The 72089-nt window shown below is 34.2% G+C and overlaps 2 protein-coding genes and 1 pseudogene across 2 annotated transcripts; 2 read left to right on the top strand and 1 right to left on the bottom strand.

The window, feature by feature from the left end:
* Window positions 1-24092: 24092 nt before the first annotated feature.
* On the bottom strand, window positions 24093-25310 carry LOC131628600 (uncharacterized). Its single transcript, XM_058899438.1, has one exon. It carries the CDS (start codon window positions 25308-25310, stop codon window positions 24093-24095), a length of 1218 nt encoding a protein of 405 aa, XP_058755421.1.
* Window positions 25311-35750: 10440 nt separating this feature from the next.
* LOC131628571 (type IV inositol polyphosphate 5-phosphatase 7-like) lies at window positions 35751-41210 on the top strand. The gene is made up of 12 exons (XM_058899400.1): window positions 35751-36244; window positions 36366-36453; window positions 36586-36660; window positions 36767-36851; window positions 36938-37042; window positions 37242-37935; window positions 38072-38265; window positions 38528-38785; window positions 39060-39325; window positions 40142-40241; window positions 40335-40441; window positions 40565-41210. Exons 1-9 carry the CDS (start codon window positions 36215-36217, stop codon window positions 39280-39282), a joined length of 1752 nt encoding a protein of 583 aa, XP_058755383.1. The 5' UTR covers window positions 35751-36214; the 3' UTR covers window positions 39283-39325; window positions 40142-40241; window positions 40335-40441; window positions 40565-41210.
* Window positions 41211-41533: 323 nt separating this feature from the next.
* On the top strand, window positions 41534-41874 carry LOC131628599 (large ribosomal subunit protein eL33w-like; annotated as a pseudogene).
* Window positions 41875-72089: the final 30215 nt, after the last annotated feature.

The following is a 72089-nucleotide window of genomic DNA, read 5'->3' as shown; positions in this document are numbered from 1 at the left end:
CGGGCATTAGACATTTCGAGACTGCACAGAAATTAGTGCCAAAAATCGAAAGTTTGAAGAAACAACGGGCACTAATCGAGCTTCGTATGTCTTCGTGGGAGACTCAATACTTGAAGATCAAAACGGATCTCCCTGAAGATTTTAACTAGATGCTTTCAGTCCTGTTACTTGTTGCACCTTTGTTTTGTAATCGAAACTATTGTAGACTCATAATATTTGTATGCTTGACTCCCATTTATATCTATAATGTTTGCCAGCATTACTTTTAGCGAATCTAAACATTTCTGCCAAAATATATCTTTAGATTCTCTACAGCGCTTTTTATTTAATGCAACGTGTAGAATCCTGAACATCTTTCGCAGCATCCTTGCCTCTAGACTTGACGTTTCCCCTTCTCTAGCCATAATCATTATTAAACAGTGACGTCACTTTCTCCAAAACGTCGGTTTAAGACGTGCGTGCATCCGTTTCATGATTACTTTTCAACTTCCAAGGGCGGGAAACGGCGGAAGCCATAACTTCTTTCTTTGGAAAACCAACCGCAGTCCAATCACTCATTAAAAATTAAAAACCACCTTTCAGAATTCCCAGTCTATATAAAGGGTCAAATATTGTCTTCATTTCTTCATTCATGCGTTTTCTCTCCAAACCAAACACAGAAAAAGAAAACACACAACTTCTCTTTTAGAACAACTTTCTTGTCTTGCAATGGCTGAACCTCTCTTCTTTAACGACATCAAAGCCCTCATTAGAGGCGAGTTCAGACTCTCTGAGGATGAACTTACTCGCCATTTCATCAACATCGAAACCCTGTTTGTCAACCAAGAACTGGACTTCTATTTTGAAGAAGTCTTGGAGGGTGCTATTTACCCCAACATGGTGGCAGAATTCTGGATGAATGCGTCTTTACGCATAGATCCTGAAGGTAGGACCACCATTGATTCTGAAATTCGACATGCTCGTCTCAGCATTACTCCCACCACTATTGCCAACCTGATAAAATGCAATAACTCTGGTGAAACTTTTGATGACAACAGTTTTAGCATGACTACTCATCTCATGTTGAGAACTCTTATGGACAATGATCGCTTCAGTGCCAAAGTCATCAGGATCTGGCACCAGATGCTCGTGGGGAACTTCCAACCTCGGCGGATCGACGAAAACAACATCATGGTTGAAGACTTGGAGTTCATCCTATGTGGTCTTCGAGGGAGGAAAATTAACATTCCTTTAATGATCTTCAAAGGACTTGTTAAAGCTGTCTCTGCCGGTGTTGACCGTCGAGGGAGTGTGACTTGTCTTCCCTACGGGAGACTCCTTAGTTACATTTTTCTTAGGAAAGGCGTAGTGAGAAGGATGCGTGATTCTGGAGCCAGGGATATGTTCGAGGCTGAACCTTCTCCTGTGTTGTCTTTGGACAATTTAGACCAAAGGATTAACTAGCAAGTTTTTACCTTAGGTTTAATCTTTTTATATATATATGCCTTCCTTTCTTTTTGTAACCTCAGATCCTATTCTTTGGATCTTTTTGTAATGAATGTACTTCTATGCTTGAAATGAAAAGAATATTTTGGTGTCTTCTTTGATTTTTCTTTCCATAATTCTTTCTGATTGTGAAGCCATTTTGATCAATGTGAAGTATATTTTTTGACACATGCCTGACCATTTTGGCTTTTCGTAGTACCCTGAGTATCTACGTCTTTGCAATCCTTACTTCGTACATACTTGGTTTATATCTCTTCAAATATTTCCTGTTTACTCTCAAGATCCTATGATCTTCTGCTAATTCTTCAATTTCGTAAGCATTGTTCGAGAATACTTTCAAGATTCGAAAGGGTCCTTCCCAATGTGGGGACCATTTACCAAGTGCCTGATTCTTTCGATCTATAGGTAAAATAACTTTCCAGACTAAATCATTATTAACAAAAGTTTTACCTTTCACCTTTTTATTATAAGCTCTGGACACTCTTTCCTTTTGCCTTTTTATCATTTCCAGTGCTCGAAGTCTGTCTTCGTCCAAATCTACTAACTCATTCATCATTAACTCCCAGTATACGTTGGGAGGAATGTCTGCTTGTCTTTGTATTCTTACTGATTGCAAACATATCTCAATTGGGAGTACTGCATCATGTCCAAACGTCAACTGGAAAGGAGTTGTATTTGTGGCTTCTTTTGGAGATGTTCGACAAGCCCAGAGCGCTTGATCTAAAGTCTTATGCCAATTCTTAGGTTTCTTTCCCACATGTTTCTTAATAAGGCCAATTATTATTTTGTTTGCTGCTTCAACCTGTCCATTTGCTTGGGCGTAATAAGGTGTAGAAGTAAATAACTTGAAACCTATTTCTCTGGCAAAATCTTGCATTTTTCGTCCAGTAAAGACTGATCCCTGATCAGTTGTTATACTTTCTGGGATTCCAAACCTATATATAATGTGTTTCTGAATAAACTCAATCACAGCCTCTTGATCCACATTTACCAGTGGTATTGCTTCGACCCATTTTGTGAAATAGTCTATTCCTACCAAAATGTACCTTTGACCCTTAGATGACTTGGGGTGAATTTCTCCAATCAAATCTAATGCCCATCCCCTGAAAGGCCATGGTTTTACTATCGTACTTAATTCGTTCGCTGGAGCGTGTTGGATACCTGCATGTTCTTGGCACTCTTGGCACCCTTTCGCAAACTCTATGCAATCCTTTAACATCGAAGGCCAATACATCCCATAACGAAACAAGAGCCATTTCATTTTGTGCCCTGCTTGATGTGCACCACATGCCCCACTATGTACGTTCGACAGAGCTAAATATGCTTCTGCTTCACCCAAGCATTTCAGCAATACCCCTTCAGGAGTTTTCTTGAATAATTCATTTCCCATCAAAAAATATGACAATGCTCTATACTTGATTCTCCTATCTGTATCCGTCGAAGGGTCTTTTAGGTAGCTAATAATTGGACTCCTCCAATCTGTGTCTGCCAATGAGTCTATATTTAGTACTTCGAATTGTTCTTTGTTGGCATAACCCAATCGTGAGTTCTCTAGATCACTTGGCGAAAGTTTAGTAAACATTGCTCTTCCTCTTACTTCAATCAATTCTTCCAACTTTTCTTTTGATACTTTATATCCTGAAGCTAATTGTGCCAAGTCGTTCGCTTCCTGATTATTCACCCTTGATACGTGTTTTAATTCCACATATTCGAATTTCTTGAGTAACCTATTTGCGATGACAAAATACATGATCAAATTCTCTTTGATACACTTGTACTCCTTTGTCAATTGTTTGATGACCAATTCGGAGTCTCCTTTAATTTCGACTCTGGTTGCCCCCAATTCTAACAAAGCCTCAAGTCCAGCAAATAATGCTTCGTATTCAGCTTCATTGTTGGAGCATAATGGACCTTCGATTTTAAACTTGAGCTTTGTTGGAATTCCATCAGGAGAAATTATCAATATTCCAACCCCAGTACCCTCTCTATGCGTTGAACCATCTGTAATACGGTGAACTGACTTTTTTATAATCGAAATGTCGCGGTAAGCAAGAGTCGCCACCGACTTTTATTTTATCCAAACTAAATCAGAAAGGCTAAAAGAAACAGAAAAAAAAACCTTTTAAAGAAATCTGAGTTCGGGGGGTAATTTATGCAAAGGGAAGGTGTAAGGCACCCTTTGCATCCATGGTTTTCCATGGGCTCTTAATTGCTTTGCTTGCTCGTTTGTTTAGAAAATGTAGATGAAAGAAAAAGTGGACTTTAGCTCGTAAATGAGCGTAGCCAGTTTTCGAAGAATTGTGAGAAAGAATATTAAAGATGAGCATTGCAAGGCAATTAGGGGCAATTACCTTAAACTCAGATGATAGGTCTCTTTTTAGCCTTTCAGAATGAAAGGGTCAATCCTTGCCATAAGAGGGCAGGGAGCCTTTCGTTTGGAGGTTGAAGGGTCGTCGAAGCATCCTTTGCCATAAGACTGTCCCATGCCATAGAAGGGCAGGTAGTCTAAGGCAAGGATCAGAATAAGCCATTTTTCGTTAGGCAACCAGAAGATACCTCAGCCTTTTTCCGTAGGCAAATTCCGAGGGTCGAGGTCATATTGTGTATCGAAGGCAGCATCATTTAGGGTCGTATGACCTTTAACTATCGAGGCAGCATGGCTGAGGTATCCTCAAATTCGAGGGACATAGCTTATTCTGCAAAAACACAAAGGCAACAGGCAACAGGCAACAAGGCAACAGAGAGGTTACCCAAAAGCGTGCGTGTGTGCAACAATCACGTGATTATATTCAGATATTTATCTTATAATTAGTGATCTATGTTGATTCAAAGCTTGCACTCCCTAAGATTACTAACCACGCAGTAAAAATAATATAACAGTTTAAGTGCCTTCAAGGCCAATCAATACAACCAATAAACAGTTACATAATAATAGGGGAAGGGGACAATGAAACCAGCGGATCCCTTGATAGGGTTTGACATAAGTAATAATGAACAAAGAAAATATTTAGGGTTTTAGGATTACCGACATTCGTAGCTTTGGCGACTTGACGAACCTTTAGCTTTGAGTGATGAAGGTTGATGGGGCAGAGATCTGCCTTGAAGCACGAAACATTGACCCTGACCATCGGAGAATTGACAAAGAAAAAAGAAAGCAGTGGTGAGTGTATTGACTATTCAAGGCAAAAATAATACCAATAATATTTAAACAAAAGTAAATAATAAAAATAAAAGAAAAGAAAAGTTTTAGGAACTTAGCTTTTTTGATGGGCATGGTGCGCAGTCGGAAGAAATCATGTTGCTAGCCCTAAAAAAACATAGAAACAAGAAATATTGTTCAGTGTAGGAATGATCTTCGTAAACCCTGATTAGGGTACGAATTAACCAAGGTTAATAGAATAAATAACTTTAATCTGATTAATTATTGGTTTTCAACCTAATTAATAAATCGGCAAAAATAGTTTTTTCGATTAAATCTTAATCGTCTGAATTAATAGGTAATCTGATCACCTAATACAAATATTAATCTAATTAAATATTTAAACAATTAAATTAATTTAATCACATAAGATTTATTATTTATAATTAAATCAAATTAATCATTTAATTATAAAATAGATGTTAAAAATAAAATGATTGTAAAAAAAAAGAAATTACTATGAGTTTATATATAAGAAAGAGGAAAAAATAAAAGGAATTATTATTAAATTAAATAAACAAAATAAAAATGAGTAAATAAAGGTAATAAAACAAAAAGAAGAAAAGAAATCTTAGCTGGAAATCTAGTGTGTATGCAGCCTAGGAATGCATGGTGGACCAGTGTCTTGTTAGGCGTTGGATCGGAATTGAGATAGATCTGATGGCTGTTGCTTGAGGGCTCATCATGGTCACGCGCGAGAAGGGTGTACCGGATCAACTAGCAAACCATAATATGATTTTGGTTAAAAATAAGGGTTGGCCTCAGTGGGGTTCGAACCCTGGTTTTATCCCTCACCAATAGCGCCCTTTGCCAATTGCTCCATCTGTTCATGCTGTTAAGGAAATCAATCAATGGTTATAATATAAGTAAACAGCCAAATTCAAAAAAAAACCAGAATTGGCGCGCCTTGGCTTCATCTTCTTCGTGGATATTATGAAGAATAGGCAACGCTTTCGGCCACGGTTTTCACGCGTGGCCAGAGCTCTTCATCCCTAAATCCTGCAAATAAACGTGAATCGAAGCACACAAGTAATCCAATTCAATTCAAAAAAGCATCACGAGTCTAAAGAACCCGTTAATTGGATCTAAAATCGATTCTGACTCAGAACCCCTCTTTTGGAACACACGAACCCTAGCAATGGCAGATTCTTCAAACAGCAACCAAAATGCAATTAAAAGTGCAGAAAGCTCATAAACATCGATATAAATGCAAAGGTATAACCAAAATTGGTTTATGATTCGTGTATGAAGGTATTCAAAATAGAGAAAAGTTGGGCAAACCGTTAGCGTATGTGCCGCGATTCTTGATGTTCAGATTGACGATGGTGATTGCAATAGCTTCAGAGTATTCCCAGGAATCGATTAAGGTCTCTTATTTGCCTTAAATCGCATCATGGCCTTGCGTCCGAATTTGTTTTTCTCTTTAGTTTCTTCAACTTCGCCTCAGCTCTTGGTGGCGTCAATCCTTATGAAAATTCCCCCCCAGGCTTCAGCATTAGTGTGTATATATATAGAGCATCAGTTTTAGGTCAAGAATTAAAGTTCAAATCTCATGAAGATTTGATTTGGAACCAATCTTCAAACTTGCTATTCTTGACTTGGATTTTGATTGGAAAATAAACTCTACACGGTTTGCAGTCCTTTTGGACACCAAAAGTCACCTAAATTCAAGCCCATACGCTTTAAATAATTTATCTCATAATTTACTTAATTTATCTTTGAATAAATAAAAAAATAAATTAATAAATAAGAAGAAAAATTATTATGAAGCATGAATGAATTTAGAGGGCCCATATGAGGTCATATACATATTTGGACATTAACCAGGCCCAATAGCTCAAATTTTTAAGTTTGCTTAATTTGGTCCTTATGAATTTTCTCAAGATCAGTCAACTTGTGCCACTCGTAATTCGCCCGATTTTGTTGTATGGGAGTAGTGTGGGATATCATAGACCATATGAAATGATTTTTTCAGAGCAACAACACCCTAGTTTCTTGAGCCTTTGTTTAGGAGGGATGTCTTGGAGCTTTGCATCTTGATTTGAATTGAAATGGGAAAAATTGTATGGGCAAATTTTGGGGTATGACAGCTGCCCCTGTTCAATTATCTTAGACCTGAAGATGTAGAGTGGTTTGCGCGCCAGTCGGTATCTGAAGGTGGAAGATGATTGAATATAAGAATACCAAGAAATTTGCCCTATTTGAAGTAGGGACTTTTGTCGGAGATGGGCTTGTGGATGCCATCTGGTAGTTGAATTTTGAGAAGATGTTGTTTGCGCGTTGACCGTGTCATTACCGTTCGTGGTAGATGAATTAGATCCTTGGGAATTGATCGTGTCAGTATCGTTCGTGATACTTGAATTAGATCTTGGAAAGATGATCGTGTCTTCATCGTTCGTGATGATAAAATTAGATCTTGGAAAGATGATCGTGTCTTCATCGTTCGTGATGATAGAATTAGATCTGAGGAGATAATCGTGTCTTCATCGTTCGTGATGATAGAATTAGATTCTCTTGTCGTGTCAGCACCGTTCGTAGTGACTGAATTAGACTGGGAAGGTCAGTGATCGTGTCCACACCGTTCGTGATGATAGACTTAGACCTCTGAAATTTGATCGTGTCAGTACCGTTCGTAGTATCTGAATTAGATCTTCTGTCGTGTCAGTACCGTTCGTAGTAGCTGAATTAGACTTAGTTTGTCATTGATCGTGTCTACACCGTTCGTGATGATAGAATTAGATCTCTGAGTGTTGACCGTGTCAGTACCGTTCGTAGTAACTGAATTAGATCTTTGAAAATGACCGTGTCATTACCGTTCGTGGTAAATGAATTAGATCGAGCGTTGACCGTGTCAGTACTATTCGTAGTAGCTGAATTAGATCTTGGAAAGTTGGAGATTTCGTTCATTTGTCTGTGCTTGTATCCTGCAATAGGTATAGTTATGCAATGTCATGATGCATGTATTATGTAATGAGTCCCTCAGAATAAAAGAGAAACTTTGTATGTTATGGATGAATTCATTATGAGGTAATGTATGCAATGTATGAATATGTTTGTGATTTATGTTGTCTTGATTGAGAAAATAAATCTCTATGTCTTCGTGATTTTGATGTCTGATCTTATTTGAAGATGCTCAGCTGGGAATTTATGATTCTTGCTTGGGGATGATTAGTAACTAGATGGACCTTGATTGGGGATAAGAGTATTAGTAGCCCATGTTGGAGAAGAGCAAAGTGTTGGAGAACCAGCAGTGTTGAACATGTAAACTTTGTTGGGGAACCATATATTTGTCGAGAGCGTTTGAAGATATCTTCTTAATGATTACTCTGTGGGGATATGATCTCGTGAACCCGGGTCTGTGGGGAGACATGGGTGAAAGTTGCCCCCAGTATTATAGTAACTACCATTCCTGGATTTGATTAGGACACACCACTAAGTATTGATCAAGATGTCAAACTGGACTTGCCTAGATTTGCCCCTGCTAGTAGGGACTTTGGAAATATTCGCCTCGCGAGGACTTTATGAGATATGAATTATGGGCGACATGCCCCTAGCAATCACAGGTCCAGGACAATGTCCCATGTTGATTGGAAATAGATTAAGATTTACTTGGATGCATGCCCCTGATTGTTTTTTGGCATCTTTGAGAGATTCTCGGAATCTTGACTTGATTTCCCCAGATTGATCGGGAAATATTTTGAAACCCACTTGAGATGTATGCCTTTGACTGTATGGCATTTGAGAGATTCTTGGAATCTTGACTGGATTGCCCCAGATTGATTGAGCAAAACGTGTCATGCCCCTTGTATACGCAGGAGACATTGCTTCTAGAGTGATCTTGTCTGTCGGGATAACTGTTAGTCATTAGTTATAACCTGTGCAAGTTCTTTCTGATGCTAACATTTGAAATTATGTAGCAGAATATGTTTAATAATGAATTCATGAGATGCAGTGCATATGTCTGTCTTGAGTTTTTTGAAAAACATTACACAGGAGGTGTAAAAGTGCGATATTTGTAAAAACATGATATTTGTAACAGCGTGACGTTTGTAGAAAATGAAATATCAACTCAGCATTTTTGGTAAACCTTAAGGAGTCAGGATACCTTTTTGGCGGCAGTATGCTTTCGAACTAACCATGCTTCAGTTAGGACTTTCGAGGGTTGTAACGTGGCTTGGTTCACGGTTTAAGAAACAAAGGATAATGGCTCAAAATTTATTTATACCCATCCCCTTCTTCGTGATGTTCTTCAATCCTAAGCTCAGTTAATTCAACTTATGCATTCAGGTTCCAAGAGACTTTTGGATTTGCACCTTTGATAATGATGACGATTCACAAGCAAAAAGAACTTTTGAGGTGGCAGTCACTTCTTCCTTTTGGTGGTCACAACATTGTGTTGTTCAGGAATTTATTGACTTCTCTTTTTTGTCTTTTTGATATCCCTAACTTTTGCCTGAACTGTCTATTTTGGAGTTTACATTCAGCGGGATGCCTTGATTTTTGCCTAAGTTTTCTTTTTGATTTTTGACTTAGCAGGCTTTTCTTTGTATTTATGTTTTTTCATTTTTTTTCTTTTTGAAAGATATTGACTGCCTTGTTTGATGATTGATGAACCGTCATTGTCTTGACATTTCCAACACTTCTTTGATGTGTGCGGTTGAACGCTTGTGATTGAAACCTTTGTTGAAAGGTGTACTGAATGATTCTCTTAAAATAGAATGCACAGCCAAATTAACTGAGAACTACCCTGCCCCAGGTTAAAAATGCGGTTTTTTCGTACAAAAAGAAACTTCTACTCCTTAGGCTCAAAGGGGTTGACGAGGGATTATCATCCTTATATCTCCACTGTTTAGGAATTGAAACAATGCCTGTACATCGTCAGTATAGTCCGTTCAAAAGCATATTGTATGGGGTTGCGGTATCGTTTTCGTCATCCTCCCTCAAAAGGCTTACAGCTTAGCAGGAGTTGAATAAACACAAGACATATGCAAAGTATGTAATTTAAAATGAGTGATAACGACATAATGTATTCAGGACAAACATATGCAATGCACTGATGATAATTATTAAAACAGATAATTTCTATCATAAGTCGAATGTTTACATAAACAGGAAAGAACTTGCAAATGAAAGTAGATCTAATGATCCAAAAGTTTGTCCGTCGAGACGTCCATAAATCTTGTCATGACTAGGCATAGGAGCGGTGATCACCACAGGGGTGTCAGAAGGGTGGTGTTAGAATTCATTGGCTCGATTATCCTGAGCCTCTGGATCATATGAGTGAATTGACTGTTGTGACTCAGTTGTCGTGATTCAGTTGTCGTGACTTTGTTGTCGTGATTCCATCATCGTGACTCAGTTGTCGTGACTTTGTTGTCGTGATTCCATTATCATGACTCAGTTGTCGTGATTCCATTATCGTGACTCAGTTGTCGTGACTTTGTTGTCGTGACTCAGTTGTCGTGACTTTGTTGTCGTGATTCCATTATCGTGAATAAGTTGTCGTGATTCCATTATCGTGACTCAGTTGTCGTGATTCCATTATCGTGACTCAGTTGTCGTGACTTTGTTGTCGTGATTCCATTATCGTGACTCAGTTGTCGTGACTTTGTTGTCGTGACTCAGTTGTCGTGATTCCATTATCGTGGTCTTTTCTGATTTGAGTGTCATGATTAAATCTTTAATCGCACGCTTCAATGGTCTACCATCCTTTACATCATAACCAGGATTGTTCGAATAATAAGCGCATCTCGCATTGTAATTGTACCCCAAGAATAGGAGTGCCTTCAATTCTTCTTGCCCCTTGGGTGAGTTCAGAATCAAAGTCTGGGATCGGGTATTCCGAGCCTGAAGATTTTTTGAATAATTGCTCGAGATTTCAGTTGTGCTGAAATAAACAGCGAGAGAGAATGGGAAACTTATTGCGGAAACCTGTTATGCAATGTGATGAATGCAAATGTAATGTTTTCAAGGATCTCTACGGAATTTAGTTAGAAACATTAGAAATGATTTGGTAGCATCTTTGTTTGAAAAATTCTGATTCTTGGGTGTTCTTCTATGGGAATCAAGCTCACCATATCCAGTGGGTCATAGCCTCTGATTCGGGATACCTCTGAATTGGAAGGCACATGGCTAGAGGAAAATAAATCCTCTTGCCCCTTGATAGGTATGATGTCTCTGAACTAGAAGGCATACGGCCAGAGGAAAATAAATCCTCTTGCCCCTTGATAGGTGTAGAATCTCTGAATTGGAAGACATGTGGCCAGAGGAAAATAAATCCTCTTGCCCCCTGATGAAAAATTAGTCCTTGATAAGGGCATCTGAATTTGTGCGCCTTAAATTCCTAAGATCCTTGAAAGGGTTAGTTAACATGTGATGTTATGATGTCATGATGTCATGCGAATGTAATGCATTAAGCGAGACATAAGGTAATAAGGACGAAATGTCCTATTAGCCAATCCTGCCATGAAATAGAAGGGTTAGTAGCACACACAAGTAAGTCACACAAGTCACACAATTTTTGGCTTAAGGCTTGCATGGAGTCTGATCAGGTGTCCTTCCCAAGGGCATTTCTATGGATAAGGAAATTTCTGCAACAGGTTCTAAAAGTTATCCAGAATTGTCAGCCCTTCTAAAGCACCCTCGGACATGATACATTTGCATCATGCAATGATACTTTGAGAAAGGACCTATCTGAATTGTAGCATCGGGTAGCGACTAGTTCTTAACATTTGTCAAGAGTAGTCCCCCCACTACGTTCCTAAAGGCCAGGATGGGTTAAGGGTAACTAAAGGTCCTTGAGCTCCGGCGCACCCACAGACACATACATAGACCCCCCTCATTTGAGAAAGGTGTGCATATGCTATGGAGTCCTAACTCAAGCGTGAACTTCATATTGACTCATCTTCCACATATGTGAAAGAGGTCGCCATGACTATGCCACTCCTAATCTTAAGTGTTCTTGAATCCGGGAATAGGATTCGTCCTTCAATTTTCCCAAAACGTCCCTGAAAAATAAAGCAAGCAAAGCAGACAATAGAAAACAATTAAGCGAATCCTAAACTTTTAAGGTAACCCCTCTTTTAATCGAATTTCCCCAGCAGAGTCGCCAGTTCTGTAATACGGTGAACTGACTTTTTTATAATCGAAATGTCGCGGTAAGCAAGAGTCGCCACCGACTTTTATTTTATCCAAACTAAATCAGAAAGGCTAAAAGAAACAGAAAAAAAAACCTTTTAAAGAAATCTGAGTTCGGGGGGTAATTTATGCAAAGGGAAGGTGTAAGGCACCCTTTGCATCCATGGTTTTCCATGGGCTCTTAATTGCTTTGCTTGCTCGTTTGTTTAGAAAATGTAGATGAAAGAAAAAGTGGACTTTAGCTCGTAAATGAGCGTAGCCAGTTTTCGAAGAATTGTGAGAAAGAATATTAAAGATGAGCATTGCAAGGCAATTAGGGGCAATTACCTTAAACTCAGATGATAGGTCTCTTTTTAGCCTTTCAGAATGAAAGGGTCAATCCTTGCCATAAGAGGGCAGGGAGCCTTTCGTTTGGAGGTTGAAGGGTCGTCGAAGCATCCTTTGCCATAAGACTGTCCCATGCCATAGAAGGGCAGGTAGTCTAAGGCAAGGATCAGAATAAGCCATTTTTCGTTAGGCAACCAGAAGATACCTCAGCCTTTTTCCGTAGGCAAATTCCGAGGGTCGAGGTCATATTGTGTATCGAAGGCAGCATCATTTAGGGTCGTATGACCTTTAACTATCGAGGCAGCATGGCTGAGGTATCCTCAAATTCGAGGGACATAGCTTATTCTGCAAAAACACAAAGGCAACAGGCAACAGGCAACAAGGCAACAGAGAGGTTACCCAAAAGCGTGCGTGTGTGCAACAATCACGTGATTATATTCAGATATTTATCTTATAATTAGTGATCTATGTTGATTCAAAGCTTGCACTCCCTAAGATTACTAACCACGCAGTAAAAATAATATAACAGTTTAAGTGCCTTCAAGGCCAATCAATACAACCAATAAACAGTTACATAATAATAGGGGAAGGGGACAATGAAACCAGCGGATCCCTTGATAGGGTTTGACATAAGTAATAATGAACAAAGAAAATATTTAGGGTTTTAGGATTACCGACATTCGTAGCTTTGGCGACTTGACGAACCTTTAGCTTTGAGTGATGAAGGTTGATGGGGCAGAGATCTGCCTTGAAGCACGAAACATTGACCCTGACCATCGGAGAATTGACAAAGAAAAAAGAAAGCAGTGGTGAGTGTATTGACTATTCAAGGCAAAAATAATACCAATAATATTTAAACAAAAGTAAATAATAAAAATAAAAGAAAAGAAAAGTTTTAGGAACTTAGCTTTTTTGATGGGCATGGTGCGCAGTCGGAAGAAATCATGTTGCTAGCCCTAAAAAAACATAGAAACAAGAAATATTGTTCAGTGTAGGAATGATCTTCGTAAACCCTGATTAGGGTACGAATTAACCAAGGTTAATAGAATAAATAACTTTAATCTGATTAATTATTGGTTTTCAACCTAATTAATAAATCGGCAAAAATAGTTTTTTCGATTAAATCTTAATCGTCTGAATTAATAGGTAATCTGATCACCTAATACAAATATTAATCTAATTAAATATTTAAACAATTAAATTAATTTAATCACATAAGATTTATTATTTATAATTAAATCAAATTAATCATTTAATTATAAAATAGATGTTAAAAATAAAATGATTGTAAAAAAAAAGAAATTACTATGAGTTTATATATAAGAAAGAGGAAAAAATAAAAGGAATTATTATTAAATTAAATAAACAAAATAAAAATGAGTAAATAAAGGTAATAAAACAAAAAGAAGAAAAGAAATCTTAGCTGGAAATCTAGTGTGTATGCAGCCTAGGAATGCATGGTGGACCAGTGTCTTGTTAGGCGTTGGATCGGAATTGAGATAGATCTGATGGCTGTTGCTTGAGGGCTCATCATGGTCACGCGCGAGAAGGGTGTACCGGATCAACTAGCAAACCATAATATGATTTTGGTTAAAAATAAGGGTTGGCCTCAGTGGGGTTCGAACCCTGGTTTTATCCCTCACCAATAGCGCCCTTTGCCAATTGCTCCATCTGTTCATGCTGTTAAGGAAATCAATCAATGGTTATAATATAAGTAAACAGCCAAATTCAAAAAAAAACCAGAATTGGCGCGCCTTGGCTTCATCTTCTTCGTGGATATTATGAAGAATAGGCAACGCTTTCGGCCACGGTTTTCACGCGTGGCCAGAGCTCTTCATCCCTAAATCCTGCAAATAAACGTGAATCGAAGCACACAAGTAATCCAATTCAATTCAAAAAAGCATCACGAGTCTAAAGAACCCGTTAATTGGATCTAAAATCGATTCTGACTCAGAACCCCTCTTTTGGAACACACGAACCCTAGCAATGGCAGATTCTTCAAACAGCAACCAAAATGCAATTAAAAGTGCAGAAAGCTCATAAACATCGATATAAATGCAAAGGTATAACCAAAATTGGTTTATGATTCGTGTATGAAGGTATTCAAAATAGAGAAAAGTTGGGCAAACCGTTAGCGTATGTGCCGCGATTCTTGATGTTCAGATTGACGATGGTGATTGCAATAGCTTCAGAGTATTCCCAGGAATCGATTAAGGTCTCTTATTTGCCTTAAATCGCATCATGGCCTTGCGTCCGAATTTGTTTTTCTCTTTAGTTTCTTCAACTTCGCCTCAGCTCTTGGTGGCGTCAATCCTTATGAAAATTCCCCCCCAGGCTTCAGCATTAGTGTGTATATATATAGAGCATCAGTTTTAGGTCAAGAATTAAAGTTCAAATCTCATGAAGATTTGATTTGGAACCAATCTTCAAACTTGCTATTCTTGACTTGGATTTTGATTGGAAAATAAACTCTACACGGTTTGCAGTCCTTTTGGACACCAAAAGTCACCTAAATTCAAGCCCATACGCTTTAAATAATTTATCTCATAATTTACTTAATTTATCTTTGAATAAATAAAAAAATAAATTAATAAATAAGAAGAAAAATTATTATGAAGCATGAATGAATTTAGAGGGCCCATATGAGGTCATATACATATTTGGACATTAACCAGGCCCAATAGCTCAAATTTTTAAGTTTGCTTAATTTGGTCCTTATGAATTTTCTCAAGATCAGTCAACTTGTGCCACTCGTAATTCGCCCGATTTTGTTGTATGGGAGTAGTGTGGGATATCATAGACCATATGAAATGATTTTTTCAGAGCAACAACACCCTAGTTTCTTGAGCCTTTGTTTAGGAGGGATGTCTTGGAGCTTTGCATCTTGATTTGAATTGAAATGGGAAAAATTGTATGGGCAAATTTTGGGGTATGACACCATCGAAGTATAACTTCCAAGGTTCTAAGTCCACATAATGCTGATGACCCTCAACCACTGCATGGTCGACAATGAAGTCTGACACAATCTGACCTTTCATTGCCTTGAGAGGCTGAAATATTAATGAATATTCAGTAAGGGCCAAAGCCCATTTGCCAATTTGACTATGTAGTATTGGCTTTGATAACATATGTTTAATAACATCACAATGAGATGAAACGTAAACATCAATTGGCTTTATATAATACTTAAGTTTGATACAGGAGAAATACAAACAAAGGCAGAGTTTTTCTATATCAGTATATCTAGTCTCTGCATCATTGAGTACTCTACTTAAGTAATAAATGGCTCTCTCGATGCCATTCTCATCCTCCTGGGCAAGCATGCTGCCTATTGTTTTATCTGATGCTGAAATGTTTAGGCGCATGTGCTTCTTCCCATTTGGGGGAGATAGAATTGGTGGACAAGTCAAGTATTGCTTTATCTGATCGAAAGCTTCTTGATGTTCAGCACGCCATTCGAATTTTCCTTGTTTAAGCCGAAGTAGAGGTGAGAAAGCTTGCGTGCGTCCACTCAAGTTAGAGATAAATCTCCTTAAGAAATTTATTTTGCCCAATAATGATTGTAGTTCTTTCTTCGTGGATGGGGATTTGGTTTCCCTAATGGCTTTCGTCTTGTTCTGGTTAATTTCTATGCCTTTTTTGTGGACTACGAATCCCAAGAAATCACCTGCCTGCACAAAGAAAGCACATTTAAGGGGATTCATCTTCAAGCCATATTTCCTCATTCTTTCGAATGATTGGCTCAGATGATCGAGATGACTCATACCCGAGGTAGATTTTACCACAATGTCATCTATATACACTTGCATGAATGTTTCTATAAAGTCATGAAATATAGAATTCATTGCTCTTTGATAAGTTGCCCCAGCGTTTTTCAAACCAAAAGGCATCACAACCCATTCGTAAGTGCCTATTGCCCCTGGGCAACGAAATGCTGTCTTGGATACATCATCTTCTGCTATAAAAATTTGATTGTATCCCGAATATCCATCCAACATGCTCAAATACTCAAAACCTGCGGCTGAGTCTACTAGCATTTCTGCTATAGGCATGGGATACTCGTTTTTAGGAGTAGCTGCATTAAGGTCACGAAAGTCTATGCATACTCTTAATGAGCCATTCTTTTTAATTACAGGTACTATATTAGCAATCCACTCAACATACCTTGTAGTTTGGATAAATTTGCACCGTAAGAGTCTTTCGACCTCTGCTTTAATCTTCGAGTGAATCTCTGGCGCGAATCTTCTGGGAGTTTGCTTTATGGGCTTCTTCCCTTCTTTAATTGGTAATTTTAGTTCGACTAAATCCCTTCCTAGACCAGGCATCTCATCATAGTCCCAAGCAAAACAATCTCTGTTTTCTTTTAGCATTTTGATGACCGTTGCCTTCAATTCTGGTTCTAGTTTCGCGCTGATATATGTTATCCTTTTTTGACCACTGTCTCCAAGATTTACTTCTTCAAGTGGATCTTGGGCCAACAACTTTTTATTCGGCGCCATTGGGTCTTTTTCGAACCCCAAAGGTTCTTCATCGTATATTGCATCTAACCTTTGGTTTGGTTCTTCTCTTATGATCTCTTCGTCTGGAGTCGTGTGTTCAGGGAGTTCGAAACTCGCACGTATCTCCAATTCTGTTATTCCTTCTTTGGTTGAAACTGCATCTATCTTTGTATCTGATAGTTCGGCTTCGAGAGCCGCCTTCCTTTTGTTCTCGGCCACATAGGCCGAAATCTTTTCGAAGAACGAAGACTCAGGCATGATTAATGTCATCGTCCCAGCCTGTTGGCCGTACTGTCGGATAATTCTCCAATGGTGCTGTATCTGGTGGACCATCCATGATCTCTCTATCCCATTGGAATCCATTTGGGTGTAAAGTTAAATAGTACAATGCATTCTTATTTGGGGTATACATCTCTTCTGCAGCATGACAAGGGCCTATGTTTGCCAGGTTCCTATCGAAGTTGGTTTTGTTCACCTGGTTGACCTCAGCCATGTAGTAACTCTGATCACCTTCGATATTCTCCACTATACCACCTTCTCTCCAAATTGTCACCCTCTGATGCATTGTTGAGGGCACAGTTGCTACCGCATGAATCCATTCCCTACCAAGCAAAAGGTTATAGTTTGCCTTTGCTGGTATAACCATGAACATGGTTGGCCTGGTAACTGAGCCTACTGTCAAATTGACTTGAACAACTCCCAGTGTTTGTCCTATTTTGCCTTCGTAGTTAGATAAAACCATGTTATGTGGCCTTATATCCGTATCGAACATACCAATTCTTTTTAGCATGTATTGAGGCATTAGGTTCACTGCTGCTCCCCCATCAACTAAGACTTTATTAATGCCAACGTTCTCAATCTTAGCCCTGATATAGAGTGGCTTCAAATGATTTCGCATACCCTCATCAGGCCTTTCGAAGAAAGCATTCTGTTCTTCTACTGCACCATTATTCAGCACATAGTAACACATAGGTTTGTGTTTTGTCATTTCTTCGATATCAGCATCTTCACAGTCTTCTACTTCAGTTTCCTGATTAAACTCGTAAGGGAGTACGGAAACAACATTGCAATTCAAGTTTATAGATGACACTCCATCAGAATCAAAATCATTTGTCATTCTATCTTCCTCTTTCCAGGAATTTGAATGCAACTTTTCTTCTTCATCCAAGAGTTTTTCAGCTTCGAATAATCTGCGTTCTACCGGAGGTTTGTTTGACTTTGCCCCCTGGTATGGGACTTGGTTGCTACTAGATTCTCCAGCTTCTCTTGGCCTGTATTCCTTCTGAGCCTTTTTTATTCTCTGATGCCTTCTCCACTGGGACCGAGACATAGGATTTTTCCCTTTATAATTCTCCAATCGATACGCCTCTCGATTTGGTCTTTGAAATTGTTTCCTATATGCCATTGCAGTTCTTCCACCTTGGTCCCAACTTCGCCATTTGTTGGTTCTTGCATCAGCTTGCACCCACCTATCCCTTGGCGCATCTGCAGGGATTCTGAAAGTTACCCTTCGAGTTCTGGGGTGTGGGCTATCAGGCCTCTTTGTTGGAGTCCGTATGTCGAAACCGTACAGGTTGGGACGCAACCCCTGAGTTTCTTGACTCATGTAGCAATACACACGTTCGAATGATCGTGCTAGCATTTCGTCATAGACTGCCCCACATCTTGGGCAGAGAGCAACTTCAGTGTTTTCTTTGTGGCATCTGACCAAAAATCCTACCAAGCTTTCCTCCATCTTTGGGTACAGTTGTAGTAGGGTATTTGGCTCTCTTCCTGGGTGTTCCCACCTTTCGCGTCGAACTCTTTTAAAGTTGGCTTCGACCCTTCGGTTCAGCATGATCGAACACCTTGGACACATCCATTGCTTACCACCATTTCTCTCGTGGCAATTCCAGAGATATTCTTTGAGGCTTTCGGTTCTTGGAGGAACTTCGATGCCCCCATTTTGCCTCGTCAGCCATGTCTCTAGTTCGCCAAATTCAGACACTGGTCGTCTGGCGCTGACCATGTTAACCGCTGCTGGAGGAACTTCAGAGATCTGGATTTTCTGGAGTTTCATCCTGAGGTCTTCAGTGGCCTCACGGTTTTCTTCCTTCGATGCTTTAGTTATTTCTAACTTGGAAGATTCTTCAACGACAGTGTTGAAGACTATTTCACCTTTTAGGCTTTCAGTAGCCTGCTTTCCATTGAACATTGCTTTAGTCTCCACAACTTCAACTTCAGAAGCTTCCACCATGTTGATATCTTCTACCTCGCAGAGGCTAGCGTCAGCAATGTTTAGGGGATTGGTATCGACCCTCATATGACTCTTGGTCTTGTCAGCAAACTTCAACCTTCCATCATTGAGAGCATTTTGAATTAGATCCCTGAAAAGAAAACATTGAGAAGTTTTATGGCCTAAAAACCCATGATATTTACAAAAACCTCTTTTCTTCCGTTGTTCCAACGGAGGAATTTTTGAATTTGGAGGTAGTATCATTTGGCCATCTTTTACCAATAAATCAAATATTTCATCACACTTGGTAATGTCGAATGTATAAGTTTTCTTAGGGAACCTATCATTCTTATCGTTTTCTACTGGGTTTTTTCCATTGGCAGGATTTAGCAATTTGCAGGCGTAAGGTGGCGCTTCTTTCAATTCAGCTAAGTCTATTTCGACCTCTTCAGGGCTATACGAGTCATTGAAAGACTCATCATCAGCATCCTCGGCTTCGACGTACGCTACTCTCTCTTTCTTATAACTTTTATTCGCCCTAACTTTTTCTGCCTTCAGTCGTTCGACTTGCCGAACCCTGTCTGCTAACTGGGCCATGTCCCTAAGGTATTGGGTATCTAGTTTCTTCCTTATTGAATAATCTAGACCACCTGCGGCCATTTCAACAAGTTCATGCTCTGGGACTGTTGTAAAACACCTTGATTTCAACAGACGGAACCTATTTAAATAATCATCAATTGTTTCTGTGAATTTTCTTTTAACACTGGCCAATTCTTTCAAACTTATCTTAGTTTGACCCATGTAGAATTGCTCATGAAAAAGTCTTTCCAAGTATGCCCATGCATCTATCGAATTTGGTGGCAAAGTAGTAAACCAAATGAAGGCATTTTTTGTCAGCGAACTAGGGAAATACTTGATCCTTAAATCCTCGTTTCCCGCTAAGTCTCCTGCTTCTGTCAAATATCTAGCAATATGTTCCACCGTTGACTCATTAGTTTCGCCTGAAAATTTTGTAAATTTGGGTACCTTAGTGCCCCTAGGCAATTCTGTCTGCATGATATAATCTGATATAGGGGATGTATAGTTTGGACGCCTAAGTCCGGTACTAAGGCCATTATTGGCCATAACCCTTTCTATCATGACAGTTAAATTGTTTTCTGTAGCCAGATTTTCTCTTCTGACTCTTTGAACAACCTCATCTGGGTGTTCGTTCCTACCCACAATCCTTAATCTGGGTCGTTCCTCCTCCGTTTCTTGTCGAACGGGGACGGTTCTTTGATTTGAAGCTTCTAAGTTAATTATTGGAGTTCCTTCGAACATCTCTGTTCTTCGTGAGGGGCCTACATCCCTAGTGGCTGTCCTAGATGACGAAACTATGTCTTGTACACGTTCTAAAATGGGCCTCTCTTCTTGATTCGAAGGCTGTTTGTCTTTCCTTTTAGGTGGTGTTATTCCCATGAATTCTGCCATTCGATTCATTTGAGATGATATCTTTTGGAAAGTCTCCATGTTTTCTCTATTTGTAGTAGTAACATTTGCCATTAGTGGGCTTAAAACTGAAGTCAATTCTCTGGCCAAAACCCCTACCATATCATGATTGCTTGCATCCATTTCTTGTCGAAATGCTGCTTGATTATTTGTGGTAAAGTGAGGCACCTGGGTAGAAAAACCAGTGTTATGTGCACTTCGACCCACTGAACTAACATTCGGTGAAAATGTCGCATTGTTAGTTGGGGCATATATAGATGCTGCCCCTCGTACGCCTGTTCCATATGGGTATGGCATCCCATATGAACTATTTGGCCTCCATTCGAAAGCAGAATTCGTGCCTTGACCATGCAAATTATTTGCAGCATTTGTCGAGGCAAACAATACGTCCTCTGCGCTTGTGGATGAGGGTGCGGTTGTCGACACTGAAACTGGAATAGTCCCTGAAGGCCCTGTATTATTTTCAGGCAAAGCCTGGGAATTATCTGCAGGTCTCGATCCATTTGGACCCGTTGCATCTCGTGTTCCTTGAGTAGAAGTCGAATTTGCCGCTCCTGATCCTGAACCTTGTGGGGGATCTTGATCACCCCCTGCACTGGCCGTAACGACCATTTTCTTGTTGTACCTTCGTTTGGGAATCGGTTGTGCACTGTTCTTTAATTTACCGTTCCTAAGGTTCATACAAGATCTTGATATTGTCTAGACAAAAATAAAGCACTTGATTAAAACAATCTGCTCGACACTGTCCCACTGGGCGTGCCAATTTGTTTACGGTGATTTCCGGTAAACAACCGCTAGTCTTCCAAACTATAATAAATATGATTTGGTTACTCGCAGGATCGACTAGATTGATCCTAGGACACATAGTCAAGAAGATTGTTATCAATGTTTATTCGAACCATATTCATTATTTGTCTTCTTCAATAAGAGTTGTTCGATTAAAGAACAAATAGTCTTTACAATCACTTTGTTACATATAAATGTGACTTCAACGAAAAGATAAGTAACATAACATAGAAAATTAAAAGGACTATTGAAACGTAAAGAATCTTAAACTGCAGAAATGTAAAAGACTTTGAAAGTAAATAACATGAAAAGTAATTCGAAAGTAAATGACATTAAAGTAAAGATACAGAAATGTAAATGACAAGAAGTAAACGAAATGCAGTAATTCTGGAAGATATTTAAAAACAAAGGATAATACACATGTATTAAAATGGTGGTGTCATACATACATTTTCTCAGCGAACTCTTTCTCTTAACGCTTGATACTTGAGTAAATATGTGAGTGATTTGTACAAAATGAACACACAGAATCCTAACATTAAGACTCCTATTTATACTAGTTTCGACCTTAACGGTCCTATACTAATCTGCTGCCACGTTTCTCATAAAAACTCCTAGCGATGCCATCTGTTACTTGGACAGTTATGAAACCGTCTTCGAATTTCAAATCTTCCCGCCTGAGTCTGTCTTCGACGCGTGGCAGTGTATTAAACAAACACTATGAAAAAACACGCTAAGTAGTAATACTTGAATATATTTACAAATTTGTCTAAGTCCCCGAAGACACATACTTTTCGCTAGCTTTTAGTATTCATTATCTTCATAGTGAACTTAGAAACCTTTACTCTCGAAGCATGACCATCAGTAGTCATTCTTTTATTTTTAAGGGATGGCCATCAGTAACCATCTTTCCTTCGATTTTCTACTCCTTCGAAGGATAAATAATATGAAACGAAATCTTCAGCTAACAGTAACCTGACCATTTGAAAATGTGAGTTTTTTTTATTGAAAGTTACATAGTCAAAATCTTAGTAATTACTATTTGATATACAATATGAATGTGAAACTAATAAGACTACTCTTAGAAAATAACATTTCTTTTAAAACAATTACTTCTTTTAATTTGATTAGACCTTTATCTAAATTCAAAGTCAGTGGTGGGGAGCCTTGTTATCCTTGACCCCATACTTGTGCTTTATTTGATCAAAATTTCAGTGCTTCCATGATACCGAACACTTAATACTCTTCTTCATTATAATTGTCTTTTAGACAGCTTTTAATTTTAAAAATAAATAATAAAATTATTATATATACATGTTGCTAATTGAAGAATGATGCGTACAAATGTGATTTGAAACTTACGTATTATTTAAAAAAGTGAAGGCTAAACACTTTATAAGTGAGATTACTCATACTGTTATTACTTTAAGGTTTTGAATGAATATAGTCTCTCTTGTATTTGTGTGTTGTTCTTGATCCAATACAAATGCTCTTCATAATGATCCAATAAAGGAGTGCATGTATCCTCACTTTTTTTAATCATGTTTTAGGGTTGTGACACTTGTTAACAGAGCTTATTTATGAAGCTGCTTATATAACCCTTTAAAATTGGTCAAAATATATACTCAGTCGTCTCAAATATTTGGAGGCTTTGTGCAAGTGCCAAAATAAATAAAGATTCTATTTATCTATAATATAACTATGGCAATAATTATTACTCTCCCTAATTTCAAACACGAATCCGCAAATAATCTTCGTTCCCTACCACAAACTTAAACGTGGATGGAAAAATAAAACTCAAATCCAACTCAAACGGATTTAGAATTGATTATGGTATTCATGTCCCGCCACCGTCCAATTAGTAAAATCAATTTTTTTAATAGAAATACATATACAGTACTATGAAAACAATGTTTTAGTTAGAGTTCATCCAATTAGTTATGAAGTGACAATTATTGTTTGAGTATATTAATTTTATAAATTTATTTTTGCTGAAATTAATTTACACGAAAAAGAATTATATTTAATATATTTATGGGTGAAGATCTATTTTAGTCTCTCACAAAAATTACACAACTTAAATTAGTCCCTAAAAAAAGGACCCGATTTAATCTCATATAAAATTTAACTGTTATTATTAAACCGTGACTGGACTGCCGTGTTTGGTTTTATTTTTTAATTTTTCATGTTTTAAATACAAAATTAATTTTAAATTTTAAATCTAATAAAATTAAAAAAGCCAAAATTGTTTCTTATAAGGTATCGAACCCAAGACATTTAAACAACTTCTTAAGTCTTTACCACTATGCCAATATACATTCATGACAAATAATTCCCATAGTTTTTAATAATATTAAGTAATTATAAATTTAAAACAAAAATGAAAAAATTTATAATAATGGAGTCTCTAACCTAAATCCGTTAAATAATAATCACTTTCCAACTAGACAAAACAATTTCTATTGTTAATATTTTTTTTTTTTTGGGATAAAAGATAATTTTATATACCAAAAAACAGTTAACACTACAAGGCGATCGCAAACGATCCATCCCACCAAAGTAACAAACAAAAACTAACACCTAAAACACACTTACATCATAAGATTTGCTATGTGTGTTCTATACTTTGGCCTCATCCAGCCCCTATACACTATCGTATCAATTATAGTATTCACTATGATATTTCTATTGCTTCTATGTTGGAACACCACTTCATTTCGATATTTACACACAGAGTAAAGAGTTTCAGCCAGTGCCATTTTAAGAAGCACATGTCTCCATCCTTTTCCTTTTGAATTTCTAACAATCCACTGTAATTCATCTTTCCAAGCTAGTGGTTTGTGCTGAATCCCCAGCCATTGTAAAACACCAGTCCACAGATCCATAGTAATTCTACACTAAAAAACAAGTGATCGTGAGTTTCAATAGCATTACTACAAAGCACACACTGCAAGTTCTAAATCATTCCCATTTTGACCAACCTATCCTTTGTAGCTAATCTTCTATGACATCCGAGCCAAAGGGTAATTAATGCTCTAGGTCTAGCATAATTGTTTCTCATAAGATTTCTCCAATCCACTCTACTTTGATCATCAATAAGCTGCAGGTAGAGATCCTTCATCACAAATCGATTCTTTGTTATCATGGCTTCCCATTGCTGCTGGATTATAGGTATAAGAGACCTCTTCTTGATTATGGTCTTCAAAATCCACGAGCAAGAATTTGGAATACTAACAGCTTGCACCGTTTTACCTTTTAAGTAATATGCGTGCACCCATTTCACCCACATATTATCCATCTTCTTGCACAGGTTCCATAAACATTTCAACAAAGTGATAGAATTCCAAATTTCCAGGTTGATCATGTTCAGTCCTCCTTGTTGAATGGGGCTGCAAGTCTTCTTCCATGCCACAAGGCTCTTACGGCTCACCTCAGATTTTCCAGTCCATACAAAAGACCTGCACAAAGCATCAATTTTGTGAATAACAAACTTGGGCAGCGGGAGACAGTTCATCCAATATTGAGCAATGGCTGTGGTAATGATGTTCACTAACTGGATTCTACCAGCTCTACTTAGAAGTTTTGCAGTCCAATGCCTTATACGACTAGTAATTCTTTCCACCATAGGGAGGTAATGATTCATATTCAATTTCTTGCTTAACAAGGGAACATCCGAGTATCTAATAGGCAATTGACCAATAGCAAATTCTGTCGAATCCTGGATTGTCACAGCTACATCATTATCCATACCACCACAGAAGATCATGCATTTATTATGATTCACTGTCAGACCTGTTGAACCAGAAAAGCATTTAAATGCCTCAAACATCCTCTCCATAGATTTAACATCTCCTCGTCTGAAAAGAAGGACATCATCTGCAAAATACAAGTGAGTGATGGCCTGTTTTTTACATTTGTTGTGGTGCTTAAAATCCTTGTTCTTTTGCATTTTAACCATTGTTCTATTCCTATATTCCATCAGAATTACAAACAGTAAAGGGGAGATTGGGTCACCTTGCCTAATCCCCCTCATAGCCTGAAGCAAATATGAGTACTCACCATTTACATTGAACCTGTAACTGACAATAGTTACCATTTTCATGATCCAGCTAGTAAATTTCCTTGGCAGCCCAATCTCTTCTAGGATACATTCAAGGGAATTCCAGTCTACCATATCGTAGGCCTTCTGAATACTTAACTCTCTAAACAAATCAACTTCTATTGTTAATATTCTTAATGATGAATACTTAACTTAATAATTTATAACAAACATTTACTTATTTCAAATAACACACAAATAAATATTTATTAATTTCAAATAATACACAAATTTAAAAATAAAAAAATAAAAATCCTTAATATATTTAATTAAATAAAAATAAATTAAATCATATGTAATTGAAATTAAATAACACACAAATAAATATTTATTTATTTTAAACTAATTCAAATAAAATAATAATTAAATAATTTTATATTAATTCAATTAATTATTAAATATTTAATCAAATTAAATAAAATAATCAATTAATTCTTAAAATTATTTAGTTATTTCAAACTAAATAGTGATCAATTAGTTTAATAATAATTCAATTAAATTTTAATTTATTTATTTCTATTTGATTAATTATATTAAGGATTTATATTTTATTAATTTTATTTTTAAATTTTTGTATTATTTAAAATTAGTAAATATTTATTTGTTTGTTATTTGAAATATTAATAATAGAAATTGATTTGTTTAGTTGTAAATTTACTATCATTTGACTTAAACAGACTTGATGATAGTCGAGTGAAACAACCACACCTTATTTACCAGATGATTCTGCTGCACAACGATAGTTAAAAACGGAAAGAAAAAGATGAATTGGGAAAGAGATGGAATTAGAGTTTGAACGAAAGAGGAAGAAGAGAATATTTCTGCAGAGATTTTCTCTGCCTCTTAACTGAAATTTTATTCAATTATGCAACTGCTTATTACAAAGATAAGAGTTACTCTCTATTTATAAATTGAGTTTGTTTGCTCACTAAGCAAACTCCAACTAACCTGATTCAACATAAAATAAAGTTAAGTCAAAATTTCTGACGAAGCACACTTCTTCAACATTTCAACATCTTTTTGCTTTTGTGGAACAACATACTTCGACACAAGAAACTACATTATCGACATTTTTGACTTAAAATAAAACTTTTTAATGGATGATAATGATAATAAGAAATAAAAATTGAGGAGTGTCTTATGTATTGTGCCAAGGTTTTAGAGAGTTTTCGTTTCATCCTTTTCATCTCTTATGATGTAGGACATCCTTTACTATAATGTGTTTAGGTAAATAGTCATCAATTTTTAGAAGTTTTTAGAGACAACTTGAATCCTTACTAATTTAGTAGAACCTTATCTAACTACTTTGAATGTAATATATTTTTTTGGTACAAAGTTGAAAAGTGGTGGACAAGAACCATATTTTTTGTTTGGTTTTTCATATGGCAATAATAAAATACCTCCAATATCAGTATTGCGCCGTCAAGAGTCACTGCGTCAACTCAATGCATTTTATTCCTCAGTATCACAATAATAGTTTTGACTAAAAATATACTCAAGGGACAATAATTAGGACAAGAGTAAAGAGGTTTAGTGGTAGGACTATGGCTTCAACGTCCCTTGAAGAGCTTTCTCAATTTTGTTTTTGAAATTTTTCAATGCGTATATAAATATAAATACGATCTTTAAAGATTGTAGGGAAAAAATAGTCGATTTTAAATCTGTTAGTCATAATATATATAACAACTTTAGATTTTTGTTGGTGGTGCTGCTTTTATCGGTCAAATATATATTAACAACTCATATGGTGTTTCGGGAATTGAAAATATGATTCTTCTAAAAAAAAATTGGATTCGATTATTTGTTACTCTTTTTTATTTATTGTAGGCCTACTCGATAAGTGTAGTTGTATGCGGTAAGATAACCGGAACAAATATTTCAAGTGACTACAATTAGTTTTTGTTGGAAAAATTTAAGTTTTAGAAAATAGAACATTGAATAAGTTTATATAGAGTAGTATTTTTGATCTTACAAGTTGATTTTATAAAGATGAATTAGATCAAAATTTAATATAACTAGACTTTGACCCACGCAATGCGGGTGTTGAATTTTTTATATTTTTTAATTAAATTTTAAAATATTATACATATAAACTAAATATTAAACAATGACAGGCTAAATCAATTTTAAAAATGATAATTTTGAGTAAAAATAAAGAATTTTAAACATGACATTAAAGTTTATCTTTTTATAGTTTATAATTTATGAGAAAAGTGTAACTAATTTTGATAAGTGAGTTATCACGCTTCAAGTTGCTAATAAAATCTCCACAATAATTCATTTTTTATTCTTTAATATATCTACAATATTGATATTTTTCAAAATTTTATTAGTTTGTCAATAGTTTTTTTTTAAATATTAGTTTAAAATCTAATAATTAGGAAATAAAGTTTTTTTAAAGAAATTAATCGACATATAATTACATACATTGGTATAAATTTTTTCACTAATAGTGCATACCAATTTAACTTTTTAAAGTTTTTTTTTTTAAAGTAATTAAGTATTTCAGTTACAATGTAAATAATATCTATTAAATTCTAAATAAAAATTAAATTGTATTTAACTATCAATTATATTATAATGAAGAATAAGTTATTATTAATAAATAATATAAATGTATAATAATTGAAAGATAAACGTTATGATGTCCAAGTAATTGAAAATTAAATATTTATAAGAATTTATTTATGATTTAAAATCAACAATTATGTTTTATAATAATAATAATAATAATAATAATGATAAGAATAATAATAATATTAACAACAACAACAACAATAATAATAATAATAATAAGAGAATCTTAAATTTTATTTATAGTTAATGAGAAAAAGTAGTAAAATGCTTCCAATATTATAATGATATAAATGGCTTTTTCTAAAGACATAAAACTTTTTTTTACAATTAAAGTTGATATTTTTTTATTTGATAAAATAAAGTTAAAATATTTCTTTTTGAGTTTTGATTAATATATTATATTAAATTGTTATATATATATATATATATATATATATATATATATATATATATATATATATATATATATATATATATATATATATATAATTCAAAACATATTTAAAATACAATTAAAACTGAAATAGTATTAGTAAATAATATTAAAATTGATGGTATTCAAAATAAAACTATTAATGTAAATTTTTAGTATAAAATTAAATAATGAATGCAACAACTAAAATTTATAATTACGATAGTGAAATGTAAATTTTTAAAATGTTATTTAGAGTCCTGATTAATTTTTGTAAAAATATATATAAGTATGTATTAGATTTTAGTAAAAAATTAAATTGCATTTATATTATGAATTAAGGAAATATATGTAATTGATTTTAAAATTTATGTTTAATGTCACAATATATTCTTATTAAAAATTTTATTGAAAATCTATATGCTATTTAAATAAGATTTATATTAACATTAAAAGTGTGGTATTAACAGTAAACATATATCTAATACTAAAGAAAAAAGTGAACTAACTTTTTAGGTTTTTAATTAATGAGAAAACAATACCGAATTTCTTGTTATTTATAAAATTGATACACTTTTACTTTTTTCAAATATTTCATATAAATAAAAATTGTATCAATAAGAATTAATTAAGATCACTCTTCCCGATAATTTAAAAACATTATTAGAATTCTCTATATTTAACTCTTGAGGATTTTAATTAAAATTATTTTTAAAATCATTTAGTTGATCTAAGAGTTATATTTCTTTTATATTGTTATTTGGAGAAATACATAGCCTAAGACTTTGTGTAATATATATGAAGACGAAATTGTATTGAAACATTTTAGAAAAATAAAAATAAGACAAAGAAAATGAAAAATTACAAAAGATAAAGAATATCTAAAATCGATATTAATAGTAGTAATAAAAAAATATAGAGATAATTAAGATAAAATATTATACAAGAGTTAAAATAAATTAATAAAATTTTCAATATAAGAAACAAATTAACCAAAAAATAACTATATCCTTAATGAAATACTATTAAGAGAAAATAGATGGTCTACTTTTGGAAAAATGATTTGCCTGTATGTTATTATTAGGTTTATAGAATCAATCAATGTATCATTCTAACTACTTCTTTTAAAGAAAATATAAGTATCTTAGTGAATGAGATAAAATAAAAAAAGTACTTCATAGTATCAGCATCGACCATTTATATATATTCTAGAGTGTATTTCCATCATCTATTCATTTAGCTCTCAATTATAAATTGCAAGAATATAAAAACTAGAGTGGATATTTTTTGCAAATGTGACTTTAAAAACGGAAAATTAGAACATATAAGGCAAAGCGCGTAACACAAATGATCTAAGAAATATATTTACCAACTTGACTTTGAAAAGAAAAAATTACAACAAATAATGTGGATTTGTAGTGCTTTTGTATATATAGTTTTGTGACACTTATCGAATTTTTGTGTAAATTCCGTTGAATAATCCCTCGTTTAGTATGTAAATATGTTTAGTTTGTTTATACTCGTTTTTGATTCATTTGTGTACCTTTTGATAGTTTTCTATTCATTTTGTAGGTATTGATGCGTATTTGGAGCATGGGCAATAAAGTATCGAAGACACGACTTCAAACGCGCAATTTTGAGCAACGAAGCCAACTCATCCACGAATAAGGCTACAATCAAAGAATAAAAAACCATCAATTTAGTTGATATTTTTTCATCGTTAGATAGGAAATTGAATAAGCTTTCCAACGCTTCGAACCGGGCGCAAATCAGAGTTACGGTTCTCAAGTTATGGCCGAAACAGTGCAATTTTTTTTGCTGTTTTTGGTGTAATTCGCCGGCCGAAACAGAATGACCCAAAAACTTGAAAAAGTTACTATATTGAGTCGCCGAGCGAGTCGATCTGGACATAAACATGTTTTAAGAGCCAAAAACATATTTTTTTTAGGTTATGGTTTAGGTATTTTTTGCTCTCACTCCATCACCAAACATTTTTTAGGTAGATTAGCTTAGAAAACAACTATGGAGCTTGCATTTGGATGATCGGAGGTGGATTGATCATAAATCGGAGTTGACAAACCGGGAGATTTTCGGTTCATTTCTCTTCTTCTTTGTGTATTTCTCTTTGGTCGGGTTTTGTATATGATTTTACTTTGAACTCATGTATATTTGTTGATCACGGTGTTGTATAAAGTTTGCTTTACAAATCATCATTGATGTCTTCCTTAATCTTTTTGCTTTATGTTTGAATTTGGGTTGTTATAGACATATACCTCACAAATCTTAATTAGGGATGGATATCTATTAGTTCTAGACTCTAGAGATAGTTTTTGAAGCTAATATTCGCTGTGGGTATCGAAGCTTAATGCCTCTGTGTTGTTTGTGTTGGTTGAGAGATCGTCGACGCGAGTAATACAATTGTCTACTGTGTTTTTGAGGTTGGCTGAGAGATCGTCGCCGAGATGATATAGTAGTTCTCTCTACTTTGGGTTAGAAATGACTTAGGGTGTGAGCGATGCTTCATGCTATTGATGAGTATTCTAGGTTAAGTATAATTGATCGATAAGTTTAAGTTTGTGAGAAGTAGATTATATGCAATGCCTGATAAGTCTTTTCTTTTTGAAAAATAAGTTCTATTTGTGTTAATATTTACATTTCTGTTTTTATGCTTTACCAATTCAATCCAAACTCATAACTTTGGAAACTGTTGAATGGCAGTTTGGTAGCACTAATCTCTATAGACACGATAAATTTCCAGATAAATATTTCCAAATCTTTTGTTGCTTGCCCCTTTACCGCTTCAACAAAATGGCGCCGTTGCCTGGGATTAGTATTTTTATTGACTTGCATCGCAATAGTTTCTAACGTTTTGAGTTTTGTATATATCGCACATATTGTATATTCTCACTTGTTTATATTGGTACTTGTGTACGGTTACTACACTTTTACATGTTTTCTTTATACTTGTGGATTTGTTATATTATTGTTTGTTTCCTTTTATGTTTACTTGTGTGTGGTTAGGAATAATCGGGCAGAAGTAACTTGGAGGAATATTCTTAAATAACAGGCGTCGAGCTTACGACGTAAAACAAGCATGTTTATTCTTTTTAGTTTTTGTTTAGTTTAGGTAGTGTGATTCAATTGTCTAAACAAATTTAGATTAGAGCAGTTCTTAAATTTCAAATCTCCACTTTTAAATTTGTTTAGACAATTTCATCTGGTCTTTTAATTTGTTTATATCAATACTTTGTGTGTTTGTCAATAAGCTCATTTTGAGTAACTTATGAAATTGGAGATGATTTTCCAAGTTTGATCGTTTCGACTTGTGAGTGTATGGTAATGATTTTGTTAAATTTTTGTACACGTTCAAGGTATGTATTAATCGCTTTCTGGACTTAAGCATATTCATGATACTTAGACTTTTTACAACTTTATGTCATTCATTCTTTTGTATACTTGTTCATTTGTGAATCACTTTAGTTCCTACCCTTTTTGTCAGGTAGCTTTCCATTGTTCACATATGCTGGAGACCACAATTCTTGTTCTAACTGGATTTTATTATGCTTAATATTTTTTATTGTGTTGACTATATAAAAGCATGAAAAGGATCAAGGCATTTTTGTTTCATTTTGAGCACAACTACCTAGCCGAATAGTCAATTCACCTTATGAGTGTGTGATCATTAGTATTCCTTTTGAGATTTTTTGTCAATGTCCATGTTATTTTCTCTAAATGCTTGTCTATGAGTGTTTGGTTCTCATTTTTGTATGAATGTTGATTCTTTATTTTCTTGAACCATCAACTATGGTTTATACTTTGAATTTTTGTCTTGCCTTAAAAAGTAGGGAGTATTCATATTATGATGATGGTTGTATTCAAGTTGAGGAGAGAAATGTTTTGCTCATTTATATTGTGGTTGCTATGAGATTTAGAAAAGAAAAAGAAAAAAATGTGAAAAAGAAGTGAAAAGAAAAAGAAAAAAGAGAAAAGTTTTGAAAAAGAAAAACAAAAAAGAGTTCAAATAATTGTGCGAATAAGTATGTGCTTTGGTTTGAAAAATTTGGGGTTATGAAGAAGTTTGATTGGAATTTTATGTTTGAACTTTTGTGAGTTGATCACTCCCTTAGATTTGGGCAAGTTTTTGTTTCGATTAGCCTTATGAATTATCCATTGTTTGTTCACCGACCACGTTACAACCTTGAAAAGTCCTTGTGATTCTTGCTTTTATGTTTTTAACATGATTTTTGGATGACGGCTTAATTTAGTCTTTTGTTTGCAAGAATATTGGATGGGTGAAAATACCCCACTTTTGTGTTTTTCATCTATCGATGATTGTGTGCTAGGTGTGATTCATTTTTGAACTAGTGTTGTTTTAGAATATTTGGTATATTCTTTGTATTTAGCATTTGTGTCATGTTTATGTTATCGTCGTAGTTTAGTGGTAAATATATTTCTTTGTGTGTACTGTTTTCCATTTGAGCCATACATTTGTTTCGTTTTTTCAAAACTTGTTGATTCGTGATTTTTGGATTTTTGCGTTTGTTTCCTTGAGTTAGTTGATTCTTGTTTAGGGAAAAACAAATTTAAGTTGAGGAGAGTTTGATAAGTGCCAATTTGTAGTGCTTTTGTATATATAGCTTTGTGGCACTTATCGTATTTTTGTGTAAATTCCGTTGAATAATCCCCTGTTTAGTGTGTAAATACGTTTAGTTTGTTTATGCCCGTGTTTTGATTCATTTGTGTAACTTTTGATAGTTTTCTATTCATTTTGTAGGTATTGATGCGTATTTGGAGCATGAGCAATAAAGTGTCGAAGACAAGACTTCAAACGCGTGATTTTGAGTAACAGAACCAACTCATCCTTGAATAAGGCTACAATAAAAGAATAAAAAATCATCAATTTGGTTGATATTTTGTCATTGTTAGATAGGAAATTGAATAAGCTTTCCAACGCTTCGAACCGGACGCAAATCAGAGTTACGGTTCTCAAGTTATGGCTGAAACAGTGCAAAAATTTCCGCTGTTTCTGGTGTAATTCGCCGGGGGAGCTAGAACGACCCAAAAACGTGAAAAAGTTGCTGTGTTGAGTCGCCGGACGAACCATTTAGTCGCCGGGTGAATCGTTCTGGACAGAAACACGTTTTAAGGACCAAAAACATATTTTTTAGGTTATAGTTTGAGTATTTTTTGCTCCCATTCCATCACCAAACAATTTTTAAGGTAGATTAGCTTAGAAAATAATTATGGAGCTTGCATTTGGATGATCGGAGATGAATTGATCATCAATTAGAGCTGACAAACCGGGAGATTTTCGGTTCATTTCTCTTCTTTCTTTGTGTATTTCTCTTTGGCCGAGTTTTGTATATGATTTTACTTTGAATTCATGTATATTTGTTGATCATGATGTTGTATAAAGTTTGCTTTACAAATCATTATTGATGTCTTCCTTAATCTTTTTGCCTTATGTTTGGATTTGGGTTGTTATAGACATATACCTCACAAATCTTGATTAGGGATGGATATCTATTAGTTCTAGACTCTAGAGATAGTTTTTGAAGCTAATATTCGCCGTGGGTATCGAAGCTTAATACCTCTGTATTGTTTGTGTTGGTTGAGAGACCGTCAAGGCGAACAATACAGTTGTCTGTTGTGTTGTTGAGGTTGACTGAGAACAATAATTATTTATTGCACAGAGAACAATAAATAAAATGAACTAATAAATAATTAATAATATTATAAGAAAAATATAATAATATTGAAAATAGAAATTTATTAATTACGTTGAAGTTTAAAAATTATAAAAAAATGTAAAAAGAATATATATCGAAGTTAAAATTCTTACCAAGATCAATGAAAAATCAATTATGATTAGGAAATTCTTAGGCATGGCCATTTAGTCAAAGAAAGGAAGAGTTCAAACATGGAAGCCAAACCCAAAAGGTAGTTTAGTTTTGGAAATTGTGACATTGTTTCAAGAGGCATATATTATTGAACAATCTATTAGATTCAAAGAAAATATGGACGGCGCATGAGATGATTACAAAAACAACACGAAAAAATTCCCCATTTCCTAGTGAAGGAATTGAAAGAACATATAGTAATAAATAAAACAAAACTTTAGCACCAAAGTCTATATGCTAAACAATACTAGTATTTAACATAATAGCAACACAAAAGACATGTTGATTGTAGCTTTGGTAGCTTCTAGCCTTCTATTAACAGTTAAAAGCAGTGAGGAGAAGGGAAACATGAGCAGCATGGCCAATCCAAAGACCTCAAAATTGGGTAAGTTGCTATTGTTTTCAAAGACATGAATTGAAGGATAGGTCAGAAAAGAGCCTCAAAGTAACACACCCTATATTGAATGGAACCATACCTATGATCAATCTATGGAATCAAACGTCACATTGATACATATAAAATATGTACTCACAAGATGGCAAATCTAAAAAAGAGACAAATTTCTAGTTTTTGATTTAGATTTATTCATTACCTAAAAATGAGATAAGGCATTGTATGTTAACTTTTGTTTCTATTCATAAAACATTGGTTGCAACCAATAATATTTGTTTTGATTATTAATTTTTTAAAGATAAAATCATGTCTATGTTAACCTTGTTATGTATAATTGGTCACAAGAGAGTATCGTGTTAAACAGTTGACAACAAACATAAAGATTTATAAAACGATTTAAAAATTAACAAAATGAATAAAAATATAATTTTGATAAATATTATATATTTGATTTTATTTGATAAAATAATAGTTGATGATTATTTTATTAAAAAAATTTAGATACTCCCATAACTCGTCAATTCAAACTCAGACTTTTATAAGATTTAAATTGAAGATGATATGTGTCATTCACAAGGCCTAGGTCTAGGGCGATAAGACCCAAAAATGAAGAAGAGAGAGAGTGAATGCGAGAAACAAATGTTCCTCTATTCTCATCTGAAATAGACAATTTCACCTTAGAGGTATTACCAGCCGTCCATGTCAATTAAATAGCTGACAATGATCTATGCTACATTCCTCTCTTTTAGATTTAAACTATTTCCACTATATTTATAGAGAAAGTACACAATTATCATATATTCAAACACATTCTCATCTTCACGTCACTTTTCATTTTCTCAATTACTTAGCTATTGAAATGCTAATATAATACATCAGTTCTCTCTCAGCCATAATAGAAGCTTACTCCACCATAGAAAAAGTTAGAGTGCAATTCCTTCCATAAAATCAGTGAATCATCCCCCCTCTATTTCATAGTTCACAGGAACCATTCTAATTCTTTAATGAAATAGAAACCTTATCAAGTTAATCAAACAATTGACAAATTATATGACTTGACCACTATGCTTCCCTTCCAAACATTCCATGTCCAACAAAATAAGAAATTTTTTAAACATTATTATTATTATCATTTACACAATACCTTTATCTTTATTTTCCTCTTTAACTACTTTTACTTTATTTCCAAGACCAAAAATCTTAAACCACTGTAGACAGAATTCACCTATAGAACACACTACTAGATCTCACATCTCACTTCACACAACAAAACCAAACAACAACAACTCTCTCCACTTTGCTGACTACGGTCACCCTTTGTTCACCTGCCCGACTCACTTCACACACAAACCAAAAGCTAAACCAACCTGCCCGTTGCCCTTTTTCTCACAACCTAAGATTATTATAACTATTTAATAAAGCTTCATATGTTGTCTCTTTTACTGCGCTTTTTTCTGTTCAAATTCGTTACTTTGTTTTCTCTTGTTGTTACATAGAACAACGAGATTGCTTTCTCTTTCTATCTCTAGCCTTACTGCATTGTCTTCTTCTACTTATTACTTCAGAATCTCTTCTCACTTCCATGCATTTTTCATAAAGTCTTGTTCTTTCTCTCTCTAAATGAACTTGTTCTTGTTTCTTAGCTGAAAATATTATTAACTGATTTTTGAGGTGTATATGAAGTAGAAGGGTCAAAATGGGAGATGAAAGTTCAAAGAAAACTAAGGTTTTTGTTAATTATTGTTGTTATTTTGGTTATGGAGGTGAAATTTTCAATGTTTTAATTGTGATGGGTTTGTGTATTGTGAGGTGTTAATTTTGTGTATGTATGATGTTTGATGAAATAGCTCTCGTGGTCGAAGAAAATGGTGAGGAAGTTTTTTAATATCAAGAGCAAATGTGAAGATTCTATAGCTGATGATGTTGTTTATGGAGGTTGGTGTTTTTGTTTTTCTTCAAAACTCTCTTTGTAATAGTGATCAATTTCAAGAATTACAAATAAAATCAGTTACTATTGTTGTTTCATTTGGTGAATTGAAGGTTGTAACACTGTTTTTTCTTCTGCAGGAAGTGAGGTTGAATATGGAAGTAGGAATAGCTTCTCTGAGAGAGAGCCATGCACAATCAAAAAGAGCAAAACAGGTAAAAGGAATCAGTCAATTTTTTTTCTTCTGAATTATGCCTTTTGAAGTTCTTGATAGTATTAGTTACATTTAAAATGCCGACATTTTTGCATTGCTATGAACAGAGAAGTTTAGTAGGAACAGCAGTCAGGTTAGGCGGGGAAGAATGAATCTCGACCATCCTCGAATTATCGATGTGCAGAACTATAGGTATACTAGTTCTCCAATTTTACCTTTTTTAGCAAGAAAAAAAAGGTTTTGTTCTGTTTCTCATGAATTGTGTGAATATTGAGCAGCATTTTTGTAGCTACATGGAATGTAGCTGGAAGATCACCACCAAGTAATTTGAATGTAGATGATTGGCTTCATTCCTCACCACCAGCTGACATTTATGTTCTTGGGTAAGAATTGTTGCTTGTTGGTATATATATAGTCGTCAATCGATGTTGACATCAACTTTTCGGCTAAATATGTGTTTAGTCTTGATATTTATCTCGAATTTTGCTTTTGGTCAATCTCTACAAATTACAAAAAAATTAATATTTAAGGCTTAACTGTTTTAGCAATGATATATTTTTCTATTCTACCTGTTTCTTACAGATTTCAAGAGGTAGTTCCATTGAATGCCGGTAATATCCTAGGGGCAGAGGACAATGGCCCTGCCAAAAAATGGCTGGCTCTTATCAGAAAGACTTTAAACAATCTTCCTGGAACAAGTGGAAGTAGTGGATGTTATACACCATCTCCAATTCCTCAGCCAGTAGTGGAGCTGAATGCAGATTTCGAGGGATCAGCTAGGCAGAAGAATTCGTCTTTCTTCCACAGACGATCGTTCCAGACGACTTCTAGTGGTTGGGGAATGGACAATGATCCTTCAAATTCTCAGCCGCAAGTTGATCGAAGATACAGTGTATGCGACCGTGTAATTTTCGGTAACAGGCCCAGTGACTTTGATCCTAGTTTGAGATGGGGCTATAGGCCTAGTGACTATTCAAGAGCAAGTGACTACTCGAGACCGAGTGATTATTCAAGATGGGGTTCGTCTGATGATGATAATGGCCTTGTGGATTCACCGAGTACAGTCTTATTTTCTCCAATGTCAACTAATGGTGGATCTGCCTCTAATGAAGATGGATATAGCATGCCGGGACATTCAAGGTACTGCCTTGTTGCAAGTAAGCAAATGGTGGGAATTTACCTTACTGTATGGGTAAAAGGAGAACTCAAAGATCATGTCCGAAACATGAAAGTATCGTGTGTTGGCAGAGGATTGATGGGTTATCTCGGAAATAAGGTGAGTTTTAGCTTATTATGACTCATGACAATCACGACTTTTGTTTTTTCTTTAGATTAATAAATTTATGGCGAAAGTGATGGTCACTTGTCTGATGATTGGCTTAAATGAGAGTTATTTTGGTTGGATTTTGCAGGGATCCATCTCAATTAGTATGTCTGTGCATGAAACAAGCTTTTGCTTTATATGTAGTCATTTAACCTCAGGACAGAAAGAGGGTGATGAACTAAGAAGAAATTCTGATGTACTGGAAATTCTTAAAAAGACTAGGTTTCCCCGTGTTCATGGCGTGGACAACGAGAAATCTCCTCAGACAATCCTCGAGCACGAGTAAGAATCTGCGTATATGTTCATCTATAATTGAAGTCATGTTTGAAAGAGTTTATTTGATGTATCTCATAATATGATTACCTATATTAGTGTTTGGAAGCATTTATAAAAATAGTTTATTTCAACAAGCTTCACAGAATAACTAATGCTTAATTGAGCCCCTGTGAATAATCTATTGAATAACTACTTAATTAGAATGGTTTTATTTTTTATTGTTGTTTCTTCTCCTTTGCATATTCTCATTTTAAATTCATTAATGTAGTCGAATTATATGGCTTGGAGATTTGAATTATCGGATCGCTCTCTCCTACCGTTCTGCGAAGGCACTTGTTGAGATGCAAAATTGGAGAGCATTGTTAGAAAATGATCAGTTGAGAATAGAGCAAAAAAGAGGTCGCGCATTTGTGGGATGGAACGAAGGGAAGATATATTTTCCTCCAACATACAAGTATTCAACTAATTCAGATCGATACTCAGGAGACGATATGCACCCCAAGGAGAAAAGGAGAACACCTGCATGGTAAGATTTCTTAGAATTTGGATTAAGCTTGATTCAACTCTACCAAAGTGGCTTATATACACATCTTTCAAGCCTTATTTGATTAAATGTTGAACTCTTAACTAGATTATCACATAGCGTAATAGGAATTTAGAAGAAATTCACTATAAATGCTAAAAGTCAATTGTATACCATGGAAGAAATAGATGTTACAAAATGAAGTTTGTTTCATGATATATGATATAGTTTGGAATGGTTACAACTTATGCTGACATGAATATTTTTCGTTTTATAGGTGTGACCGTATTTTATGGTACGGAGAAGGTCTCCATCAGTTATCTTATGTTCGCGGGGAATCAAGATTTTCAGACCATAGACCTGTTTATGGCATATTTTGGGCTGAGGTTGAGTCAACTCATGGAAAATTGAAGAAAAGTATGAGTTGTTCTGGTTCCAGAATTGAGGTGGATGAACTTATGCCATATTCCGGGGGATATACTGAACTAAACTTTTTCTAAAGATATGGAAGGCCGAACCAGAAACGTGTCCATCCATAATCAAGTACTTTATCTATTCCTTACACACTCTCATAATCATGCTTGTAAGATAGTGGAACTTAAGCCTCTTAGAGTTTGTTTTTTCTTTCTTTTTCTTTATATAATAAGCTCATTCAAATACAACTTCCAAATAGAAAAATAAAAGACTATACGCAGAACCCTAGGCAAACTTGACCCTTCCCCAAAAGGGGGCCCAAATGTTTCCTTATGATATTGTTGGTTAGACCAAAAGTACAAGATTCTGAGGCTGTAACCGGTTTATATAGAGTTGAACACAATAGAATGGAATATTGGATCATGCAATCAAAACATACAACCTAAAGAATATATCAACATCATCATTTCAATTAATTAGCCTGTTTAGATTGAGTTATTTGTGCCTATCTACTAATATAAACACTTGTAAGACAATGTGGATTTTGGAAGAGGTCACGAAAATACCTTATGACATGTCGATAAGCTGTTTTCAACTTATTACTACAAATTCTACAAGACAACTTATATGAACATAGTTTGACTTTATTTCATATTTCGTGATTGTGATAGCTTCTAAATTAACACTTATATGATAAATACTTGTGCTACAAGCACTTAATTAAGTCGTTTTCCAACAAGGTTGTGTATCATGCATTATTAGATATACGAATTCATTTCATGAATTTGAAAGCCAACATAAACAAACTATGTTTAAAGTATAGTATGAGAAGTCTATATCTCATTCTCTTCTACTTTGAAGTCCTTTTGTTCTTTTCTCATTGTCATTACAAATATTCTTTTTTACTTGAATTGGAAATCTTACATGCGCCTGTTACTGTTTCAGCAAAATGGTCCCCATTTACCAATAGGGATTTTACTTTGAAGAAATTCTTTCAATGGAGGGAGATAGATAGGGACAACCCATTTCCCACATACCGAAAAAGGTTAGTTTTTTCTTCTCTCTTTCATGCTTTTTTCTTTGTTCTGCTTTTGCCTCATTTCTTTGTCTAATTTTGCCTCCACTTTATCTTTTTCAGTTTACAATCTCTAGTTTTGGTGCTTTCCCTAACACATGATCAATACAACACATCATCTTGATACCAAATTAACAAACACTCAAAGTTTCCCTTCTAACAATCATTAGGTACTACTACTACATTGTTGTTACTAAATATTAAATTAATAATGCTAGTTCATGTTCACTTTTAATTAACAACAATAGATAGTACATGCTTACTAATGATCAAAGCTTTTTTTTATTATGCAGGTAGTTGAACAGAAGATTCTTTTTTATTCAAGATTTTTTATAATTGATTTTAGGGAATATTTATGATGACTGAATGAAGGTGGAAGATTGTCAGAATAATCATTTGGCACTAACTTTATTTAATGTAATGTAAAGAGAATGAGAGTTTTGATGTATAGTGATTGCTGCCACAGTAAAAAAGATATTGAAGTTCATAATTGATTCCAGAAATTCTCTTGTGCTGAGTTCTCTGTCTGTGTCTGCAATCTGCATGATAGTTTTTTTACTGATAAAGTTGGTTTTGACATCAAAATCAAATAGTAAAGCACTATTGTTGCTGAGGCTCGTGAGTATCAGGGTTTAAATTCTGATGACGTTCAACCTTATAATATCGACTTCTGTCAATTCAGCCAATATTTCTTTTTACTAATGAGGAACTGTATTTGAGTATTTAGCAAAACCAAAAGAGGCATGCAAGTTTGGGAGGGAAAATTGTTGGAAGTTCTATTATACAACAGGGCCCTCTCTAATTTCAAGATGCTATTTACATACCTTTCAATTGCTGTTGTTTACTTTTGACTAGATGGACCTTAGCTACTTTACCTTATTACCTGTTTTTTTGGTGTGTGTGTTTATTTAGGATCCCTAAGAAAAGTTGAAACATTAAAAATTGTAGAAAAGGACTAATGCTAAATCATTAATTGAGTAATAGTTCTCTAAGGAAGGTAAACTAGTGGTACACATTACACAATAATTACTTCACTATCATTTTTTAAAAGTAGTTAGATAAATAGTGTGGTAATTGTACACAAATGTGATGTGATAATATTATAGCTACTTAAGCTTAGTGTCCATTTTGGAATGTGAACAAAACTCAAATATACTATATTCAATTACTTGAATAATTGATCATCAATCTGATAATTGGCTAAGTCTTCTAAAGTAAAAAATAATTAATCAAATTCATCCTAAATAATCTATCATAGCAAAATGGTGAAAGGAGGACAAGAAGAACATATTAGGCTTTTATGTCAGAGGTACAATACTTAAATAAAAGAGGTCTAAATCAAATCAATAACTAAGCATATCCTTTGTTCAGATTGAGATAGCAAACACTACAGATGTTACATGGTATGCTAGGAAACCAATGAGATACATTTAAAAGGTCAACATAAAGAAGGTTGAAAGCCACTATTAGTGCACTTGGGGCAAGGTTATTAGGCCTTATGGTAAAAGTGGAATATTAGGTATCAAGTTCAAGTCAAATCTACCATCAAAATCAATGGGAATCATGAGTTAGAGTATTTATATATTCAACCCGTGTTAATTAGATAGACAAGAAAAGTGTATCAAAATATGATGATACCATTTCTTCAAAAGACACATTTAAATATTTTTCATACAAAATTCTCCTATTGTTGCAGGTAGATTGACTCATGTAAGTTTTCATGTAAGAATGTGGTCTTCACTTCCATTTTCTCCAACTAAAGATTGTACTTATTAAAAATCACCACGAGTAATCTTATTGAACATTATTTTACTACAATTGAGAAAATATCGGTGTATGCAATTTCTCCAACTTGAGTAAAACTCTTATCGCAAATGTTGCCCTACACCTTGGTTCTTCAATTTTCAGAGTTCTTTCATTCTTTTTGAAAATTCACTTGCATCTAGCCACTCTTTAAGTGTTTCTTAGGTATATCTACAAGTTCTCATGTCTAATTCTTCTTCAACGAGTTTATTTTCTTCTTCACTCCTTTTAATAATTTTTGACTTTCATTCCTCTTATCTGCTTCCATGAAAGTCTTTGGTTCAGAGTCTTGCATCTCTTCAACTTCACTTAGAACATAACTAATCAGATTAGTATCATCGTAATATTGTGGTGCAACATTTTCCCTCATCTTTCTACCTTTTTTCTAGTGATAGTCACGAGCCATCGATGTTTGTCTCCTTTTAAAATTTGACCGTGAAAGACTAACCGCTTTTTCATCCTTCATTTCACTAGTGAAAATGATCCACCTAAAAGTGAATTTTCTCTATCCCTTTTTCTATGTCTTTATTTTTTAGATCCTTGCACATCATACATATCCAGGTCACATCAAAATTCACATCCCTTTAATTGAGAATCTTGATCCTCTATTTGCTATCTTCCATACCTTATTTCCTTTCACATCTTATGGTTATCTAATAAAGACACATTTTAGAGCCATAACATCAAACATGTCTTTTCTTGATATGCACAAAAGCCAATGCTCCAAAAATCTTCAAATTAGATTAGTCAGTTGATTTCCCCACTTCAAGTCTCCGCATGTGTCTTGAGATCTTTTCCTTTTGACATACATATATTGATCAAGCAAATTGCACTACACACAACTTCTCCCTATAAATTCTTAAGCATCTCAACTTCTAAAATCATATATCTAAAAAGTTTTAAAATGTTCATATTCATGTGCTCAAAGAGACCATTTAGATGTGATGTTACTGTCATGGTCCTATGTTGCTTAATTTATCGTTTCTACAAAACTCATAATTTCTAGAAAACAAACTCCACTCCTTAAACTTCAATTTAAACCCCATTTGAATTTATATAAGAGTATGTCATTCTTTCAACATCTAAAATTGGTCACTTTTAAGTTTTAAAATGTAAACTCACACTCTTCTCAAGAAATCCTTAATCATAGTGAGAAGATAGGAACCCCCCTAATGAGTAAATACTTTAGATAAACCCTAAAGATTCGAATTAACATACTCAAAGGTGTTGGAACAACACTGTTTTGTATCATATCGTTAAGATTTTGATGATAAAAAATTATTTAAAGAACAATTAAATATACCAACTTATGTTCAAGTGTGTAAGACCATTGACTAAAAATTTGTGATACAAGTTCTAGCACTGAAGTTGAGCATTTAAAGAGAAGTTTGAAGATCAAAATATGAAGGATCGAACATAAGGAACTGAATCTAAAGACCCATACTCTGAAGACTCAGAATTTAAAGGAAGCTAACTTTTAAGGACTCAGACTCTAAGGAAGGTCAATCTTTGAAGATCCAGATTCTAAAGAAGGTCAACTTCTGAAGACTCAGACTCTGAAGAAGGTCAACCTCTGAAGATCCAGACTCTGAAGAATCAGACTGTGAAATTGGCAAAACGCAGGGATCAAGAAGACTATGAAAGGTCACTAATAAACTTAGAGGTCATTTTGTCTTCTTTTGAACTCGTGCAAACCAAAGCATAAGATCTGCAAAGACAACATGAATGGAACAGATAATTCCTTTTGAAGCTAAGGATTTTCAAAAGTGTTTTTGTCAAGCATTAACCATTTGAAGAAACATCTCAACATCTCTGATCAAAGCTTCTCCAAGACCCATTTATGCAAGAAGTCTTCTCCAACATCTATTTTATGTTTCTCTATTTAAGGAGCTGAAAACTTAAAGAAAGAAATATAACTATTGACAAGTAATAATTGTTACTCTGTCAAATCAAAAGCACAAATTTAACTTAAAACTTCTTAACACTTGCTCAAAAAATATAAACAACAAATTTAATAGGAGGAAAACTTTATCCTCATAATTTAATTTAATTTAAATATTTTATAAATCATCAATTATCATTATCATATTGATTATATTCAATTTTTCCACAATAGATTTTGACTATATCATTCAAAATGAATATTATTGTGGTTTCAAACAAAAATTATATACTAACAACTTTATCCACATCTCCACCGTCATTTCTTGAATTTTTTTTTTTGAATAACCAATTTTTTTAAAAAAATTTCAAAAATAACAAGTATTTCAAAATAATTGTCAAAATAGCAACTTTTTTTTTTTAAAAAAAAACACGTTGTCGTCAGGGGGGGTGGCGACAACACTTAAAGCCCAATGATGTCGCCAGGCCCATTGGCGCCTATGTACAAATACTGAGTGTTGTCGCCACCCCCTGGCGACAACACCTCCCCTATTTTTTTTCTTCAATTTTTTTGTATTATTTTTTTTACCTGCATGCAGTGGTCCCGGTCGCCTCCTTGGGTGGCGACAACACTTAATGGTGTGCAAATTTTTGCCTATATATAGCATCCTATCATGCAATCAAGAATCATTATTTTCTCCTTCAATTTTTCCATTTTCACTTCACATTATTGATCATGTCTCGCATAAGGCCGGACCCATGGCAACGAACATCATCCAGCCATCCTGTGCCGGCACCAGAATACAAAAGATGTTATGGGCATGTTATTTATTCTCCGGTCAAACCCCCTATGGCGGTTACGTTTTGGAACATCCGCGACTTCAACAACCTGAAGCGGACTCTGATGTCACAATTAGAAAGGGAGTACAATCCCGATGAAGTATTAAAAAGGATTTAGAGGCTTAGAACAAGGGTGTCGCTTATGACCGGAGAGACGACCCGTTGGTGGGTTGATGTGAAAATCGACCTTGATGCACCAAAGTGACCGTGTGAAGCTCCAATTCGGCATGCATCAAGGTATCCCTGACCCCCTGAGAGTTTGGAACCTTGGCATCTGCAAAAGGTCAGCCAACAGTGGTACGTAAAAATTGGAAGATGTTCGCTAAAGAGCACCGTAAAATATGGGCTCGTCGTTCCACCATTGTCCTACAATTTCCTATAGCGTCGGCCGAAATGAAACCAACGTGTGAATATGTCGACTGGTACATAACGGTCATAAATCCTGAAATGTTTGTGTCTGACCCTTTCTATTTGGCGGACCCGCGAGCACAACAACCATATTTCTAACAACAACAACAACAACCACATATTTTCCAACAACAACAACAACAACAAAATTTCCAACAACAACAACCGCCACCATATTTCCCACATCAACAACCACCACCAAATTTCCAACAACAAAATTACCCACAACAACAACCACCCAATTATCAACAACAACCAATAAACCAACAAGCACCTACTTACCAACAACAACAACAATAATTTCAACAATACCACCACCAACAACCATTTCAAACTCAACCACAAACTCAACGCTTCTAAGAAATCAATATGGCGGGCTCTTCCAGATCACCACCACTTACCCCCGACATAGGCATACGCAAGAAGAATACCCGCCATACAACTCATTCGATTAACAAACATCACAATACCCCAACCAACCATTGAACTTCAATACACCACCACAACCAATGTATTTTAACCAACTCGAATCCACCACCAACTTCCAAGGACCAAACTTCGAGGCTGCACCCACTAGGAGAAATTTCAACCCACCAAGACAAAGCTTTGAAGGCGTCGCATGCACCCGCCTTTCCTATAGCGAGAATTCTAGAGGTCAAGGACGGCTCATAGATTTTGTAGACCCGGAATGCATTGAGGGGCCGTCAACTCAAACACAAGAGGAACCAAATAGAGGGGGGCGCCGCAGGAATAGGGGAGCACTCCCAACTCGTGATCCTTCTACACGAGTTATTAGACAACCTGAGTGCGGATCGTACCATGGTCCACGCGGTCAATACAAATTTTATTATTACCATTAATGTATGTTGTACTTTTTTTAGTTTTAATGTAAGTTTTTTAATTTTAATGTACTATTTTTATTATGATTAATGGTTAATGTATTTGGTACTTATTTATTTATTTATATTATTTTTCCAAACTAAAAAAATAGTTTAAAATAATAGGTAAAATAAATTATACAAAAAAATTGAAAAAAAAAAGAAATAGGGGAGGTGTTGTTGCCAGGGGGTGGCGACAACACCTGTTTTTTGCATGCATTCGCCAGGCCCATTGGCGACTTCAATATAATTTAAGTGTTATCGCCACCCCCCTAGCGACAACGTATTTTTTTAAAAAAAAGTTGCTATTTTGGTAATTATTTTAAAATACTTATTATTTCTGAAATTATTTTAAAAAAATTGGTTATTCAAAAAAAAAATCTCATTTCTTACCTTATAATCTATCATATATGTTGTGCACTTAAAAAATTGTACCTTTTTTTTTTTGCAGACACTTGTTGAGTAAATTGTCAAAAAATGGAATAAATAACAATGTGAACCAAACTTTTTTTTTCAATAAGCAATGATATAAGATATCGCAATAGGGGTGCAACCCTTACAACGAAAACTCTATAAAGAGTCGAAGCAATTTAAAGGTAACTTGTAGCAATCATAGAAACTAGTTCTAGGAGAAAAGCTACTACTACTTAACCATCTCCAAGAAAAAAACAAGATGTTGGATATAACGACATCAAAACTAAAAGTAGCATTGTCAAAAACAGTAGCATTCCTCATTAGTCAAATGCACCAAATTAGAGAAATCCATATTGAGTTAAGAAGAACTCTAGTGTTGGCTTTCCTCACCTTTTCTTGAATGCAACCAAAACTTTTGAACTCTTCCATGTTCAACTCGAAGTCATTCCCCAACCAAGAATAGATTCTTTCCCACACCGCTTTCGTAACTTGACATTGAAAGAAAAGATGGTCCAAAGTTTCCGGATGGTGAGAACAAAATAAGCAATCAAGAGAATTGAGATTAGGAACTCCTCTATTTGCCAAAAGATCCTTTAGAGGGAGTCTATTGATGAAAAAACTCCAAGAAAAAATTTGAACCTTTTTCGGAATGATAGCTTTCCAAATGACTTCCAACAATTTGATGTTGTTGATTGGCCAAGCTATGTCTTTAGCATTGGACACTAAATGGGACACACTAGCAACCGAGAACACACCGGTAGGATTTATTCGATAAATAAAAATCCAACCAAAAACAAATTTAGGTTCATTGTTTTAACACTTTGACTTAGAATGATTTGAACTAAAATAATATTATTTTAAATGACAAATTATTAGTAGATAGTATTATTTTTAATCATCTAATAAGTTGACTTAAAATAAATTATTAAATAAACCACTTTGATACATCGTCTAACACTCAACATTTTTAAAGACAATGTGTCAAGTATAATGCATGGTAAATTAAAAGAAGCATGATCACTATGTTTGGTCTACAAACTGCAATAAATTTTTTTTCCTGGGATATTAATTAATCAATATAGGGTCAATATCACAACAAACAAAACTGCATAATCTGTTTTTTTGTTTTGTTTATAACTGCCAAGTGTCAACTGGTCTTGCTTGTGGGAAACCATTTCAAAGAGATTTCATATTTTGGAGTTTGATAGAGACTTAGCATTCTGCATCAGCAGAAAAAGATCATTGGCTTCCTATGACTTTAATTTCTGGTGCTTCTGCAAACCATTTTGTTAGACTTTTGCTTTTGTACTTGGCTCTATTCTTATATAGTTTATGATTATTACTATATAACATGTTTAGGACCACACTTTTTTTTTTTTTTGAAATTCTTTATCTTTTTTCAGTTTATGACTTAATAATAATAATAATAAACCATGTTGCTGTGCTGACACAAGCAATTGAAGTTGTTACCATTTTTACAAATGATTGTTAATAACAAAGCTCAGAGAAATGTTTGCATTGTGCCATACAAAGTCACAAAGTAGGCAGAGATTTGATAAGTGATACTAATAATATGCCAAAAGTTTTTTCATGCTGTTTAACAATCATGTGAAATCATGACAGGGCTATTTAGCAGTTTCTTCAAAATAAATTAGAAATTTTTGCTTCTTTTGTTCTCTCTTTTTGAAATTTTAATTATGTTATGTTAGGAATTAGAAATGAAGGATGAAGTGGTGAGGTTGCATCTCACTGCGGGTAGAGCAGTACTTCTGAAATGAAGAAGAAAGGTGGATCTATAAAGTTAACAATTAAACGCTCGAGTCAGTGAGAGAAACCATTAGTAATGTGATGTGTGAGTGAGAATCAATTTGAATAACTGAAATGATACGTTATCCCCCTTTTTTACCAAAAGAGGTTGAAATTGTTTGTGTGTGATGCAACGTGCTGTGCGAATTGTCGGTCTGATTCAATCAAATGGTGATGGATGTGTTGAAGGGCGAAAATGTCTGGTTCCGACTAAGTGATGTATACCTATTATCTGTCCCTTTTAACTTGAGGTTCACTATTGGACATTTTCCTATGGACTTTGTGAGCGACCCAAAACTATTGCCCCCAAGCCATTATTCCTATTCTATAGAATGAGGGCTTTGCCATATACATCTTAGACCGACCGTTAACAAAAATAAGTGAAGAGCTTTGATGAGATGCCACTAAATTTGGGAACAAGTGCATTAATTTTTTTTCTCTTGATAAAAAATGTGTCAAAAAAAAATCTTGACGCGTGTTCTTATATTTGACGATAGTGATACAATCTCAGCTTTGGGATACTCGAGAACTATGAATAGCTCACGAGGAGATATTGACTTTTGGTGGTGTGATTCACAATTCTCAACGTGGTAGATCACACGACTAAGTGTTGTTTAAATGCAATTATGAAGTCAACGGACTATTAATCCTCTCTTTTTTCGTTGCTTGTGGGTTTGATAAATTCTTCTTCTTTCTCGTTTGTGATTTCCTCCATTGCTACCGTTGTATTCATCTCTAACTTATTTGCGACCTTCCTTTCAGCATGTGAATCCTCAAAATTTTCTCTATTAAGGTACCTTCTAAATCTCCCTTTCTTTCAATCTTGCTTTATTTACTAGGGTTTCTAGAGAAGAGGGCAATGAGACTTGTTAGAGGAAACTGTTGTTGATGGTAAATTATTTCGCGTGTATTTTAGCAAGAACACTAAGCTTTAAACTTGCCTTGCATTGCTATTTTATTCACTTATTTCATGTGTTAAAAGAATTTCTTACAATGGAGGATCTCTAACCTTAAGTTTGGAAGGCAACAGAGAACAACTCATCGGTGTGGGTGGACAAAAAGACACTGGATACCGTATTTTTCTCTGCAAATGAGGATGGTTTAGACCATGCCTTCATGACGGTGGAACCTTCTGAAAAATGGGGTGATTCCTCTTGAAGAAGACAAAAGAATATTAATAAATAAGACAGGTGCACTAGTCCCTTTCACGAATGCTTATTTTGGATAGGTTTCTGATTTCCCTTCAATGATTTTATGGTTGACATCTTTAATAATTTATTAATCTCCTCTTCACAATTATATTTAGTGAGTTGAACCTACATCAAAATCAGCCAATATTGGTGCGAATATAAGAAGGGTATGTTGACCACGAAGCTCATCTTACATTTCTTTAAAGTCTAACGCAAGTACTGATTTTTGCAATATTTAGAAACAGTGGACTAAAAAATCCGCTTCACCATAAAATTTCAAAAGTTTTTGCATTTTTGAAGATCTTCTGTACCAAATTGGCTCTCGATCCTAACAGATGAATTGGAGAGGATGTCAAGGAGATTCACATGCCCAAAGAACCACTCGAAAATGTTGGACTATGAAAAATTTATGCACTTTTAAACTCGAACTGTGAAATATGGACTTTCGGGTCGAACTATTTTGAATAAACTGGAACGCTTGATTTTTCTTGCAATCTGAGGCATGTTAGAATACATGAGATTTTGGCATGATAAGGAATCGATGGATCACTGGTTAAATAGCCTATAGAAACACGTCGAGCGCATTTCAACTCCGGAATCCTGAGTTCACGCTTCTCTGTTTGAAGAAACAACATAATCAAACTTTACTGTTATAAACCCTTTGGCCACTGAAAGCCTTGACGTTTCTTGAATTGATCAAAAGAACAAGGATAATGGATCCTCCTTACATTGATTGGCGAAGCAACCATCTTCTATAGCTTGACGAAGCCACTGAGCACCAACGTACATTGATCCCATCTTAATGTATGAATGCATATGATAATGAAACACAACCTAATTAATGTTAAAAGAAGAGGGTAAATTTTGGGGTGCAAGACTTATGTGTAGACTTCTGTGCATCAATAGCTTCTGCATCAAGTGGTGTAACTTCATTGTTGACCACTTCAAGAACATCTTGATATCTAAACAACACCTTCATTTGTTTGCATTATTTATCATAGTTCTTCGAATCAAGGGTTGGAAGATTGATTGGAACACGATCATTAGAGACGATAGTGATCTTTGCAAAAGATTAGGATCAGAACCAATGCTCTTGATGCCAAATGTTTGAACAAGCACAAAGCTTGTAGGTGAATCAATTGAGAAAAAAGTAAATTTGAGAAGATGAAGTTAATTGAGATATAAGATATTAAATGAGAGAGAGTAATTGAGGAGAATATTCACAAATGGCATTAGTTTCAAACATGTTACATGAAGGAGTATTTATATCGATTTTCTAAAAGGGGCTAATAGATTTCCCCAACTAATAAACAAACAGAAAAACTAAACAATTTTCAAGAAATCAATTTCCCCAAACTGGATAATTGATTTACACTTCGACAGTTTATTTTTTTAGACTTTCAAAAATACTTTCCAAATAAGCTACTTTCAATAAAATGATTTCAAAAACTTTCATAATGCATTTGAGTTATCAAACAACTTCCAATAAAACTTACTAGCAATTACCCTTTTCTTCACATGAATGAGAATCTTTTGGTTTGCTCACACATTGACTCTTGTCTATCAAGATTATTCTATTTTCGTTTGCAAAATAGAGAAAGTTGACTTTTACAATATTTTCTCGAACAAGTTGTCGTAGAGTACTCTAAAAGGGTATTTTCACAGTTGTAACAAAGTATGGACTAAATGTATTATTTCACAACAACATAATCTTTACTTAGGATGTGTTGTACAAAAGTATTGATCTAAGTTTAGTTATTGATTAATATAGTAAGTATGTATTTTCACTAATTCATTTCCTTTTATTCTACTTCCTTTGCAATCTTTAAACTTTTTAGTGTTGCTATATATTGTCTTATCCTCTCTTTCTCATTAATGTCTTTGGTGAATATTAAACTTGCAGATGCTTCGACTTACCAAAATGTGCTATACTTATACCCTCTATTAAGAGTGGGTTCAGTTTGTAGCCACAACTAATTTCTATGGAGGCTGGGTTTGGCTTGGCTTTCTATATAGTCTTCTCCAAACAATATTAGAAATTTATATCTACATAGTCAATGAAAATGAGGTGAGATAATGTGTATATTATTTTTCACAACAGTTATATTGACACGTGTAGTTAAAAATCAATATCTCACAACAGTTATATTGACACGTGTAGTTAAAAATCAATATCTCGCACACAATGAGCATGTACTTTATTTATCTATACCTATCTATAAAGATGATAGGAGAAAATAGACTGACCTATTTTACTTCAAAAAAATACTCTTTAACTACTATATTTTTGTAAAAAAAAAACTTTTATATTTAATAAAAAATTATATCAAAGTAACTATTTACCCACTAGAAAGAGAATAACTGAATCATATCTTAATAATAACTACTCTTTATAATTATCATTCTGGAACCATTTTTCTTAAAAGCAACAATTTACTAAGGCATGGTGAAATTAAAAGAAGTTATAAATGAGAGGTGAGTTAAAGGTTGAGCGGTTACTGTAATATTCTATGCCAATTTATGAATGAATGACATTTGAGACATAAAAAATCTTCTATTCATATTTGTTTTCACTCTCTCAATTTCTTATCTCCATGTATTCTTTTATCTCATGTTCCTTCCTATTTATCTGTTATTTTTTATTTTCATTGATAGTATGGAGGTTTGGAGAAATATAAAAGTCATGGATAGACATTAAAGTAATGTATTGTTGAACCACAATATCAATTAATTAACAACCAGTAGGATAAAATGATTTTCATATTGCTATTTGAAAAACTTATATTTTCTCCTATTTTTTTTATTGTAGAATGACCATAAAATCAAAATGCGAATAAACAAGCAAGATGATGGCTTTAACATTACTGAGTTTTAACATGCTAGCAAATCTTTCAAGATAAATTATCTGCTTTTTAATATCATTATAAAATTTTGAACGAAACTATTAATTTAGTGCATACTAATGGTAATTGATTCATTTGGCATAGTATAATTATATACTTTGAGAATAGTCTTCTAATCCAATTTATTATGGGTTCTACTGTTCTTTTGCTAATTTGTAATTAAAATATATCAACTATTTTTATATTTTTGTTATATTTTATATTTTATTATTTTAATTTGATAGAAAAGATAGAGTCCCGATAAAATTTTTAATGAGAAAACCCATTTCACATTTAATAAATATTGACTTGAAAGAAGGATCAGTTGATGTGATTTCAATTTCTAACTTACGATAAAATAAGCAGTTGCCCTATATTAAAAAAAAAAAAGAAGTAAATCACTACAAAAAAAAAGCCTTCTTGTGACACTCAGTTTTAGTGACACCTTAATATTTGTCACTAAATGTTACTTTTACCTACAGTAATTTTTGTTCATCATATTTTCCCATACTTTTACCTACAGTAGCATTTGTCCGTCACATTTTCCCATACTTTTACCTACAGTAGCATTTGTCCGTCACATTTTCCCATACTTTTACCTACAGTAGCATTTGTCCGTCACATTTTCCCATTTAATAAAATAGGATATGATTCAACAAATTAATTAACAAATATTTTATTAAAAAAATTAATATTTTCAAAAAATAAAAAATAATATTTTTTGATATATTTTAAACAAAATATTAATCTTAAAAAAAAACTTTATGACTCAAAAAATAAATTAATAATTTTTTATTAAAAAATTATTATTTACAAAAAATAAATATATTATACTTTAATAATATTATTTTTTAATTTTATCACCTATCAAATTTGTATACCATAAACTTACTAAAAAATCATTTTCAAAAATAAAAAAAATTTGAGAAAAGTTTTTGTGTGTTTTTGGATTCTCTCGTTCTCACAATTCTATTTTCATTTCAACGTAAACCAGCCGCCACAGCTCTCGTTCGTCGGAAAGATTCATCAATCAAATCGACTGGAATCAACCAGCCGCCGCAGCTCCGGCCACCGCCATTCATTCTTCTTCAGGTTTCTTCTTCGTCGACTTTTCCTTTACACCACTAGATCTGAGTGACGTAGATTAGGTTTGATTTCGTTTTTGTTTTGTCAGATCCAGTATATTATCTTAGAAACTCGCCGGAAACTACTATAGTATAGTCGCGCATCCAGCGTCGCCGGATCTCGACCGTTCGATTCACATCACACCATCGTTCTCCTCCGCTTGCGCCACCGGAGGTAACCTTTTCTTTCATTCTTCCGTGTTTATTCCTTTGTTGCTTTTGATTTTGTATATGTTATAAAGGTTTGCAGTGATTGGCTTTTTTGTTTTACACTCAATCTGAACTAGTTTCTAGGGTTAGACACACTCTGTTTCTCACTAATCTGAACTAGTTTTTAGGCTTACACACTCTGTCTTTCACTAATTTGATTTTGTATATGTTATAAAGCTTTGCAATAATTGGAAAATGATTAGAGAAATGTATAAAACACCTTGACTTTAGATAAAACCACGTGCTTTGTTGTGTGTGGTATGAAATTTTTGTAGAAACTTCAAGGAGATCTTGTTTACCGAGATGTATGGTGAATGGTCCTGAAAAAAGTAGCAAAGTCTATAAGTTTAGATTTTCGGGTTTCACGGGGAATAGCAGAGGTTTGTTTCCGCAATTGCTGATTTGCAGTATTTATCTGTTTAATTGCTTAATTAATATTGTGATTATTTGCAGGTTAACGAAGGGAAATATTCTCATGCTATATCCATTTTTGACCAGGTGCAGTGTTGTCTTCCCTAGTGATACTTGTGGCATGTTTCTTTAATGTAATTGTTATTGTATCCTCTTTTTATTGATCATCAAATATCAAACTGTGGACTTGTCTCCATCACACACTCAGATATTGAAAGAAGACTCTGCATTCAAGAGAGACGGCATTTGCATTCAAGAGAGAACTCCATTCTGCCATAGATGATTTTACCAAGGTAATTTACACAAAATATTGGAATGGTGCTGATAGATGTTTTTTCACCTCAATTGATAACTAGTTTCTGTGTTGTAAACCTTAGGCTATACAATTCAATCCATCAGCTGGTGAGGCATTAGAGTTTGAATCCAACACAGCAGACATTTTACACGAGAGAGGTATCTTTCTAACACTGAGTGTTTTCATCTTGTTTTTTCAATAAGTGATTGATGCATGCATGTATCTTGTAGCAACTCTTTAAAGTCTAGACAGAGCTTTCACTGGTTTTATGTGAAATGAGTTTGTATTATTTATTATTGATATTATCCTGCACATAGTTAATTTCTAATTTAGTGAGTTTATTCTAAATAATTGTGATGATAACATTGAACTGATTATTTTTTATAATGAGTAACTCGTCATATGCATGATGCATCTAGTCTAATGTATGTTTTTCATTAACATTCAATACAGGAATTGTGAATTTTAAGTTTAAAGAGTTCAATAGACGTACGTGCTGAGGCACTGATAATAACTCAGATATTGAAAGAAGACTCTGCATATCCTAAGACTCTTTAAACCATAACTGCTGATAAGTTAGAGATTAAATATTTGTTTGACCCGACTGTTTCTTGCTGCTGAGTTTTCATTTGTATTGTTGATATGCTGATAGACGTACATGCTGTTATAAAATAAAATTTAGAACTAGAATATAGAATCTGCTGAAACCATTCAGGAAGTAAATAAAAAGGTTGAGGCTACTCTTAGGTACTTTGGAGTTGTCATGGAGGGAAAACATTAATTGCTTGTTGTTTTTCACTACATTAACTGAATTAGATCTTATTAGGAGAATGGTTTCAGCCTAGTAAATTTTGGCTGGTTGTAGAGTATGTACTTAAATTGGATTATGGCATAGTGTTTTTGCAGGATTACGGCATCGACTTTGATGGTGATGATCAGTCACTCGAGCTGTTTAAGTGCAAATGTGGCAGTAGATTCTGCAGGAATATGAAGCGAACAAATAGTAAGTTTAATCTATCATTTGAGTCTATTGTGTGCTTAACTTTTTTTTTACTCTCAACATCCAGTAGGCTGTGCTTTCTTTCCTAACAGTATTATAGTATTATGATTATGATTACATTCAGTAGATACAGCCAGTTAGGAAAGAAATAGTATTATGATTATGAGTTTAGAAGTTGATATAATTATAGTGTTTTCTCTGCATAGTGTTAGACTCCAAGTCATGTGTACTAGGTGCCTAAACCATGCATTATCAATTTTCCAATGTTTTGAGAAATTGTGTCACTTCTTGGAGAATTAGGAATGGTATGCAATTTTAATATATCATATTCATTACTAATATGAACATGATAGTTTATGACTAGATCTCACACTGTGCTGTCAATTTCACAAAGTGAGTTCTAAGAAGTGATAGTATGTCATATAGAGGTTATTATACAAATAATAGCAACCATGCAATACATGTACAATCCCTATTCATTTCATGCTACATTTATAAGCCATTTACTTTTATTTTTTTCCATACAGAATTTCTATCAATATTGAACTGGCAGGATAGTTTATTTGACATCGAATGTATATGTAGTGTTTATGTTATGCTGTATTTGTAGAATAAGAGATTGGATATTTATGTAAGTGTGCAAGCTTCTATTATTTTTGTTTTTAGTGAAATTTATATCACAACAATAGGGAGTAGTTTTGATCTAATAAGTTTTAATTTTTTTAATGGCAGGATAGTTTTTGATTCTGGTTCTTGCACTATTGTTCTTGTGGTCCAATGCTCATACATTTATTCACAAGTAAGATTCTGTTGAACCTGTTGATTTATTAATTTGAGGCACACTTGTGGATGTTAGATTAAGCTCTTATCTAATCATTTGCATTGGATGTTATTTTCATCTTGAAAAACGACTCACTTTGTAGAGGAAGTGGTAGCATTAGGAGAAAGTGTGGGCTATCATCTCATAATTGTTGGGATGGGTCGGTTTCCATCGAATATGGTGACGAGATTAGCAGAGAGGACAGCAGAGCATCCAAAGTTAGGTCCCATTGGAGACATTCTTACTTCTTCAACAAGAGGTCATAGGATGGTGTCATCGGTATTGATTATACAGCAGCATGATGTGACAATATCTGAGGATGCGCCAATCTACAAGAGCCTCACTAATGACTAGGAAGAACACTTGGTTGTCAAGCATTTCTCTGTATTGTAAAATTTTAAGGATATAATATTTTTGAAGTTGTATTGTAAAATTTTAAATATATAATTTTTTTATGTAGTTCTAATTTTCATAATATGAATTTTAGTTATTTAGTTTTACATTGGTTGAAAATGAGTTGTAAAGTATTTTTAAGAAATAATTTTATTATTATAATAATACTATTAAAAAATATTTAAAATTTATTGTATTTTAAAAATCAAAATTATATATATAAAATAAATTTTTTTAAAAAATATTATTTAAATAAGTTTTAGTGACACATATAAAACCGTAGGTATAAATTTACCACTCATAAACTCAGATAACATATAGTGACAGTAATAATAGTTGTAGGTAAACGTTTGTCTGTAGCTAAAAGTTATAGTGACATTCACTTTAGCGTCACACTACGCCCCCTTATAATTGACGCTAAAGGGGAGTGTCACTAAATGTTTTGAGGACTTTTACCTACAGTTTTTTGATTTTTAGTGACTTATAATGAGTGTCACGAAAAGTCAATTTTCTTGTAGTGAATGCTACATGATAAGGTTAGGAAAATTTTCTACCAGACATAGAAGAGAAAGTGAAGGAAAGACATAGAAGAGAAAGTGAAGGAAAGTCTACATTGAAAAATATCTATAATTACAAACATTTTGAAAATTAATCTATTGATAATTTATAACAATTTACATTTTTTACTTTTTTTGTGCTATCATTGATTAACATTGAAAGAAAAGGAACTACTCTTTTCTCTATTTCAAATGTGGGTGTTTTTTTTTTCCAAGTTACATTTTTTTATGGTAAGAATTTAATACAATTTAAAATTATCTTTCAATATACTCTTAAGTAAGATTTAATATTGCAATACACAACCATAATTTAAATATCAGATCATATGATCAAATAGAAATATAAACTAAATACCTGTGGAGAACAACATCATCAATAGCACCTCTACATATGTTTGAATCACTAAGACAACTCTCAACAGTTGACAAACATTCATTAAAGAAGTTATTTGCCAAATATGATTTATAAGGAAATGAAATGATATGACAGTTTGTCCGTACTTTTTATATAGATTTTCTAATATTAGTGACACATGTTAAAATACATGTATATGATATGAGTCTATATAATCATATCCGTTATATATTAAAATATTATAAAATTTATCATACAAATAATTTAAATTAAAATCAAAATTATATAAAAAAATACTCGACACTTTTGTTGTTTTCTCTTTTGTTCAATTATTTTTGTATCCTATTTTATTGAGAGAGAGAGAGGGGTAGACATAGAGAGAGCCTTTTGCATTGTTAAATTGGCAGAGAGAGAGAGATAGATAGATAGATAGATAGATAGAGAGAGAGAGAGAGAGAGAGAGAGAGAGAGAGCGCCCTTGGCATTGTTAATTGGTCATGAGAATGAGTGTGTGTGAGAGAGAGAGAGAGAGAGAAATCGAAAGAGCCATTTGTATTGTTAAATTGGTCGTGTGTCTGTGTGTGAGAGAGAGGGGGAGTTGGAGAGGGAAAGTGAAAAGGAGATGTAGAGGGGAAGGGAGAGAGTGTGTGTGAGAGCGAGTGTTTGAGTGAGAGAGAGAGAGAGGGGGGAGAGTGGGAGAGAGAGGGGGGAAATAGACAGATAGTGGGAGAGAGATAGGGAGAGAGAGAGGGGGGGAAATAGACAGATAGTGGGAGAGAGATAGGGGAGAGGAGGGGGAGAGGGAGAGTGAGTGAGTGAGTTAGGGAGAGAGATGGAGGGAGAAGGAGGGATAGAGAGCCCTTTGCATTGTTAAATTAGTCGTGAGGATTTCTTTTTTAATTTTGATTACTGAGTCTACAGTAGTAGATTACTAAAACATATAAAAAGTTTAAATGTATGATCATTCTTCCACTTTTAATAATTGTAGCCAAATAATAATATTTTTAAAAGGATATATGTTAAAAACACCATAAAAGATAAACACGCGTTAGCGTAATAAAAAATGCGGACCGACGGACACGAGAGTTAAGTTAGTTTAGACAGATGTATCTTAGTTTAAACATATTTGATAATTAAAAATAAACATGTGTAATTAACTCCTCTTTAATACCTATTTATTTGTTTCATTTTCAGATGATGTTATTATACAATTCATTTTTTTTCATTTTTATCACAAAATTTATTTAATAAATATTTTAAATTAAAATCAAAATAAAATAAAAAATATATTTGTATTTTGACGCTGTGCACATTAAAAATGCGGACAAACGGGTACGGGAGTGCGGACAAACGGGTACGGGAGTGCCCGTTTCAACGCTACACTACTAGAAATACTCGAGTTATCTGCGGAATTTATTCCGCAGGTATACCTGCGGATTTTTCTGGGATTTTCCTAAATAAAAGTAGTTTCCTGCGGATTAAGTATTGGCAGCAAATTCCGCAGGAATACCTGCGGATTTTCCTGCGAAATATATATATTTTAAACAAAATATCTAACAAAAATATAAATTCCGCAGGTAATTTCGCAGGAAAATTACCTGCGGAATTTCCTGCGAATATCTATTTTAATAAAACCCAACTGTAACACAAAATCCGCAGGTAAATCCGCAGAAAATATTCCTGGGAATTTACCTGCGGATTTAACATATTTCAGTATAAAAATAATTATGAAGAGAAAATATTCCTGCGAATTTACCTGCGGATTTAACATATTTCAATATAACAATATTAAAAATAAATCCGCAGAATATATATTTCAATATTTTGTGTGTTCTAGGAGCTTGTGTGGTCTGTTTCTCATGCAAGTGAAGAGAGCACAGAGTACATTTATTTGACTATCATCAGACTCCAGGTACCCATTTATCCTAATTGTAGATCCTTAACATGATATCTTTTTCCACCGTTCATTCTAATTGTAGATCCTTAACATGATATCTTTTACCATTGTTTATCCAAATTGTAAGTCCTTAACATGAGTGTTAATCGAAGTTATTGGGTTTTCATAAGAAAGGAGTGAACTTTGAATTGGTTTTGGTTTTATTTTGATGTTCTAGAAAGACTAAACAGTAATCACACCTTTATTAAGAATCAAAACCCGCAATGTATATCTTCCATAGCGCCGCCATAGCTGATATTTGATAACACTGGTTGTAGGCTCTGTATATCCTAAGCTATCTGTGTCGTGCATTAAAATGGAGTCTTCTACTTACTTACAGTGTCTTTACCTCTGTAAAATTATCATAACTATTAACCAATATAACACTGTAAAATTATCTTCTTCTAAGTTCGGCCTCAAATGTTGATTCGAATGAGGAAAGATAATGAACTATAGCTGTTATTAACCTATTACTGGAAAAACAGCCTATTACTGAAAAGCAGAAGTTATGGTGGAGCTGATTTACACTAGTATAGTCTCTAACTAACTATAACCACCATAACTAACTTAGATATCTGGAATAATGTAATTCATATTTGGGAACATTTGATTTTAATGTCCTGTTTTGGATGGATGGAAATGGTATCGAGAGTCTGTTTGGCTTGCAATGACACAGTTGTTGTGCTGCATAGGCAGTTATGCAGTATCTATTACTTTTGTACAAGAACTGGCAGTGGCATGGGCCCTTTTGTCAATTTGATAAGTTATCCAATTACCTTCATAATAATAGTTTTTATCAAAGGAATACATTGTTATATAATTATGAACAACCCATTAATAACAAAAAAGTCTGAGTGAATAATCATTTGTCTTTGAATATGTGAGATACCCTCTGTATAATCTATATGCATCAAAATTACAATCGCATTCATGTATCCAAGTGTCTTTTATTAGCATTTTTGGTCTATGAATGTGTCTTTCATTAGTTTGTTTGGTCTTTGAACGTGTATTCTGTTAGTTTGTTTAGTCTTTGAAAGCCCCTTGAACCTCAAGAATGTTTTAATAGTTTCATATATTTAGAGACTGGTAAGTAAATTAGTAATAGTGTCTTACACATTTAAAGACCAAATAAATTGTTACTCTAAAAAAATCCCTTCATATATATGCATAAACTTGCACACCATCCCTTTCAGAGTTTGAGTTTGGACTTAACTCAATCCTAAAAGTTGGTTGGTTAAGGAATGTCTCACTTTATAATAATCACTATTTTAGCCATATCACTAGTCAATATGGGATCTCAAACATGACAGTTCTTGAATAGGTTTTGATATCATTACGTCCAAGACGGTGGGAATGAAAGTCAACAATACAGTTGAATGTGCTGATATCATTTTAAGTGTAGACTGAGTTTTATTGTATTGCTTAATTACAGCAAGTTATTATGAAAATGAAGATGATTAAACAATATCTGATCCACTTCAATTTGGATAATCTCTTTTATTCTTCTCTGCATCCTCTACAGACACATCAGTATTGTACTGCAGGTGAAGAGGATGTGAAATCTAAAGAGAGATGGGGAGGGTGGAAAAATATAAAATAATGAAATTTTGTCAAACATTTTAGAGTCTAATAACATGTTCATGATCAAAAATCATGTGTCCTCACCTAACAGCTTAAATTTTTATGAGATAGTTAAATAACATGTTCTTGATTAAACAATACGATATTTACTATTTTAAACCTATCTTATAGTTTAGGAATTAGTTTTTCATGAAACACAAGGATATGATAGATGAAAAGAACCTAAAACCATTGGTTTAGAAAGAAATAAAATGATTATGATTAGCACATCTTAGAGTTATGCCACGAAATCTCATTATAATTCACAGCTTCTTGTATTCTTTTCCATTTTTATGCACACCTCATTCAAGTTTATGTCATCAATGGCCTTACTTGTTCTAGCTTCGTAGTTTTAAATCCACAACTTTAACCAAAAAAAAAAGTCAAAACAGAATACAATCACTTTGGACTTGTTAGACAGTTTTGACATAACATAAATTGGAGAAGGTGGAGAATTAAGCAGAGCCTACTCTTGACTATAACTACTGAAGTATATAATACTTTTGCTTATAAAAAAAACGAAAATTTCTTTACCCACCTCCCTATGGGGGTCACCCCCAGCGAAAAACCAAAACTGCCCCTGCTTCGGAGATTCTCCGAAGTTATTTTTTTTTTGAATTTTCATACATTTCGGAAATGAATCTCCGAAAACACAAAAAAAGTGGTGTTTTCGGAGATGCATTTCCGAAGTCAAAAAAATTTAAAAACGTGAATATTTTCGGAAGTTCATTTCCGAAAATATTCCTGCATATACAAATTTCCCTCCTTCACTATTTCATCATTTTTCTCCAAAACTTCTCAAAACCCTCTCTAAAACCCAATCAATCTCCATCCATTTTTCGCCTTAAAATCAAGTTTCAAACCGTTGATCACGTTAAAGGGAGCATAGAAAGCTACAATTTCAGGTAAACATCACTCATTTCATCCCCTATTTCACTACATTGATTGAAGAAATTTCTGCTGAAAACTGATATCGTTCGGAAGTTCATTTCCAAAATATATTACCTAATAAATTTCGGAAATGAACTTCCGAAATATGCCCTGGCAGTTAAAAAAAAAACAGTTTTGGCCAATTTTGCTAATTTTTTCATTTGTTAGGTATGGTGCATCCGGACAACATTGTGCAAGACGATGGAGGCATAGTTCCGGAAATTGTCAACGTTAATAACGATCCGGTTATTGACGTTACTCCTATGATCGATGCGGTCGATGTTCGGCAACATTTTACAAATGATCGGAGCTTCGGTAGTCGCGAACAATTGATTGATTGGGTTCGGAAGGAAGCTAACAAACATGGATTTGGAATTGTTATTTTAAGGTCGGACAACGGAAATAGTAGGCGGAAAGCTTTCGTTGTTTTGAATTGCGAACGGGGTGGTAGTTATGTACAATCAAACCAGGTGCTAAAACACGAGGACACGGGATCGAGAAAGTGCGGGTGTCCGTTTAAGTTGCGTGCTACTCGGAGGGTTGATGATTTGTGGCGGTTAACCGTAATTTGTGGAATTCATAATCATGCCTTGGATGTCAAGTTACACGGGCATCCAATGGCGTGTCGTTTGTCCCGCGAAGAGAGGAATGTGATATCGGACCTAACGATAGTCAAAGTGGCGCCTCGCAACATACTTGCCGATTTGAAGTGTAAGAATCCGGATAGCGTTTCAAATATCAAGCAAGTTTACAATGAACGGCACAATCTCAAAGTATTGAATATGGGCCCTCGGTCGGAACTACAACAACTTTTGAAACTACTAGACGATAACAAATATGTTTCAAGCTTCCGAACCTCCGAGGATAAAGTTACGGTGCGTGATATTTTTTGGACTCATCCCGAAAGTATCAAATTATTCAACACATTTCCAACCGTTCTAGTCATGGATTTGACGTACAAGACAAACAAATATAGGCTTCCTCTTCTAGAGATCGTCGGTGTGACCTCGACGGACAAGACTTATTCGGTGGGGTTTGCTTTTTTGGAGTGTGAAAAAGAAGACAACTTTACGTGGGCCTTGGGAATTTGCAAGTCTTTGTTAGTTGATCAAGAGGTTATGCCAAACGTCATTGTCACCGATCGAGACAATGCTTTGATGAATGCGGTCGATACCGTCTTCCCGACATCTACCGCTTAACTTTGCCGGTATCACATAACTTGCAACGTGAGAAGCAAGTTGAAACCCGCGGTTGGGACAAAAGATAGGCCAGATGAAAACGGTAAAGTTGTCAAAGCCGGTGTTGTGGTTGATAGGATAATGGCGGCATGGAGGGAAATTTTGGATGCATACTCCGAAGAGGTGTATACCGAGAAATTGGTACACTTTAGGTCTTTGTATGGTTCCATTAAGACTTTTTGTCATTACGTCGAATCCACCATTCTTGACAAAGTTAGAGAAAAAGTCGTGTGCGCTTGGACAAATCGGGTTAGACATCTTGGTTGCACCACGACTAACCGAGTTGAATCCGCACATGCGGTCTTCAAGAGGTGGTTGGGTGATAGCAAGGGAGATTTGTGTTGGGGATGGGACACCGTGAACCAAATGCTTGAAAATCAACACAATGAAATTCAAACATCGTTCGGTCGGAGCAAGACGGTTATGGAACACCGGTATAAGGGCCAAATTCTATTCTCCCAATTGATTTACAACATATCTCGAACGAGTTTGAATTTTTTGTTTCATGAAGCTAAGCGGTCGGAGACCACGGGGACGGATATTTCTTTATGTGGGTGCACCATTAGAACTACATACGGCCTTCCGTGTGCTTGTATAATTTCAAAAAAGAAGAAGTTGAATTCACCAATACGCATGGATGAGGTAGCCGACCATTGGAAGAAACTTCGTTTTGATGATTTTGCCCCGCCGAAGGAAAATGACTCCAAAATCACCATCTCCGACGAGTTGGAAGTGATAATGGAGAAGTTTGCTAAAGCGGACGACACAACAAAAATGCACATAAAAGAACAATTGTGAAAGATCGCATTTCCGGAGACCACCAATTTGAAACCGCCATCTCAACCGGTTAAAACGAAAGGTGCACCGAAAAAGTCCAAAATTACACAAGATGACACGTCAACAAAACGATCTCCTTCCTACTTTGAACATGTTGATGCATCGTTTCCGGAAATTCATGAGACACCGAAGTCTAAGTGTAGTGGTAACAAAGGAGCCCGTATTTCGAAGCCACCTCGCACACCGCCGATCAAAAAATCACCAATTGTCTACATTGATGAGATGCCACTTTTTATGCACAAATATATCGATAACATCGTTGATGTTGGAGGCGACGGCAATTGTGGATATCGGGCCGTTGCGGGTTTGCTCGGTAAAGGGGAAAATAATCACACTTTAGTCCGACGGGAACTCATTGCGGAGTTGACTTCGTATCGGGACATCTACGGCCGACTATATGAAAATCAAGAAAAGTTTGCGAAAATTCATGATGCACTTGTTCCATCACTTACCGGTATCGCTCCGGTTTCAAAGTGGATGTCATTCCCCGAGATGGGTCATCTAATAGCAAGTGCATATGATATGGTGTGCGTCGATTTGACGAGGTTTGGACTAAGTGAGACTTTCTTTCCACTTCATAGTCGACCGCCGTTGGACGCGTCGGGCCGCATCATATGCATCGGGTATCTACGATCGCGGCACTTCGTTCAAGTGTTTTTGAAACCGGGTTGTCCTATACCGGCTACTTCTTGTCAATGGACGGCACATCGTTCAAATGAGGCGGAGACTTGGCCGGATCCGTTCGTTTCGAGAATGGCGGAGTTTGAAGAAATGATGAGCAAAGAGCGCGAGCAAAATAGAGAGCGGTCGAAGAACGTGCCTATTTTGGACTTAGGATCCACCGATTGGTTCGGTGAATTTTAGTTCGTTCCGGATTGTTTTTGTTTGTAACGATCATTTTTTGTATGTATTGTTGTTTATCATGTAAAATCGGACCGGTTCAATACATATATAATATAAGTATGTTTTATGTCATCTTTGTCTAATTTATGTTTAGTGTCAATTCCATTTGTTCAATTTACACAACACACTAAGCAATCAACAAAATGTAAAATTTATGTCTGTTTCTGCATAATTCGGAAATGAACTTCCGAAAAATACATGTCTGCCTCCTATTTTCGGAAGTTCATTTCCGAATTGTCCCCTGAGGCAGGATAAGGTTTGTTGGGCCATCAATGCTCCAATAAGTCTATAAATACTCTTCTTCATCCTCTTCACACCACAAAACACAAATGACACAAACCTACCCCCACCTAGCATTCGTCTACTTTGAAACCGGCTACCTGATGCCGTTCCAATTTCGTTTCTCGCGCGACACGCCGTTTGCGGAGTTGATACCGTCGCTCAACACGCTTTTGCGCTATCCCGAGAATCGAAAGGTTGTCAAGCTCGAGTACCGCTCGCCATCGGTTAACGACGAGGGAGGCATTAAGTTCACACCTTTTGAGATCAAGAACGACGAAGATTTAGCGATTTTGTGGACAACGTTCGACCGATTTTCTTCGAAAGGCCCGATCGAGTTGGACGCGAAACTTCAAAGATCGGCGGACGAAGTTATCAAAATGTTGACTCATCCCCACCTACCCGTGTTCAACGATATGTAACTTTAATTTTCAGTAATATTATCGTTGTAATCTTCACCCGATTAAATAAAGCGAATCGTTGTTGTTTTTCATTTTTCTTCTGTCCAGACATAAATTCGGAAGTTCATTTCCGAATTCCTCCAAGGGGGGTGCGTTCGGAGATGAACTTCCGAAACACCACATTTTCTGAAAAGTAACTTTATTTCGGAGATGCATCTCCGAAATCAATATTTTATATTAAAAAAAACACGTTTTCGGAAATTCATTTCCGAAAACACCTTTTTTACAAAAAAAATACCTTTTCCGAAATGAACTTCCGAAACAAGGAGTAGTGTGGTAAATTCACCAGGGGTGGGCAGGAAGGTTAGGAGGTGGGTGAAGAAATTTCCAAAAAAACTCATCAAGTCTGATTGTCATTTTGATGTCTTTAGTTGAATTGGGTGGTGGACGTCCTATAATGGAAAAGGGTTTACATCATTTACCGAGTTCTATTTTCGCACACATCGGAAAAAGGATCAAAGTTGGATTGGAGTTCATGCTGAATCTGCATATGTAAGTATTTCGGGAAGTGTTAATTTGATTGAATTTTAAATCTACACACAAGTCTTTTGGAAAATATCACTTTTATTGAATTTAGTTCCTTACTATTTTTTCAATTTTCTTTTAGGATAAATTTGAACAGAAAAAGTTGGAGATTTCTTCTCAGAATCCAACTATTCCAGGAGAGGACGAAGCTGATAGTCAACCAACTAATGAAATGCCACCTGATTTGGATATATGGGTAGAGTCGGTTGGAAAGAAGAAAGGGAATAGGGTATTTGGTCTTGGAACCGCATCTAATGTTTTGAGAAGTCAAGTCCATGCCTTAAATGCATCGTTGCAAAGACAAGAACAAGAGAAGATGGTGATGAGGCAACAATTGCATCGACAGGAAGAAAGATGGCCGAAGCGAATAATAAAATTTCATTTTTAATAAATCATTTAGGATTTGTTGGGTCTTCTTCTCATCCACCACAACCCACTAATGAAAGTGATCACACAAATGAAGATGTCGTCGATGAAACAGATGAAGAAGACCTTAGTAATGAATTTTGATTTGTATTTTTTTTCATTTTGACTTAGTTTTTGGATTGTATTATCTTTTTAACTTGTCAAACAAATGATTAGTAATAACTTGATTTTTTGAGTCATCTTTAGTAATGACTATGTAATTACTTCTTACCAATTATGTTCTATGAATTCAAGTTTAATTTAAATTGAAAGTTATAGTTTTATTTTATATTATAGTTAAATATATATAATGGTTCAAAAGTTTATTAAAATAAAAAAATTATTTAATTTCAAAAAGAAATTTCCTGCGGATTTACCTGCGGATAGACATTTCCTGTAAATTTCTCTGCCGAATTAGCTGCGGATTTACCTGCGGAAATACCTGCGCATTGTTTCCTGCAGATTTAGCTGCAGAAATACCTGCGGAATTACCTACAAAAAATATTACCCACGAAGATTTTAACTGGGGACATAAATCCGCAGGAAATACGTGTATTTTTAGTAGTGCTAGTGGTTTATAATGTTTCTATTTCATTCTCTCTAACAAGTAGAGTTAAGAAATGAAGACTTACAAATAGTGAGAGCATGTATGGTTCGATACCACATCTATATATTTCACACTTTAGCATGTATGGTTAGATTGATCTGTATTACTCTTAGGTTATTTTTTAGTATATAATAAAAAATATGTGCATGTTATTGTTGTAGTGTGCTCTATTGAAACGACCCTAAATTAAAAGTGCGACATTGACCTTTATTGTTTAGTTTAAATGTGAATTCTCTATATGAATTTTGAAGGAATGAGAGTTCTAATAATATTTTGATTTTAGAATGATATTCAAGTATTGGTAATTAACTTCAGTATGATTTTGTGTAAATTAGATGCAATATGGTTAATTGGTAATTCAATACTAATATTATAGTTTCAAAAATAATTACAGACGGTTTCTATGCGTAAGTACAAGAATCATAAATTTTACCGAAGGCTTATTCGTCGGTAATATAAGACCAATAAATTTTTTGAATAGTGACAAATAATTCACGGTTAGGCCGTGGATAATACTGCGGGCTTTCATAGCCGACGATAATAGTTATCAAGGAAGCTTTTACCGAGGGCCGCATTATTGTTGGTAAGCCTTGGGTAATTTATAATTACCCATGATTTTTCTAATTATAGGGGGGCTTTTGGCCTTGGATATTGACAGCTTTTCCGGTTTTGATTGTATTTTCTTTGAAACAATAAGAAGAAAGAACTTTATGATCACGAGTCTTAATAGACTTGTTAGCATATCATACTTCTTTCTTACCACTCCTTAGTTTAAAGAAGCCATATTGCTTCGGTCTATATAGTTAACCACGAACTCTTGAATAACTTCTTTGTAAATACATGTATTTTAGAAGTTTGAGATGTTTGATTTTTTAAGAATTTATTTTCAGTTTTTAAAATATCATTTTCTTTTTCTAGAGTTTTATGATGGGTTAGCGACTAATCTTTTGGAGACCAAAGGTTACATTGTTAACCAAGTGACTTCAAACAAAAAAGCGGAGGAGGAGGGTGAATTGTGATATTCAAAAATGAAAAGTATTTTAAATTTTTTATATATAAATTGATTTATATTAGTCTAAAAAAGATAAATCAACAAGTGAGCAAGAACTAGAGAGAAAAGAAGATAAATGAGAAAAAAGTAAAGAGATTGGGGTAGAGAGATTGTACTAGGGATTTATATAGGTTCGACCTACCACTTGACCTATTTTTTCCCCCTAGAATTCTACTAAAAATATCTTAAGAGTGTGTTTGGATGAGGCAATTAAGATTTTTTAAGGAATTTAAAATTCAAAGCAATTCAAATGATTCAATTGAAATTCATTCAATTTTAAATTCTTTTGTTTGGATGAAGTATTAAAATGATTCATTGTTAAATTTTTTTGTCATTTTCATCAATTTTTAAATTTTTGGGGCAAATTTGAAATATAAAAAATAGGGACTAATTTGTAATTTTTGAAAATTTTAAGGGACCATTTTGTAAATTTGGAAAATTATTAGGGACTTATTTGTAATTTTATGAAAATTTTTGGGATAAATTTATAATTTTAATAAAATATTGGACCATTTTGCAAATTTAGAAAAAATTATAAGAAACAATTTAACACTCAAGTGATGGAGCAATTTCAAATTCTTTACTTTTTGGTGTCATTTGAAATTCTTTCAATTTAACTTGATTAAAATACTTCATAAATTTACATCATTTTAACAATTCTCTATATTTTTTATCCAAACAATGAATTTTGGTCAAATCATTTTTAATTCCCTCAAAAAATTACTTTCCCTCATTAAAATGCTTCATCCAAATACACTCTAAGAATTTTATAGGATATGTCCACAAACCTTCTTAAAACAAACAAGAGATTTTACACAACTAAATCTCCAAATCTAACCGAGTTTTTAATAGGCTAACCTCTCAAAATAAATAGAGAATTTAACAAGCTAATCTCAAGAACAAAAAAACATTAGTCAAGAGAATCACACTCTTGATTAAGAACAAATACAACATAGCACCAATACAACCAATACAACTTTGGTAATATAACAGAAAAAGTATAATAAGAGACTGGAAGTGAGAAGAAAGAGTTTCAATTTTGAAATATAATGTAAAAAGAAACGAAGAGAATCCCTCTTTACATTGGAAAATTTTGGTTAAAAAATGAAATAATTCATTGACATTTTTAATGTCTTAATTGATTAACCCTCAATGTTAATCAATTAGACAACCTTAATATTGACCTTTTTTTATTTCTCTGTCATTAACCGAATAAAGGCTTTCATAACTAATTGAAGGCATTACAAATGTGTTAGTCAATTAACCATAATCTAGTAATCGATTAACCAATAAAAAAATTACTCATAATTGATTAAGCAAGTTATTAATCAATTAAGTACGCGTATAAAAAGGTTTTCAGGTGTTTTTGTAATTTAAGAGAGGCTTTAAAATATTTTTGAGTGTGTGTCTTTGTGTGTGAGCTCTCTTAATATCTTGAAAATTACTCTCATACATTTACATTAAACTAATCACCTAGAAACATGACTATTATTACTAATCGGGATTGAGATATCTTCTTGACCGGATTCCATCATTAGAGATTGTTGGAGATTTATCACTAAAGACTTCACTTAATGCTGTTAGACATAAGGTATTATCATATTCAAAACCAACACGATCATCTAACGCTTGCAGACAATTATACTTGCAAGGACATTAATCCATATTCTCCTCCTTTTTTATAATGACAACACATCTCTCAAGGAAGTAATAAATTATAAAATAGATGGATAAAAGATAAGAAGTGGTTAAACTCTCTCATCACAAATATAGAGAGTATACTTTACTCCCCCTGAGCATATAATTCTCCCTCTTAGTCATAATAAAAAATGCGGGAAAAAATAAGCATGTACATAGATTATGTAAGACACATATACAAAAGGGAATAAGCATAAGGAGAAGAAACATTTAGCAAATTTAATCCATGTATAATTGGCTTAAGATTTCTAATTCAGTTCTTATAAAAAAGAAAATTTCTTTACTACGAGGTTCAATAAAAATATCTTCCAATTAATTAGATGAGGACACAAACTCAGTTATGCAATCCCTTTTTTCGACGTGATCCTTAATAAAATAGTTCCTAACCTCAATGTGTTTAGTCTGAGAGTGATGTACCAAATTTTTGGTGAGGTTTATGGCGCTAGCGCTGTCGGATTTTATCGTGAAATCTCTAACACCAGCTCTGTAATCGTTTAGCTAATGTTTCATCAATATAATTTGCACACAACAACTAACAGTTTGTGATAGTGATAATATTTGCGCATAACAACAACAATTTGGGTTACCATAGACCATTTGTGGCGTGCTAGTGATATATCTCATGATGCGTTTTACCTTAGTGAAATGTGATTATTTGGGGTTTGCTAGAAAGAGAGCACAAATACTCATAACAAATATGAAATCATGACGAGATGCAGTAAGATAAAGAAAATATCTTATCATACCTCGATACTTTCTTTCTTCAACTGGATTTACTTCCTTGTCTTTACCTAAGCTTCAAGAAGTACTTTTTGGAGTTGAGATTGACTTTTTGTCATCCACTCTGAATCTCTATTAATAATTTTTCCTTCTTTGGATTGATGGATTTATAAGCCTATGAAATACCATATCTCCCGCCTCATGGACATCTCTAATTCATTATGTATCACCTCAAAAAAGTATTCACACAAGGACTCATTAATAGCACTGAATAAGATATCATCAACATAAATTGGAACTATTAAACTGCCATGCTTTGATATCTTGATAAAAAAAAGTTTTATCAACCTTCCTGCTTTGAAATATTTTTCAAGTAGAAACTTGCTCAAATGATCATACCAAGCTCTAAGTGCTTATTTTAGACACTAAAGTTCCATTTTAAGTTTTAAAACATGATTATGGAAAGAAAGATTTATTATTCTAGGAGGTTGATCTACATACATTTCCACCTGAAGGTAATTATTAAAAACACGCTTTTTACATCCATTTGAAAGAGTTATAAATTCATGATGCATGAAAAAGCTAAAAGCATCCTAATAACTTTTATTCTAGCTAAAAGAGTATATGTTTCATCAAAATTCCTTCCTGTTGATTTCACGCTTTCACAATGATTCTTAATTTATTTCTTGAAACATTTCCATCCTAATAGAGCTTGTTGCAATAGACTCATCAACACTACAACAAATAAAACTTTTAACCTCAGACGCGAAATACGTTTCACCTCGGCTAAAGCATCGAGGTAACGAAGGACGTCATGAAATGTTTCCACTTCACACTTTGGTGATTAAAAAACTGAGGGGCATAGTTATATGCACATGGGTTTGAACCCCAGCAGATGCACTTTTATTTTATTTTTTCAAAACTAGCCTATCTTTTATCTCGGTTTATTCAAAAAAACAAGGGATGTGATTATTAATATTTTTTAAGTTGTTACATTGTTTATCCAGAATATTACATTGTTTACACAAAATATTAAAATTAAAATAAATGTCAAATTCCCTAGAGTTCAAGATAAAAATCAAATTCTTTAGGGATCTAGATAAAAATCAAATTCCCTTAAGATTTAGACTTTATATTTTCAAATTATTAAATCTTGGGGAAAATCTTATGCTGGATCTTACATGCAATTGTTTTTGATGAAAAAAGGGTAAGATAATTAATATCAAAAATCAAATCATTTTTGGTTCAAATAAATATTTAAGAAAAAAACCTTGAACCTAGAAAATTTTCTTCTCTTGCAATCCATCATAGAGAACTTTTCCAAGCGTCCTTAGGTTTCAA

The sequence above is a fragment of the Vicia villosa genome, unplaced genomic scaffold, assembly GCF_029867415.1.
Source record: "Vicia villosa cultivar HV-30 ecotype Madison, WI unplaced genomic scaffold, Vvil1.0 ctg.000467F_1_1, whole genome shotgun sequence".
NCBI lineage: Eukaryota > Viridiplantae > Streptophyta > Magnoliopsida > Fabales > Fabaceae > Vicia > Vicia villosa.
The sequence above is the reverse complement of the archived record's forward strand: the minus strand, read 5'-3'. Positions and strand labels throughout refer to the sequence as shown.

Bases quoted from the DNA above. Each gene is read 5' to 3' on its own strand.
- LOC131628600 (XM_058899438.1), bottom strand. From the start codon at position 25,310: ATGGTAGACTGGAATTCCCTTGAATGTATCCTAGAAGAGATTGGGCTG.
- LOC131628571 (XM_058899400.1), top strand. From the start codon at position 36,215: ATGGGAGATGAAAGTTCAAAGAAAACTAAG. The intron at 38,266-38,527 runs GTAAGAATCTGC...TCATTAATGTAG, and splicing joins CAGACAATCCTCGAGCACGA to TCGAATTATATGGCTTGGAG. The intron at 38,786-39,059 runs GTAAGATTTCTT...TTCGTTTTATAG, and splicing joins AAAAGGAGAACACCTGCATG to GTGTGACCGTATTTTATGGT.